The following is a 70,303-nucleotide window of genomic DNA, read 5'->3' as shown; positions in this document are numbered from 1 at the left end:
TCTAAGATCGTTTTCTTTCTTAGTGCTTACGCTAAGGAAAAGTTTGATTAGAAAAGCTAGATACGGAGCAACCCTATAGCTTGTTTACCTACACAAGAAAACAAGCTAGAAGAAGAAAAAAATCATATCTAAACCAACTCAGATGAATGTATTTCTTACTCCGAGGCAAGAGGAAGATGGGGAGATCAAAGGTCTCTTTTCTTTTTTTTCTTTCAGACGGAGACATATAAATGGCACTTTGCCCAATTCCTATGTTCAATTGACATTATTTTCCTTCAAATACAAACCACAAGTTTCATGTAAGGAAAGTGCAAGAGGAAGTGAAAATCCTTTCACGCATATACAATTGTTTAATAAATTAACAAGTTCCAAATTTTATTTTTATTTTTTTTGAGTTCAACAAGTTCCAATTTACCAGCAAAGGCTGACAATGAAAATCATAAGCCAATTGACAGGTTGCTTCCCAATAAAAGAACCAAAACAAAACAATGATAACACTATAAACAATCTGATTTAAGGAAAAGCTACATTTATCTAATAAATTTGTAGACTTGCATTATGTTTTTAGATCAATTATTATTCGCTTTGTCCTCATATCATTAATTTGCTGCACATACACATAGAACACTATCTAATTTAACAAAGTAAATTCACAATCTCAGAAACATAACAGCGTTTCTACAAGGTTCTTACCAAGTCTCCTTTGCCGAATCACCATAAGTTACGATGCATTCTTTTGCCTTGGTATTATGACTTCCTCCAGACAGGTATACGACAGTAGATCTCTGAGAGACAGTAAAACTAACTGGTTTGCCCAATATGTGCATCAAACCATCGTTAGAAAATCTCATTTTTTCTGAACTGAGACGTGCACAATTTAGCTGCCTCTGTTCAACCCCTTGACTTGGACAATGAAGGTTATGTCGTTGGACTGACTTGGAAAACGAATTTAAAATTCTGTATGAGTTAGGAATCGCTTTTGAATTAGTCACCGCAGGACAGCTTGAAACCTTGCTTGCAGTAAGTGCCATGGAAGGATCAACACACCACTGAAGTGAAACTAGCCAGCGTTTCCTTCACAGAAGCTTAAAGCTTCAGTTGCAACAGAAAAATGAATCAAGAAAGTGTTATATTCTCATTTAACAAAAAAAAACTTACGAGAAAATACTACCGCACAAAACACAAAATTTTATACAAGCATCAAATACACAATATTCCATATAACATACTAAGTACCCAACATATGCAGTCTAAGTTTCTAACACGCAAATGGATACCATATTTCCACGGGAATCCTTTTAATTCATAGGTAAAGACCTTGCACAACAAGAATTTCATAACTTCTGGCTAAATGTATACTGGGTTCAGAAATCTTTTGCCAACATAATCCTTATAGCCAACAAATAAGGTACTCACTACCTCTCTTTTTTCAATAAACTCTACCCTCATGTGCCAGTCTTTCTTATTAGGCTTCCAAAATCAGTGAATTCAACATCTTTAGGGTTCAAACCTATTTAACTATGAGTTTGGGGTGCTTCTGTTTCATTCCAAAATCACGGTCCGGATATAAAGAACATTCTCGTTTCTTTCTTCCAATTCTCATAAGGACACTTTAGTTACTTATTCCCTTTCTGCCCACATTTTCTCTTCTTCTATTTAACCGCCCTTGACGATCTTGCAGCTCGCTCATAAAGTACAGAGTAACCTTCAGTTCTTGGCAACAAAGGGTCTATAAAGTTGTTCAATTATAATGCAGAATGCCGGTGTTGTCACTCATATTATGGAGTTCAACACTAGAAAGTAGAAGCGATGTGTTTTGATAGTTTTCGAGTTATTCATCTGCACAAATTTTATATAATATCCCATTTGCCCATTACTAATCTTGTTCATCTGAGCATTTCAGTTCAAATTTTTTACCATTAACGTTCGACCACTCCTTTAATTACTCAATTATTTTAACATGATCATAACAACAACAAACACAAAACAGCTAAATCAAACCAGACCTTCACCATGCATTAGACACTCAACAAAAAATCGAAAGACAAAATCTTGAAAATTCAACGAAATCCCACTAACCAAATTTCAAATCAAAGAAAACCCACATAAGAATTTGCAGAATAATGATATGGAAGCAGCTCAAAGTCGGTGAATAAAGTAAGAAATGCAAGGAAGCCAACTCACCTGCGGTAGGAAGCACTGACTTTACAGGAGAGAGAGAGGAAACAGAGAGTAAAGCAGCCAAATTTATTGGCAGTGTACAGTGGAGGCAGAATGTCATGGAAATTGAGAAGAGAAATTGCAACCACAACAAGTTCTTGTGGCCCCGGAATTGCCACACCGCAGACTTACAAGAACAAGAAGTATGGAAGGATGGAGAGTAACGCATTTATCATTTATGCATGTATTGGAAGAAATTATTTTTTATGGTGTTTCGGTGTATTAAATGCTTGGTTCTTGTTGGCGTCAGAATTTTTTTTTTTGAAATACAAATTTTTTTTTTTTTTTGGTTGAACTGAAAATACAAAAGTATTATCTAATGCTTTTTGACATTCACTGAAATGCTTAAAATCAAAATTCTAAAAGACGCTAGTACTGATCACACCGTGGACAGGGGCTTAGAGCCTAGGTGGGAGGTGGTTTTTGCAATTTTAATTAAATTTATTATATAACATATAAATAAATGTTTATTTATATTTAAAAAAACACATAACTATAGTGGGATACATAATTTCAAAATAAAATAACAGATAGACTATAGAGTATAAAAACATATTGAAAATCTGGGAACAAGCATAAAATGAGAGTTCATCAAAGTATTCAACAAGTCTTTTACAATTTATTAAAAAAATAAAATGCAAAATAAAAGCTATCTATTTCATGTGCAAATGAGACTCGCGACCTAGACGAGTGCCTAAACAAGTCTAGGCAGTCAAAAGCAAGTGCCTAAGCAAGTCTAGGCATCATTTCTTAAATATCAAACATCTAGAAATTAACTGAGACAGTAATCAGCCACCTAGCACCTAAGCGGTGTTAATGTCACATCCCCGCTTGAGCCCCCACCACATCCCGGGCTCGACTCCACCGTAGCACGATATTGTCCGCTTTGGGCCCCTACCACACCCTCACAGTTTTGTTTCTGGGAACTCATACGAGAACTTCCTAGTGGGTCACCCATCCTAGGATTGCTCTCGTGCGAACTCGCTTAACTTCGAAGTTTCGATATTTAAGTGTGATACACCATAATCAGAGCATAGATAGCCTAAGTGCAGTCCAGCATGACAAGTACTAATTATACAATACCAAAGTTGATCTTACATTAGTGATAATCTGTCAGAACCGTCGTCAATTCCTCGTAAGCCACCAAGCACTCCTACTTAAAACTTGAAGGGGCGCAAAACAGAAAATGTGAGTGGACAAAAACAAAGTTTTTTAAAACCATTTCAATTATCAAGGGTAGTAACCCCTCACCGTAAAACCTTTATAATTTCTCAGAAATTATAATACATATCTATATCACAACCATGCCCAGTGATAGCGAGACTCGGGGGCTACGACCATCAATGAGTGGGCTTTTGGTTTTCGGTGTGTGTGTGTGTGTGTGTATATATATATATATATGCTTGGTATTTTCCCAAAAAACGTGTTTAAATGGACTTGTGTTTTAAAATGCCATGCCAAATGTTTGATATTTAGAATATGCATTTAGTAGTTGCACATATTTTTGTTTGACGCTGCGGACGCTCAGGTAAATTGTCACATCCTAGGCTCGACTCCACCGTAGCACGATATTGTCCGCTTTGGGCCCCTATCACGCCCTCACGGTTTTGTTTTTGGGAACTCACACGAGAACTTCCTAGTGCGTCACCCATCATGGAAATGTTCTTGCCCGAACTCACTTAACTTCGGAGTTCCGATGGAACCCGAAGCCAGTGAGCTCCCAAAAGGCCTCATGCTAGGTAAAGATGAGAATATACATATAAGGCTTACATGATCCACTCCCCTAGGTAATGTGGGATGTTACAATCCACCTCCCTTAGGGGCCCGACGTCGTCGTTGGCACACATCCGGCCAGGGATTGGCTCTAATACCAAATTGTCACATCCCGGCCCGGGCCCCTACCATATCCCGGGCTCGATTCCACCGTAGCACGATATTGTCTGCTTTGGGCCCCTACCACGCCTTCACGATTTTGTTTCTGGGAACTCACAAAAGAACTTCCCAGTGGGTTACCCATTATGGGAATGCTCTTACCCGAACTCGCTTAACTTCAGAGTTCCGATGGAACCCGAAGCCAGTAAGCTTCCAAAAGGCCTCGTGCTTGGTAAAGATGTGAATATACATATAAGGCTTACATTATCCACTCCCCTGGGCGATAACTGACACACCCCAACCAAAATCAAGGCGTGCTAGCTGTCACGTGAGTGTGACGTAGCCATGTGCGCAATGCGGAAATGATATTGATAAAAAGAAATATGAGTAACTAACAACCAAGCCAACTAATTTACACTAAGCAAATATAAGTGCAAATCCCGATATTTAAGTGTGATACACCATAATCAGAGCATAGGTAGCCTAAGTGCAGTCCAGCAGGACAAGTACTAATTATACAATACCAGAGGTGATCCTACATTAGTGATAATCTGTCAGAACCGCCGTCAATTCCTCGTAAGCCACCAACAAGCACTCCTACCTAAAACCTGGAGGGGCGCAAAATAGAAAATGTGAGTGGGCAAAAACAAAACTTTTCAAAACCATTTCAATTATCAAAGGTAGTAACCATTTGCCGTAAAACCTGTATAATTTCCCAGAAATTATAATACATAACTATATCACAACCATGCTCAAAATAGCAAAATCCATAGGTATACCATGCCAAAAATCTCAGTATAACGAATTAGGTAAACTAGGTGAAGTAAGTCAATGACAAGTAACATATTAGCCGGAGTCACCTAATATGACCTGTATGGCTGAGTCTATAGCTCATCGATCCAGCTGGAGTCACCTAATATGACCTGTACGGCTCAACCAATAGCTCAACAAGTATGCCTGCACATGAGTCGAAACCACCTAAAGTGGTCTGTACGATAGGATTGGGTGTAAATAAATACGCTCAAGTGCTACGATCACGTGAAGACTATGCGAATGATCGTGGGTCACCTACGAGTCGGAACCACCTATAGTGGTCTGTATGACAGGACTATGCACCTAACTTGGATCCAAGGTGAGTGTACGGTGCGGAAGGTGAACATCACGCCTTGATTTTAATCGGGTGTGTCAGTTAAAACGAAATTTTTTAGAATAGTGCTTAGAACTTGGACTTGCTTGCGTCCACAAGTTTTTTATTTTTATTTTTTATATTTATTTTTCTTTTATTTGGAGTTTTCTTGAATTGTGATAGATGTATGGATTGGGCTTACCACCACTGCATAAACTATTTGCTAAATGACAGAAAACCTAATCCCTTGCAGATAAAAGTAAAAACCATTTATTTTTGGCATTTGGCTCTATGCCCAAAAAAAAAAAACATAGAAGTGTCAGCATGTTGGGTGCCATTTTCTTTTCAGTTATTTGGTTTATCTTATTCTGGTATGAAGAAGATGTTATTAATATTTAAAAAATATTATTTTATACCTTAAATACATAAAAAAAAAAAACAGAAGAAATGGATGACATTTTTAAAGTGTCAATAACACATGTCGAAATTTCAATGTCTTCACCATTATTGACAGAGATTAAGCATTTGATAAGCATCCAACCCTTCCCTTACAAGCCATATTTTAAGACCAAATACTATTCATGAGCTCTTAACAGTGCATGGAGTTAAAATACGAGTGTACAATAGAGATGATATTTCTCACTCTTTTAGGGTATGAGATTTTGCACTCATTTACAGCGAGTGATTAATTATATCACGTGATATTATTTCAGTATCGCATGATATAATAAATATAAAAATTTCGATGATCTTGTAATGAACATAAAAATCTCCATAGATCTCGCAATATATGGTGAATTGGTGATTGGTTCGACAACTTCGTTACCGGATTCTTTCATTTTCAAATCGAAGTTTACAAAATTGAATACAAAGGAAATAAAGCCACAGCCTATAAGAAGCTAGGACAGTAGGGCATACGTTAACATTAGGGTCGTCCTAATGCATTAAACAAATAATATATAAACATAATTGTCACATACCAAAAGATATGGAATTAGTGACAGGATTAATAATAATAATAATAATAATAATCTTGGAAACTATATAAAGCCAAGATTTTTCGAAATAAATATATATATTTAATTTAAGGGCATTTGGGTCGTCCTTCTTGGGTCTTCCAGTTGTTGTAGCAAGGGCACATTTGCTTGTTGCCAACGACGCCCGGAGGAACACATTTGCATTTGGCACAGCACTTCTCGCAGAAGAACATGCACGGCTTCTTGTGCGATGTCGCCGAGCAACGGTTCTTACATCTCGGTGTGCACGCTGCAATCACGATTAACATCGATTGTCAAGTTCAAGTTCATAAAAACTTGAGAATAAATCCTCCCCTCGTACTCCACTACATGCACCATCGAGCAACCTCGAAGTTGGTGTAAGCAGAGGGAAAAGAAGGGTTGATGAAAACAGTAAATAAATTGAAGAACTCAGTTTTATAACGTTTACCTGACTGAGGAAGCGTCTTGTAAGCCTGCGCATGAGTTAATAGAACAAAACGAAGAAAGAAACCAAGTCAGAAAAAGAGTAGATTCCATATATTTCCTAGAAATATGTTACCAGGATATGAATCAAAACCGTCTGAATTTTGATTTAACAATTAGTGCATGTGAACTTCTACAGTAAATAAAGGTCGAAATTTCGAGTCAAATTTGATTGTTCAACAATTGAACTTTCAACCGTCAGTTAGAGTTTTTATAGTCAATAATGAGGAAGACGGCAGATGAATGTACCTCAGCTACGTGAGAGAATGTGAGTAGAACAAGCAGAGAAACCAGGATCAAGACGGAGGTGTATCGACTTGCTGCCATTGCTGTGAGTGAAGAGCGAAGAGAACTGCTTTCTGGTGGAAGATTTGTGGGGTTATTTATAGGAAATGAAATATTATGATTAGGGGAATAAAAAGAAAAGCGTAGTTTAAGGCGTGGAATTGGGGACTCAAAAGTCCATGTGGGATCGAGCTGCGTGCGCTGAAGGCGCCGTGTTTAGCGTTTGGTTTTGTTTTGCTTTGCTTTTGCTTTTTCGGCAACAGCAACGCCATGTTACTTACTGTCTTTTTTCATTCTTTTCCTAACAGATCGAATCTCCATTCTCTACCTTTTTTGTCTTTTTTTTTTTTTTTTTAGGGATGTTTAACAAAACACTTCCGGTACTGTTCATTTTTAACGAAAAATCACATTTATATCTTTCCCTGGTAGTATTCACTATACCTTTAAAAATGGCTTTTCATTAAAAGGGAAATTTTTTTTAACTTTTCGTTAGTTTTTTTTTTTTTTTTTTTTTTCCTAAGCAATATTTTAGACCCACCGCTTTTTTTTACCAATTACTTTTTAGTTTTAGTTTTACATGACGAACTAAGCTGCACAACGGATTGATAATAATTTGACATCGAACTCTCTATTTGTAAAATTGTTCAACATGAGTGACACTTCATTGTAGCATTGTTGCATTAGGGGCAACAACTATTAACTCAATTCCTGACACACCCCGATCGAGATCAGGGCATGCTGGCCGTCACGTGGAAGTGACGAAGTCATGTGTACAGTGCGGAAGCTAATAAAATAATAATGTAAATAGTACGAATAATAAAAACTAGCATACAAAATGTAATAGAAACAAGTGCTAGCGTAAGTGAGACACAAGTTCAGAGCATAATCCTAAAGCAGTCCAAATGAAAATCATACGACAACAGTGCACCCGAAGGTGGCCCTACACTAGTGATCGTCTGTCAGAGATGCCGGGAAGCCCTCTGGGAAACCACCGAACCTGCTACTCAACTAGAACCTGGAGGGGTGCAAAACAAAAGCGTGAGTGGGCAAAAACAAAGCTTTTCGAAAACCATTTAATAGATATACGTAAAACCTGTATACTTCCCAGAAAAATAGATATACGTATATATGTACCAAACATGCTCAAGGGTATGCCATGCCAAAACCTCAAAATGAAATGCAAGTGCTCAGGTATAAATCATATCGATAACATGTAATCTGGCAGTCGGAGTCACCTAACGTGACCTGTACGGCTGCATCTAGAGCTCAAATCTCAAACTCACTAACTGGACCTACACACGAGTCGGAACCACCTAAAGTGGTTTATATGACAGGCCTGGGTGTAATGTATATATACGCTCTAGTGCTACGATCACGTGAAGGCTAGGCGAATAATCGCGGGTCACCTATGAGTCGGAACCACCTAGAGTGGTCTGTACGATAGGACTGTGCACCTAACTTGGATCCAAGCTGAGCGTGTGGCGCGGGAGGTGAACATCACGTGAAGGACTGTGCCCAACTCTGGGCGGGAGCACTAACACCGGGGGTGCAGGTTATGAGCTCTCTAAGCATCTCGAATCACTACTGAATATAAACATGAATAACACTTACCTAGCACTTACCTGTGCGTCCACAGCACCAAATATGCATATAAATATGTATACGATCAATAATGCAACTAACGATACATAACCAACGATAATATAATGCATGGCATATGGCAAATAACGATTCAAATCGATTTCTGGGAAAATATAAGTACATAGGTATATACGGAAAACCAAAAGCCCACTCACTGGTATGTGGAAGGGTCGTAGGCCCCCTGCCTCGAGTGACCACGCTCGTCCTCAGGATAGGTATCACCTATATGCGAAACAACTACAAAAACGTCAATTTTAAAGCACATAACCAACCTTTAGAAATAACTTCTCATACAATGCTCAAATGGGGTGTATGAATACACCAACGTGATCTACTCAACCTCAGGAACATCCCCATATTTTTAAAATAATTTTTCACCGTCGCACGTGCCCCCACGTGCTGGCCAAGGCAAGGCCACACGCGCCGACCACGCGCAGGCACGTGTCTGGCACGCTGACGGCGTCAACTGACGCTGTTAGGAATATTCCGTTATTCCTAACGGATTCCGTTAACGGCGTCAGGAATATTCCGTCGTCTAAACCGGGAAAACTTCAAACTTCGATATCTTCTTCGTTTTTCAACCAAATTTCACAAAATTGGTACCAAAATGAAGCTTAGAACTAGAAGAACACAATCATACTACTTTCAAGGGCCAAAAACCACGAAATCTCACCTGCAAAAACACCCCAATTCCAGCCAACCTCGAAACTCGCGATCCCGACGTCCAAAACCTTCAAACGAACCACCCCGAGCCTCCTAGGGACCTCACCAAGCTTCCTACAAGCTTGAAATTTCCTAAAACGTGAGAAATCACGTGTGCATGAACAGTACTCGAAATCGGACATCGAGGATTCGACGTGAAAACGAAGGTGTTCTTACCTGAAAATGGTATGGTTGGACTCCTACGAGCCTCACGAGCTCGAATATGGTATTAGTTTCCTCGATCTGTGAAGGTTTGATGTGTTTTGGGTGTGGTCCGTACAAAGGAAGGGAAAATGGGAAAGGGAAAGACATGGGGGAAAGGTGCAGGGATAGGGAGAAATGGTGTGGGGTGTAGGAGTATGTGTGTGGCCTACAACATGCCAACCAAACTCACAACAACCATTAAACGTAAAGAAATCGAACTAGGGGCAATTTCGTCATTTCACACGTACGTTTTGAAAATTTCTGGAACGGGCTGTCACAATTCCCCTATGTCGAAAGATATCAAAGTATCTCAAGTTCTTTATGGTCTAAAAAGCGATATTTGTACAGAGGTCAGATTCAAACACAAAACTTCGAGAACGTGATGATCATTTCTAACCACAAAAATTTTATGATGCTCTGGAGTATAAAATGGTCGAAGCTATTTACTGTCAGATCTTACTCTTTTCCAAAGATTTAACACTTAAAACCCCGAAGTATCATTCTCCCAAAAAAAAACCTCTGAAATCATAGCCTTTCCGGCCTCGGAATGAATGGATAATCATAGCTTGTCATCAGTTGTCTCCCTTAAAAAAATAAAAAATAAAAAAATAATAATAAAAAAAAAAAAACCTCCGAAATATATAACAATGTGCAATGCCAAGACATGCATTCCCACTTGGGATATTTTGTGCTTACCTTTACAAGACGTACTGATGAGATCTAATTTAATCTCAAGTGTGTCATGTGTGCAGTGCAGTGCATATGTTGCATGTGAAAGAACATGCAAATTGCAACATGGTTTTTAATTTGTTGCTCTGATGTGCTAGTGCATCTCAAGCCACCGACTTAAATAATATCCCTATGTGGGTAAGATTTGTTAAATTTAGTAATCCCGTGTGAACTGTGATGGCACCCAATATGGAAGCACTACTACAAGGGAAGAGGATCCTCTCCGGATCTTCTTTGTGGGGATCCTAGGGATCCTCATATTATGACTGTTCATTGTATATCGTGCGATCAATTTTTGTTAAATACTATTTGTATTTAATTTTAAATAAAAATTTTAAATTAATTTCTGACCACACGATGTACTATAAACGGTTATGATGTAAGAATTCCAAAGATCTCTACAATTTGAATCCGAAGAAGATCCAAATCCTACTACGAGTTAATTACTTATTTAAAGAAAGAATATCGACGAGAATATCAAAATAAAAAAATGGTTGAAGGTGTGGTATATCATCATCTTGTAATCGTGGGTGATGCAAGGTTTTTATTTTATTTTATTTATTCAGACTTAAAATTTCTTATTTTTATTTTTAATTTTAATAAATGATATTATCTACAGTAAATGGTGAAAAGTTGGTTAAGGCTCACAATTGACTAACAATAATATGGTTTAAATTCGTCTTTGGCTAGGATCAAACTTAAGACCTCTTATTTATAAGTAAAAAGAAATATCATTATACCGTATTATTAAATGACGACTTAAAACTTCTTATTTACAAGTAAAGAAAACTAATATTTGATTGTGATAATGAATGCCCCATGATCTTGAACCCACCAAACAGGAAACCTCCCCTAGGTACAGATTATTTTCTAATTCTGAATACAATGTCTTAGTGGGTCTTTAATTGAACATTGAGAAATGCTATGTAGACTTTCTTAAAAGTGCGACTCTTCATGGACTATCTGTCACCTCATCTTTTTGGCACAATTCTCGTACTAACATTATGAAACATTGTGCTAAAAAGAAGAGGTGATTGAGAGTCCATGAAGAGTCCTGCTTTGAGAGTCTCCTTAACAGTTCTCCCATTGAGAGAGTCTCCTAAACCCTAGCATTTCTATTGACCATTAAATCAAGGAAAAATTAGTATCTGGTCTCTAGTTTCTATTGTTCATTGACTAAGACCTTATCAGTTTTTAGATTTTGATTAAAGTCCTTAGCATTAATATATTAATGAATTACATGTAAGTTACATCATTTTTTTTAAAAAAAAATTAGTAATTGATTTAGAGTTTTAGTACTCACACCCTTATTAAACTCCTAATTAATTTTCAACTCAAACATTTCCCAAAAATAAAAAATAAAATTAGAATAAGTTCGTACCCATAAAATTTTTATAAAAAATTTTCAAATTTTTAATCTTATATGTATCCATTTTTAAATATACCAATTTGTTAAAAATGTGCCCATTTTTTATATAAAATTTCATTCAATCTTTTCTCTAATCCATTTTTTAAACTTATATGGATACATTCTATTTCATTGATTCAAGAATGTATCCATGTAAGTTTAATAGAAGAAATTTAATAATGTTATTAAGTCTAATATCTTTTTTTTTTTTTTTTTTTGTGCTTTTGAAATATGTACCCATGTTTCGGTACAATAATTTTTTGGTTAGTTTTGAACGTACCCATGTGTGTGTATATCTACACAATATATTGGAGAGTATAATTCATCTTTAATATTTTTAATCCCATAGTTATGGGTTTTATTTAAAATCTCATTAATATAAATAACTACAAATTACATTTTTAATTTAAAAATATAATAACCTACATAGAAATACATTATTACATTAATGTCAGGGACTTCGATAAAAAACTAAAAACCACAAAAGTTTCGGTCAAAGAACAAGGTAGTTAAAGATTGCATACAAAGTTTCCCTTAAATCAATTATGCTTCTAAATGAATATGATAACAAAATCATCGATGCTTAATTGTTGTCTAAATGTGATGTTATCCACACACCCCTTTTACCTATCACATACACTTCTCAAATTTCACCCGTTAGATTTAATGAATTAAAGAGAACAAAAATTAACATGAAATATGTGTAGAAGGTAAAAAAAATGTATAGATAGCAATACTGATGACATAGGAATGTAAACTAAATTACACAGAAGAAAATTAGTAAGTACTTAATCACTAAAAATTGAACTGCTATGAATGAAGAAACTTGAAATCAACAACGAAAAAAAGGACCAATGACTTAAAATAACCATAATAATAACTTTGTATGTTCGATGTTTGTGCATGTCCTCCTTCATTCACAAGCATCGTATTTTTTATTTTATTTTTGAGAAAATTGCTGTTATTAAAAAGAATGGAGAGCTAAAAAATATTGCAATAATTAAAGAAATAATAGAGTTTCTGAAACACATGGATAGAAACACAACGCTCTATTTATTAAAATATTAAACCACATGCAAACTTTGACTTTATTTTGTTTTAGGGCTTATTAGCGAATCCTTGCTTCTCTAGTCTTGAATTGCTTGATTAACTTTTTTTACTTTGTTAATTGTAAAATAACATAAAAATCTGAGCTAAGTACAAGTGAAAAAAATATATATCACTAAATGAGTTTAAAGTTGAATGTTAAATGCTAAGTTGGCTACTTTCTTTTATTAGACGTTTGGCCGAGATCCATCTCATCTCATGTGTCATGTGGTCCTTTTGCAATACGGCGGATGTCACTAAAATAGTAACCGTAACGGGTAAGCTATGTTAATTTAGGAATCCGGATCCTTGTCGGATCCTCTTTGTGAGGATTCTAAAGATTCGTAAATCATATCCGTTTATCGTGCGTTGTGATTATCATAAATTATTTTAAATATTTTTATTTAAAATTAAATACAAATAGTACCTGATAAAAACTGACCGTACGATGTACAATGAATAGACATGATTTACGAATCTCCAAGATACTCACCAAAAGAATCCGGAGAAGATCATGTTGGTTAATTTAGTACCATGACGTCCCCTAGTATGGAAGCATTATTATGGGTTTTTTTTAAGAAAAACTAATGAAAATGAATTGAAAACTTTGAGTCTTAACAATAAGAACAAAATAAAGGGTAAAGTGAACAGTATCATGATTGACTTTCTAGTGTAAAAATGTGGTTTTTCGTTAAAGTGAAGAGTACCAAGAGCTTTTCGTTAAAATTTCCCTTATTTTTTTTGGGTGAACATTATTACGAGTAAGATGTGTGTTTACATAATCATATTCTTGTCAGGGGTGATGCAAGAGATATGCAACTTGTTTTGTTTTATTTTATTTTTATATACAACAATATTTTGTATTAAAGGAGTAAATGATTTTTTGACTAAGCTACACAATCTATCAACTTATAGTAAATATTCTAATCGGATAAATGATCTTCGTGGTGATAGAATAGTCAGAAGATTCTATGGTAAAAAGGTCGGATTTAAACTCTTGTAGTAAAGTATGTTAAGAACAAAGTCCAAAATTAAATTTTTGTTATTTCTCTGTTAGTATGTGACCCGTAAATTCTTCATAATGCCCTTATTTAGTAACAATGTCACAGAAGAATTAAGGTTTTTATGTTTGAAATTTACACGACTAAAGTCTCTAATAAATAATAAAATGGTAAATTACACTTTCTGACACAACCTGATGCCGTTAGTGTGCCTGGCACGTGGCCGCGGGTGGGGGGCGCGTTTGGCCGTGCCTTGGCCAGCTCATGGGGGCACGTGTGACGTCGAAACATTATTTTAAAAATATGGGGATGTTTGTGAGGTTGAGTTGATCATGTTGGTGTATTCACACACCCCATTTGAGCATTGTACGAGAAGTTATTACCTAGTTTTGGTTATGTGCTTTAAATTAATGTTTTTATAGTTGTTTCGCATATAAGTGAGTAGTGCGCGAGAGCATTCCCAAGATGGGTGACCCATCGGGAAGTTCTCGTGTGTGTTCCCAGAAACAAAACCGTGAGGGCCTGGTCGGGGCCCAAAGCGAACAATATCGTGTTACGGTGGTGGAGCGGGCCCAGGAAGTGGTCCCCCCCAGGCCGACGACCGAAATCAGGGCGTTCTGGCAGCGACACCCTGATTTCGGTCGGGGTGTGTCACTTTCACACCTCAGGTTTGGGGTCTATTTCAATTCCTTACAACATCTTCAAAACATTTCACTTTCATACCTTAAGTACTATTTTATTTCAAAATAATATCTCCGTTACATTTTTCATTCATTGATCCGTTAAGTGCTGACGTGACTGCCAAATGTATTACACGTGGCAAAAAAAATATTAATTTTTTTTTTTAAAACCTTAATCTTCAAAAAATAAAATAAAATTCAAAAGCTGCAACCCACCCCCGCCCATTATTCCTTCCCCCCAAAACCAAAACCCATTAATGTGACAACCCGTTCCAAGTTTTACGTTTTTATTTTATTTTAAAAGCGTGAATTTACGAAATTGCCCTAGAGGTAAGGTCTTTGACTTCCGTTGACCATCGACTTGAGAGATGTGGGACTTATTCCTTTAGCATATCCTCGTAGTACTCATTGGTACGAACGTATTGGCGAAATCTGTTTGCGAGACCGGATTATAACGGTATAGTTACGGACGTTCGAAATTGGTTATTCAAGGTTTAGTGTTAATTAAATTAAATTCCCAATCAGAAATTTTGTTATTTAAGGTGAAGCCCAATCAGAAATGGAGGAAAAAAAAAAGAAAAAAAAGAAAAGGAAGTGTTCCCGTCCACCCACACCCACCGCGGGTCCATTTTCCAAGGCCGATTCCGGCCAACTCCTGTGGATTTTTTCGATGCCACCACCACCATCTTGAAGCTCTCATTCCCCTCTACAAAACCCACCCAAGAACCACCTTGATTAACCATGGTATGTGGTGGTTTGAGGCCACGAAAGTTGACGAAAATCAATGGTACTCCGGCCACCCTTTTCGATTTTCCGGCAAATTGGCAAAGCGATGGCCGATGCCACCACTTGGGCTTTGTAGCCCATCGTCCCAGGAGCAAAACCCAACCAACCTTGACCCCGTTGGACCACCGTAGACGATGAATCGACGTCGGGAAGTTTTAGGCACCCGCCGGCTTTGTGGGAAAAATTGACCATCTTCCGTCCACTTTTGGACTTCGTGGCAGGTATGAAAGTTGCTCCACTCACTGAGATCTTCATTTCTGTGAAGTTTGAGAATTTTTGGAAATAGTTGGATTTTCCGGCGAGTCGGGGCGTCCGACCACCACCCGCGGCGGCGCGTGGCCAGTGGGCCGCCAATGCTATTTTTAGGCTATGTCAAATGTCTTGAATTCAGTTTTGTCATTTGAATGACGTAGGTTGATAGTTGGAACCTAAATTCGTTACGATACGTTACTTGATAAAAATGTGAATCGATGATCCGACCGTTGAATCGTCACCAAAAATGGATACATTATAATATGTAATATTTAAAGATCATAGAAATTTACGGATCGGGAACCCGACTTACGGATCTTCCTGAATTGGATTTGTAAGTTAGTAAAATAAATGTTCACGGCCACTTGTTTTAGGTAATTGGCGGAGATTTGACCGTTGGATCGTAATAAAATTTTAATATGTTATTCTAGAAACATATTTTGGATCGTTGGGAGTTGCGGATTGGAAATCTGATATGCGGATCTTCCGGGTCAAGTTATACAGGGTTGTAAACCCTACCATCGATCTTTGATCGACGGTTGACTTGTGGTCAATAGGTCTCAAACTATTTTAGAATGTCGTTGAGGTTGTGTTTTATGTGAATTACATATTCTACGGATAAGAGTTATGAGATGTGATTTGATAATTGGTCACAGAGACCAATCATTCAGGACGCCTCGATGCGTGCGCTAAAGAATCATAGCGTGGACTCCAGGTGAGTGCATCTTTTCCTTTTTATCGTACATATTGTTGAGAGTTCTATTGACACTTTTAAATTGATTAGGCATATTACTTTCATATATAATTATTGTGAATGCTTGAAGTACTATATGAACTACAAATGGCTTGATCCTTGTTTAGGGTACGTAGGCAGTCTAACGAGACGTTAGATGCAGCCATAAAATATTTGAGACAAAAGCCTTGCTTGGGAAATTTAGTTTTATGAATTAGTTAGTTAAATTATTGTTAATTGGGTTGTCATGGATAATTATCCCTGAAAATAAGTAGTTCGGGAGTATGGCGTTATTGATTGTACACTTCACACCGTATTGTTTATAATTGAGAATGTTACGACATGATTGAGTATTAGATTGCATCATGGTATATCAATATGTATATTACTTGCATATAATTATTGGGAATGCTTTCAAGTGCAAAGGTGAACTCAGGACACCCAGGTAAGTTCAGGTGAGTTTATGGTACTACTTGAATCGATTGCGTTATAGCATGACTACAGTTATGTGTTAGGCAACTTCGATACTGTCATATTGGTTGCCATGAGTTCCACATGTTATATTGAGATGCATTGAGAGCTCATAAACCTGCACCTCGGTGTTAGTGCTCCCGCCCGTGGCCAGGGCACAGTCCTTCACGTGATGTTCACCTCCCGCACCTTACGCTCACCTTGGATTCAAGGTAGGTGCACAGTCCTGTCGTACAGACCACTTTAGGTGGTTCCGACTCGTAGGTGACCCGCGATTATTCGCCCAGTCTTCATGTGATCGTAGCACTTGAGTGTATTTATTTACACCCAGTCCTGTCGTACAAACCACTTTAGGTGGTTCCGACTCGTGTGCAGGTATACTTATTGAGCTATTGGCTAGCCAGGATTGATGAGATATGGATAAGTCGTACAAGTCACTATAGGTGACTCCGACTTATATGCTAGCAATGATTGATGAGATATGGATAAGTCGTACATGTCACTATAGGTGACTCCAACTTATATGCTAGCAATGATTGATGAGATATGGATAAGTCGTACAGGTCACTATGGGTGACTCCGACTTATATGTTAGCCATGATTGATGAGATATGGATAAGTCGTACATGTCACTATAGGTGACTTATATGCTAGCCATAATTGATGAGATATGGATAAGTCGTACAGGTCACTATAGGTGACTCCGACTTATATGCTAGCCAGGATTGATGAGATATGGATAAGTCGTACAGGTCACTATAGGTGACTCCGACTTATATGCTAGCCATGATTGATGAGATATGGATAAGTTGTACATGTCATTTTAGATGACTCTGACTGATATATCACTTTGTATTGATTTAGTTCATTTGGCTTACTTATTAATGTATGGTGGAGTTGATGGCAAACCGTGGTTTTGGTCATTTCTGAGTATGGTTGGATATATGTATATATGTTGTACTGTCTTATGGAAAACGATACGGGTTTTACATTTAGGGGCATTACTTTTAGAGAGGTAATAACTTTGGGAAGCTTGGTTTTATTGCTTACTCACACCTTCTGTTTGGTGCCCTCCAGGTTTTAGCTACTGAGTTTGTATCGACAAGAATCTGTGGCGAATCTTAGTATTGATGGATATTTCTGAGGGTATTATTCTTACCCACACTACTGTACCTTACCTATGCTCTGACATTGCGTGTGAAATGAGTTCGATCCCACTCGTAGCGCACTCTGGTACTTAGACACTTTTAGATTTAAATTTATTCACTTTTTATACACTATCACATTTTATGGCTTTGTCACCTTCCAGGTGTCGGCCAACACAGCTCGATTCAGGGTCCAAGTAGACTTTCTGGGTCGAGGTGTGTCAATTAATCCCCCCTCCCCCCGGGGCAACGCCGAAACCTATCCCTTTCATCATCATCCCCATTTGTTGTCCTTCCCTGCAACCTAAATCCAAAACCACTCCCACCCATCCTCCACATCCTCCTCCGCACCTATCCTCTGTGCACCCATCTTCCCATCCCCAGCAACCTGAGCCCAATCCGCAACCCAGGAAAAGGAAAAAAAAACAAAAAAAAACCACCCCCTTCTTCTCCCCCCCCGTCTTCCCCAAACCCATTGTGCACCCATCCTCCACGTCCTCCTCCGCACCCACTACCTGCAACCCAGAAAAGAAAAGAAAAAAAAAAAAACCCATATCCTTTCCCTGCAACCCAGATCCTCCCAATAGGTGTGGATTTAAGGAGCGTGATGTGTAGAAGAGGGTGGGTTTCTGGGTGAGGTGGGTCATGGAGGAAGGTGGGTTTGAGTGGGTCGTTTGTGAGCCGGGGGGGGGGGGGGTCGCGGAAGGAATAATGGGCGAGGTTGGTGATGGGGGATTAATGGGTTTTGGTTTTGGGGGGAAGGAATAATGGGCGGGGGGTGGGTTGTGGCTTTTGAAATTTTTTTTTTTTTTTTTTAAAATTTTAATATATTTTTTGCCATGTGTAATACATTTGGCAGCCACATCAGCACTTAACGGATCAATTGATGGAAAATGTAACAAATGTATTATTTTGAAATAAAATAGTACTTAAGGTATGAAAGTGAAATGTTTTGAAGATGTTGTAAGGAATTGAAATAGACCCCAAACCTGAGGTATGAAAGTGTAATTTACCCATAATAAAAACATAGAGGGAGGGTGGGGTTGCCAAGCCAGACTGTGCGAGGTAGTAGGGCAGGCGAAAGATGGTAGCTCCTTGCTCGCTGGGATATTTTCTTTAAAAAGGAAAAATAAAATATGAAAACTAAGTAGTGGTATGGTAGAAAATGTGGGCAACGTTCAAGTTGATTCTAAGTTACGGTGTGCTGCTTCTCAATTGGCCGTGGCAGCAGAGGAAGTTTGGTTGAGTGTTCAGCTATGGCTAATGGGCTAACCGGCTCCACCACAAAGGTTAACTCAAATTTTTTTTTACATGGAGGTATATTCATACTACCCTATCATCACGATGACTATTTATCCAATTAGGCCTATAGTAAAATCCATGGAACTCATCATTCACTAAATTCAAGCCTAAAAACGTTTACTTGCAAGTGAAAACCATAGTACTAGTGACATGAAAGTGTGACCATGTTGTTGCAGAATAGAATCTCACATCGAGCATATGACAAAACAATATCCAACTATACATGTGAGTTTTCTATTCTAATATCATTGAGGCATTTTATAATAAAACTCAACATCTAATTATAAGGCGATCTCCAACCTAAGGGTCTAGAGGGCCGAAAATAGCCTGAAAACAATCTCCAACCAAGGGTTAAGCCAGAGGGCTCGTGGGCCCCACATAATCTGCAAGGGCTAAAGGGCTGGCTGCATGGGCTAAAGGGCTCGTTGCATGCAGCCAGCCAACCAACCCGGGGCTAGGCCAAAATTCCAGCAATCCTGTCGGATATAACTGATAGGAATGATTAAAAAAAAATTTGAATCCAACGGCTAGCTGACGTCAGCTAGCCATTAATTTTTATTTTTATTTTTTTTTACAATTTTATTTACAAAAATTTTTCTATAACTTATATTTTTAAATTCTGTTTTTTTTCTTTCTATAACTTCCTATAACTTCTATTTTACAAAATTTGTTTCATATATATTTTTTTAAATTCTATTTTTTCCCTATAACTTCTATTTTACAAAATTTGTTTCATATTTTTTTTTCAAATTCTATTTTTTTCCTATAACTTCTATCTTACACAATTTGTTTCATATATTTTTTTTAAATTCTATTCCTATAACTTCCTAAGCCATTATACAACATTAAATTAACTTAAGTAACATGAAACAACATTAAATAACATTAACCAACATAAAAATTATACAGCATAAAAAAAACATTTAACAACATGAAACTTAAACAACATTTTTAAAAACATTTAACAACATAAAACTTAAACACCTACTCTATGCTTCTTTTGGCCCAAAGAAGTGCAACAAGATCCTGTTATTGGTACTTATTTGTGGCACAAGAATGTATCATTCTATAGCGCCTCATGTACTCATTTATAGAGATACTACCAGTTCATGGATTGAAAGGCAAATTAGGCCCATCATATATTTTTGCACGAACCCTTCTTGACCTATTTGGATCTTCTTGGTTATCATCGAACTCTCCATCAATATACCCATCTCGCTCATCCTCCACTATCATATTGTGTAATATGATGCAAGACATCATGATGGAGTCTAAATTTTCTCGACTCCACCCTCTTGCTGATTCGCTGATGATCTTCCATTGTGCTTGTAGAGTACCGAAAGTTCTCTCAACATCTTTCTGGTATGCCTCTTGTAGTTTTTAAATAATAAATTATGTTTGGCCCTCAGTTGGAGATGATTTTTTGTGATAGGGCTAAAACGAGCTCTATGACCCTTTGGCCCTCGGTTGGAGATGAAGGCAAATATGACCATGTACTGTTCATTAAAATATTATTATCTTGGAGGGCCAAAGGCCTAAAACGAGTCCTCTTACCAACCCTCGGTTGGAGATAACCTAAGAAGTACTTACTTATTAGGTGGTGCATCATGTTAGGCTTATAAGGTTTAAGTACGTTTCTGTTCAAGCTAAGGGTCTAGTCTAGTTGGGTTTACAAACCTTAAAAAAATTTAAACAAGGGTTAATTACCCAAATGTAGTATTCAATCTGCGACTCCATGCGGTAGCTTCTACATTATAGTGTTCCTCTTAGCGTATTTTCCGATGTTGAGACTCTAGGCTACCACGAACTTTTTCATTCAACGAGATAGTGCTTTTTCAACTCTCGCAAAATGGAATATATTCCAAACATATATGCCATGGTTCCTTATGTTGACATGATACAAATATCTAAATTTGATATTTTTAGATACTTTTTCAGACCTATTGCCTCCAAATAGAACATTACTAAGAAATGCACTACAAAACATTAGATCGAGATCAAGGGACTTAAGAAATACACAAAAAAACAGTAGGTCGGGATCGAGGGACTTGAAGTGTGCGTTAGGATGATGAACTTTGGCTAAATGTGTTGGTAATGCACGGTAAAAGTGAGAGGGAGAGACTTGTAGTCCATCAGTAGTGTCATTTTAATGCATTTTTAACTATCAAGGTATTTTTGCCCAGTCCAGGGTAGTTGACTGTACCAAACACTAGACAAGAAGAGTCCCATCTTGTCCACTTCAATCCTCGCCTATTCCAAATACAAAGTCCAAACCGATCCCGGCCACCAAACGAGGCCCAAAGTATTCTCCGTCTCTCATTTCAAACATGCTAATATGAAATCTGAACACAACGAGGAAACGAACTGCACTTTTCATTCAAGCACTTATTCCACCATTCATTTCCACCTTCTTATGACCATTTTGCATGTGCACATTTTAACACGCTATTATTCTATGACACAAAATAAATAAAGAAAACCCGAAAAACACACGCCACCATATAGTTTTAGTCCATTTGAAAGGAAAAACGACTCACTTGACAGAGTATGACTCTGGAAACCAGATGCGTCAAACACCTTGTGAAACGGAAAACCCAGATTTCGGCTACGCTGTGCTGCTGCTTGTACTTCTAATTCCACCGAAACCTGCTACAAGTCGGTCGAACGCTCAACTTAACTCATCCTCTGCCTATACTGTTATGGGCCAGACTTAATCAAACCCTGTATGCTGTAAGTAATGGTGAGTTCCTCCATTCAGAGAGTTGGGGGTAAGTTAAACATAGCTACAAATTTCTTAAGGTCCCCAGGTTGTATGTTTTGGGACATGACCGCAGCACCCACAGCGAGGGCAACAGAAACAAGTACCATGCTCTTCATGCATACATGGCCTTGCGACAATCGTCCCAAAATCTGTTTGCAGTATTTGTCTGCATCCTTCAACAGTGAATGGCGGGCAGCATCAGCTCCCCCCGCTGCCAATGCTTTATCATTCTACATCCAAAACAGAAAACAAGTTCATAAGAACAGGTTCAGGATAACACTACTTAATATAAGGCAAATGGAATCATAAGACTGGGTTCATCACTTCAAATTATTGTTTTCCACGCACCTCATGAACTTTATAAAGAAAGAAGTATAAAAAAATTATACTCTCATAGTGGTCTTGGCAGACTTGTCATTTAGATAGCTGAATATAATTACCTTCTCCCTGAAACTCTTTAAAGTTTCCCTCAAGGGGTCAAGAGAAGCATGTTTAACAGATTGCTCCTTCCACTCGTCAGATAGCTTTTTCAGGAGAACAACACTTGCGTCGAGATTGTCCAGATAAAGTATGTCCTGTTCCAGTATTCATACAGCAAATTGATGATTTATAAATCTTCGTACAATGCCTTCAAGAAAAATATGAAGTAAGAGAACAATGATCACAATTCATACCCATTGCCTGTAACATTCAGGGTTTTGCGTCAAACACCAAATAAATAAGCCGCTTGCTTCCTTAGACAGATCAGGTATGCCTGCAAAGTGCTCTATGCATCAAGCTCCGAAAGAGAAAATGCCAAATTCATACTCTTTTCACTTGGAAAGACAATTTCAAAGGGGAAATACTTGTAAACAGAAATAAGTTTTTTTGTTCTTTGCTTACCCTCATTAACAGCTTTAACTGAATTCTTTAATATCTGCTGTGTGACTTGCTTCATTGTTTTGCTTCTGGGGGAACCAGCAAGGGCGATCTCCTTCAAAGTTGGATAAACAGCTTCAAACCTCTCAGTTGCCTTAGCAAAACCAAAATGTTCCACATATTATTTCTTTGGCTGAGGGGGGTAAGACGGGTTGGGGGTCCTGCTTGATTAGCATGTTTAAAAGGAAAATTTTGCAATCATGCAAAGGCTTCTTAAAGAGGCCCACCTTAACTCGGGCAGAAGGTGTCGGAAAAGAGACTCTCATCAAGAGATCAAGGGCTGATGGTGGCACTATGTGCTCCCCCTTTCTGACAGCACCATTTAATAGAATAGGACGGGCTTTCGGAGAAGACAAAATTCTGACATCATACGAAAAAGGAACAGAATTAGTCATGGTAGATGGGTCTATGTAACAGGGAAGCCAGACATGCGGACATGTGCAAGATGAAGAAGGTCGAACTCATGATAATCTAAATGGCGTCATACCTTTCCACAGACTGCAAAATTAAGTCTCTACACAGTGGATTACTACTTGACTTGCTACTCAATATAGGCAAGAGAAATTGTACCCATGAGTACAACCCAACAACCAGATCTCCTTGAGAAGCCTGCATAATAAATGTTTTCCCTAGTAAAAAATCCATATTTTAGAAAAGAATGAACCATGGTCTTAAGAAGTTTAAATACAATGCCTCACCTGTGCAACCAACCAAACTGTGATTGGAAGCTTATCTTGGCCTTCATATTTCGGACTTCCCCTCATCACAGGAACTAAACTAATCAGTACTTCAGGTCTTCGTCGCAATACCATTGCTAAAACCACAAATATGGCAACCTGCAGCTCCAAGGTTACATCAAATAACTCACTTGGTTTAAGTACATAATCTAAACTGTTATGGTAAAGAGAATGCTGACCAATTTAATGGAAGGAAAAAAACAAAAGGCAAGGATGTGGAAAGGCTTGTTACTTTAGAAGTTATTTAACTGTTTCGTACATAACTCAGTAATCAATAGTTTTGGACTGGAACCCCCAAATTCCGATGCTATTTTAAAACACTGTTGTCTTACTATTGCTGTTTAAAGCTTAGGGTAGCCAAATCCAATATCACATAAAACAATTTCAACACTGAAAGATGAGCCAGCCTTCAAACATTTTAGAGCAAAGAAAGAATCACATCAAATGCATAACTGTTAAAGACGCAAAATTCTTTCCCAAAAGGCAAAGCATAAGCTATCTCCAAGGGTAATGAACTGCCAAATGATTAAAAAAATCAACATCTCAAGCATCTCCCGGATGGTATACTAGGAAAACATGCTGCCAATCTTGGCATCAGATCACGTATGCAACAAAGTTGAATGAGCCATGGAACTGCTATTATATGATATCTAAAGGTTCATTAATAATAGCATACAGAAGCATCCTCTATAATGCAGCCACTGAAGAAGGAACATATTTGAAAAGGAAGGAAAAAAAATGAAGAAAGCAAAGATAAACAATAATTACGGATAGTAGTAGCGAATGCAAATAAAATCATTTTAAGAAACAAGGGGTTATAAAGAGCGAAAACACCACACCATACAATTACATAAAATTCTACAAGATATTTACTTGACATAATATTCCGGTGCAGTTTTACAAATGTAGATGCAGTATATCTCTCAAATATACGGATTGAAAAATTTAGAGTAAATCTGGTCCTATAGTTCTCAAGGCAAAAGCATGGCCAAAACACTGTTTTTGCTCATATTATTACTCCAATTTCGGAAGAAGATGCAGCATTAGTAGTTAGATAATCTACCTTCTACAATTTGTCACAGATAATGGAATGCACAAAAGAGTTCAGCACTACGTGACACTTTAAATGGGGAATCTGATACATGCAACAACTGAAATTTACCTGAGACTTTGAAGGTGCTTGCTGAACCGCTTTTTTGGATCCCTTGGCTACTCCTTGATGAGTTGCAAGGTCAGCAAGAATGCTGTCCAACGACCATAGCACAAACGATCCAAGCGCTTCAGTAGAGCGCTGGCCGATCCATTCAACTGATATCTTGTAAACATCATCAGATACATGTGAAAGGGGGATCTGCTTTGACAATTAACATAATCATATGATATTAGGAGACCCGTTGAAACATATATATAGATTTCACAACTTGAAAACACAAATAAAGGGGTTTAAAATCAGCATAGTATGATTCGAAACAATCACATTCTATCGAAAACCCGCATGCATGTACAATTAAATACACCGGATAAGCAGATAAACACGATGAAATGATCCAAAGCTCTTTTCTTTTCCCACAATTCCTAAAGAGTTTGATGCTTTTTTTTCTTCTTTTCATTTTGTTTGATAAAAAGATTCAAAGCTGAATGCAGAAATACGTGTAAGAAAAAACTCACATCAACCAGCTTTGCCACAGAGGATTCCTTGAACGTCTTCAACCACGGAAATTGAGCCGGACTGACCGCCGCAAATGCTCGACCGAAATAATCCGCCAAGCGCATAAGCTGTATGTCCTGCTGCGTCTCATTATACGAAGCCTATCCAACCCAACACCCATAACCAAACATCAGAAAAAAGAATTGAATCCCAAATTTACAGAATTTGACAACAAACAGAAGCGATTAGCATCTCTCACAGTTATATCAGCCAGAAAGGCGCCGAGATCACCGGCGTCCATCTTCGACGCCGCCTCCGCCACCGTCACCTTCGGCTTCTTCGGCTTCTTCTGCTTCACCTTCTTCACCTCGCCGTTTTCGACGGCCGCCCCGGCCACCTCACCATCGCTATCACCCTCATCGTCGTCATCGGAAGTCCGCTTCGATGCGCTGGGTGTGGCATCTCCGGAAACGGCTGCGGCCTGGGCCTCGAGAACTCTCCGACGGCGCTCCTCGGAATGCAGCTCGATCGGCCGGAACACGTCGGAGGCGGAGGATACAACACCGTTGTGAAGATCGGCGTTGGAGTCCGCCAGAAGCGCCTTGGAGGAGGATTTCCGGGTTCGCTTCGAATACGAAACCGTCTGCCACGCATAAGCGTCACCGTTTTGGGTGAGCTTCCTGCCATATTTCTGTGCCTCCTCCTCCTCTTGCTCTCTGAGAATTGCTTCGATCAGTGCCGATGAACTTTCGTCCATGCTAGCTTCTCTTTCTCCGTCTCTCTCTCTCTCTCTCTAGATTTCTGGTTCTTCTTGACTGAGAGAGAGTTAAGAAGTAACGTCGACATGAGAAGGGGGGCCTCTGAAGGAGAGAGACGAGAAAGGGACTCTGCGTCAAAGGACACGTGGGTTACTCAGATTGATTGTGATGACGGATTTGTCCTTATTTCACTCGCCATTTAACGTGAATGCCATTTATGCGTTTCGTCGGTAGACCTGATATTAAGGACCAAATTACGGATTTGTCCTCATTTTTGTTTCTTCACGTTTTCAGTTTTTTTTATCCAAAACTATGAAGACAAGCTGTTTTTTAGTGTTTACCAAACTCCTTTTTTAGCTCAATTTTTTTTATACCTACTTTTTATAAAAACACTTTAGTACCAAACCAGTACTAAGAAAGATAAAACAAAACCTTGAATCTGGTAACACAAAAAAAAATGTCCACATTTTATCAACATTAAATTTAGTTAATATCTTGGTAAATTAGAAACTAAGAATTATGTGTGCGAACGCTTGTCTTATTTAAAGTAAATAATCGCAACGGATTTTAAGATCTTTTTTCCTTATATTTTATGCGTAGACGTTATTGTTTTACAAGTGTTATCCATATACTAATAATTTGGTACAACAATAAACTCTGCACTTAATAATAACTTAATACAATAAACTCAACATTTTTTTTGTACGATTTTCGTATAATTCATATAATAATAACTTAGAGTAAACTTGTTCAATATCTCGTCACAATACAAAGTGTGAACTGTATTGTAATAATTGAGTACAATAGAATGGACCAAATCCTCTAAGGGCTTGTTTGGTGGGTTAGATGAGATTGGACATTAGGGATAGAATTGGATTGGTATGGACTTTTAAGACATGACTTATAACTCATGTGTAAGGATAGAATTAGATAACTCGATCTATTGTGGATTTGTAAACCATAATGTCCAGTTATGTCTATCTCATATTTTGACATAACAAAGAACATACTGTACTCAAATCTATTTTAATTGGTCACAATCTATCTCATCCAACCCGCTAAACGGGGTCTAAAGACGTTAAGCACAATGCATAATTTGAATGATGGTCATTGTTTGACTTTACTAGGCACTAGCCATAATGTGTAATTAGAAGGTTGGGCACTCATAAATAAACTCAACCAATACCTAGTACCTGCTACAATGAATGCGATAATATGTGATGCATTTTTCAAACCAGCAAGTGGAAAAACAATGTGCAATTTTCAAAAGAGCAATAAACTAACTTGTAATTGCCACCCACCCACAAAGCATTAAGTGCCAAATTATGAATGGAACTACAATGCTAGTGATCTACCAACTTCACCCTTTCGATCCATGGCAACTTCGTAATTAAAGGCAATCATTGGGGGCAGAGCAAGATCCCGTGTGAAAATAAGGAGGATATCGTTTTCTAATGTGGGATTGTGGGACCCACGCCTCAAAGCCAGGAAGAAGCAACTTTTTTTGACATTTGCAGTTACGCTAATCCCCAATCGCTCTCCCAAATCCCCAACAGCATCCGCCGTATCTTTTCCCCCTCACTGAAAAAATGACACACATTTGATCGTTACATTGACATTGCATGTTAGTAACATAATGATGTACGTGAATTTTTGCCTAAGCACCTTGTTATCGGCGGTGTTTGAAATTTATTTGATACAATTAATATTTTTGTGGAAAATATCAAAAAATTAAAAAAAGATATGGAAAATGATCGGGAAAATTATTAAATTTTGATTAAAATCGATAAATTTCGTCGATATTTCAGACATATCGGTTAACCATTAACAAACTGCCATATGATATTCCTTAAAGCTTCATTTTACACTTATATGTTTTTGAACAAATTTCTATTATTTGTATCAAAGACAACTAATATCGATAACAATATATCTATCAATATTTTTATGAATTTGCATATCGATATTTCCATCAAAACAATACTTTAGAGTTTAAACATTGGGTATCGATGATCCTAAATCAAACGGCTGAGAAGTGGTGGGTTCAAAACGTTAAAATCTCAACTTGATGCATGTTATGCTAAAGAAAGCAACGGTGTGGGTGCGTGGGGATCGGAGTGGGAAAAGCAAATGCTATGAAAAGTTTGTCTTGTGGTTTGGCGGTTACAACTATTACAAAGTTTGGCTTGGATTGGATTCCTTTTTCATATGCGGTATTCGTCGGGCTGCGTCTGCGAGGAGAAGAGAGTATTGTCGGGACACTTGTTCAATATGCAGTTTGAGGGGTTGTGCATGCCAATCAAGTAGCACCACTAAAGCACCATGGACCATTTTCATTTTACCTCAAGTGGGAGGAAGACTCTTATTATAGCTAGACCTATATGCAAATCTAAACTGTAGCGGTATCCTAAGCTAAATGAATGAAAGTTAAAACACGTGACAGTGTATGATTGATTTGAAATATCGTAACAATATTATTTTTCATGTTTGGTATGTTTACATCTAAGTGGAGATCGAAAAAGTTAAATTCATGACAATGCATAATTACTTAAAAGACTGTCACGTCATTTCCAATGTTAGGTAAGTTTATATCCAAGTGGAGACCAAACAAAAAAAAAAATAAAAAAAAAGAGTACCAAACCCGGGCTCAGACAATTTTGAAAGGTTGCTGATTTTTATCTAAGATGTGAGCTTTCTTTTTTTGACATTTTTTTTTTATTACAAAAGTCAACCAAGTAGAAAGAATAGAAATTCTCCCCGGCACATTTTTCTTCAAGAGTGACTTCACAAGTGAAAAACAAAAGTGCGGGTGAGCACGGCTCGTAGGAAGAACTCAAAACACCACTTCTGCATGCTCCAATGCACTGTGATGCTCTTTATTGACCTAAAGTAATTTGACAGATAAATAAAGAGATCTTCCATATCGATGGTCTCGTTACATTCACGGTGAAAAAACTGAAACACTAACATGCATGTAGCTCGATTTGAGTGAACCACGTTAAATTGCAATGTCCGGTTTTTAACCTTACATTGTTTGCAATGTCTGGTTTTCTCATCCAAACACAATGTTAGGGTTTTGAACGCAAATACAATACACCATTTGTTTTTGTTTCATTCAAATTAGTGCATGTAGTTTATTGTCAAGGGTTGCTTGCTTGTAGTAGCAAAATGTGAATTCAAGACTTACACCCACCTGGTGCTGAAGCAATGCATTGTATTATTTGGTGCATTTGGGGGATTTCCATTTTTTACATTATGGAAGATGGGATGTAATTCTAATCTGTCAATGCTCCATAACACATATATTTTGAAACTACGACGTGATAAAATCACAAACAGAATTCAATCACAGAACACCGGAATCTCGAGTAATTTTATTTTTATTTTTTTAAACAGACAATATTATCTATACCAAGGGGAGGGGGGGGGAGAGGGGATGAGCTTAGTCGCATAATGAGCTAGCAATAATGTGATTCAAACTCACATTTGACAATAATCAAATTTGAAACCTCTCAGTTACAAGTGAAAAGGAATACAACTAAACCGTAGTACTAAGTGACAAATCGGGAAGTTACTTAGAAACAATACACGTACACATACGGAGATGGGAATCATAGGACGGAAGAAAGTAGCCATGCCTCATAATGTGACTCCACACCTATGTTACTGTGGTGTGCCAGCAATCAAAATAATGATGGGAGATAAGTCAGACAAATCCAAATGCCTCAAAAAACTGAGTTCATAAAAAAATGGATTTCTCTTTCACGCATCTAATTCAATCACGACTCTTGCCAAAAACCCCATTTCCAACCTGAAGGGGATTAAAATGTTACCCACCCAAGAGTGAGAGATTTACAAGGAAACAGTTTACCAGTAGGACAGAAGCTCCCCATTGACTCAAATAACATGAAAGCTATTTGCCAAAGGGTTTCAAGAAAAACAAGCTCCGAGACCCAGCGCAAAACAGAGCAATGCCTCACGAAGAAAACCCAGGTGGGGGAAGAGGAGGGTTCGGAAGGAAAACCCTAAAGAGACCTTTTTTGCTGTTGTGCAGCTATGACTCAAAACGCTTCCATGGGTATAAAGGGAAGGCAACCTTAAGGGCCGCCCTTAAGAACAAACAAAAAAAAATGCACAATGTAAAAGTTTTCAGAATTTGAATGCAAGTAAAACCTAAGGCTATGTTTGGGTGAGGGATTAGTAAGTCCCAAGCAATTGAGTAGACTACAAAATGTTAGACGAAGGGGATTAGAAAACCCCTCCATGAGCATTGCAAAGGCATGTAGGAGGGATTTGCAAATCACTACTTGGAAGGTGTCATTCGCAAATCCCCCTCACTTGCCTTTGTAATGGTCACGGAAGGCATTCCAAATAACCTCACCTTGTGGTTGCACGATTTACATACTGAGAAGGATAAGTTTACTTGTTAAACGGCATAAATCTAACCTTTTAGCCTATCTGATGGGTGTTCTACTGGTTAACCACCTACTAGAATCCTGCTCCATAGATGGAGAGTGTGTGGGTTCAATTGTACTTGTGTCTAAGGTACATCATGTAAGTTCCCAACTACTTAATTCAATATATCAGAAGATTGAATGCGAACAAATAATTCTGGCCGAAGTTCCACCGTTGAGAATTTGGGATAATGCAAATATCAAATCCTATCGATGTGGAGAACTCTCAGTGTAGGACATACCATTGACAAGTACTCTGATATAAAACATTGGCATCACATACACAAAGGCCACCTATTCTAATGAAGGCCGAATTCTATGTCTAACATGTACGGAACCTTGACTACGGATTTAAGAACCATGCATCAGGTAGCAAATGAAGATATCTGAAGTAATCACCTCCTGTTTATCAAATGTGGTAAAGGGGCGACCCCAGGTCAACAAGGCTCCCAGGGGTTTGAGCCCCTGACCCTTCGGTCACAAAGGAGCAACCTTTCCATTGCACCAAGACTTGCCCTCATGATATCTAATGTAATCACGTAAACAAATCAATTAGATGCAATTAACAAAACGAGTAAAAACAGATGAATTAAATGTGCTTATTCAAACCTAAACCTTCTGTTCTCTATGATGATAAGAACGAAATTTACAAGCAGTTGAAAGAATAAAGAGAACAATCTATAGCAATTCCACTATCATATGTCAGTTCCCTATACAAAATACATATGTAATTGTAGAAAAACTCATACTCACAAATACTCATTGCCACCGATTCGAGTCTTCGAGAACCAACCTCAATCTCTGAGCCAACACATCCAATTCAGCAAGCCGTTGGAGCTGCCACTGCCTCTCGAAGTCCATTGCAGTCTTCCCCTCATTCGAAGAACCCGAACCCGAACCCGAAGCCAAACGAACCGGGTCAGAACAGAGCACACCCTGTTGAACAAGAAGCATCCGAACCTCATTGAGAGACTGATCAAACACGTCCAGAACACTCTTCGCCACCAGCGCAGCAATGGGCCGTGCCAACTCGCTCGTCGTCTTCACCTCATCGCCGCAATCATTTTCGACATCGAGATCATCAGAAACGCTCTGGTTCTTATTCTGATTCTGATTCTCATCCGCCGCCGCCAAATTATCAGACTCTCCGGCGTCGCTCTTTTCTCTGTTACCGAACGGGGAAGTGGACCAGCACTCGGGGCTCCAGAGCTTCCCGGAGAGGTCGTACAGGGCGCGATCGTGAGGAGAGAGCTGGGACTCGCAGAGGCCGCGAGCGAGGCGGGACGAGACGACTCGGAACTTTTTCCGGAGGCGGCGTAGCTTCTCGGAGAGCTGGGATTTGGTGTAGGAGTGAGAGACGGTGGCGGAGAAGCGGGCGTAGAAGAGGGGGAGGTCTTTGGGGAAGGAGAAGCCGCCATGGGAGGCGCAGTCGAGGAGGCCTTGGAGGAAGAGAAGCTCGTCGGGCTCGGTCCAGACTCGGTGGTACTTAAATGGCGGAGTTCTGGCGGTGCTGAGGGTTTGGGCATATGAATCTGGTGGGATTGGGACGAGGACGACGTCGTTGAAGTCACTGAGGAGTTGGGGAGAGAAGAGGTTAGGGTTAGGGTTAATGGGGTCGGGGTTTTTGCGTTTGATGGGGAGCTTGGTAGCGGAGGAGGGTGGAGGGTAGAGGAGTGGGCTGCTGCATTGGGATTGGGAATGGGGAAGAAGGGTAGGGGTAGGGGTAGTGGTGGAGTCCATGGCTAACCTTGGCTCAGGGAATATTTGGGTTTTGGGTGGAAGGTTCAGTCAGTGGCTGACTTGTGGCTTGCTTTTTGTTTGGTTAAATGTTTTAGGATTAAATCTTATAAATATTGAGCTTGATAATATGTATATAAATATAATTTTTTTTTTTTCAAGTAAATCTATCATTCCAATTAATAATGTTCATTGTTCCTTAATAAATAAGTAACCATTTTTTTTCTTTTAAATAAAATTAATAAACCTTACGAAACACAGATTAGATGAATGTACAAGAGAAATGATAACCAGACATTTTTTTAATTTTATTACACATTTCTCTTTATTTCTTACAATTAGATTTGAATCAAACGGAATCAATGAAAAAATTTAGGGTTAAAAGTTTCTCCAAAATCTAATGCAAAACAACACTATGGGACACATGATGATTAATTGAGAATTGGGTACTGATTTCAACACAATCTTTTAACCTTGTGCACCCTCTGTTAATTCTGACAATTAATTTTACTTTAATCGTTGAATTTAACAGCTAAAAAACAAAAAATATGTGGATAAGAAGGGGTGCGTGAAAACCATTTTCCTTTAGAAAAAATAAGTTAGGATAACAAATGGGGCTGTGAAGCTTCATTACTTGATAAACGCTTGAAAGGTTGAAGTCCCATCTGGTTCTCATAGATGTTAATGTGCAGATCAAGTGGAGAGCACGTTGCATGCCATTTTTTTATTTTTTTATTTTTTTTATTTTCATTAGGATAGGATACGGATAGGACTAGCCCCATATCTGTGTGTTTGATAGGATAGCACAGTGGCTTGTCCAGATGGCATTGCTTGCTAAGCACGCTGTTTGGCTATTTACTTTGGACGGCATTAACTAAAACTTCATGTTGCAAAAGATAGTTATTGTTCATTAATGACAATTACTGTTCACTAAGTGGATTAAGCGAGAAGCTTCATGTTACCAAAAGGGAAAACTAAAACTAAAAATAAAAAAAATCGAATATTTATCAAACTGCCTCTAAGGCTTCGTTTGATGCTCAGGAGGATTATAGCTTGGATTGGAAAACTCGCTCTTCATTTAATGAATGTTGAATGAAAATATGGACGTCAACTTGCATATTTTGACCAGGTGAGAGTAGAAGATGAAGAAATCGTAAAAGAAAACTTGTCGTTGCAAAATCCCCACAAAAATGGTAAGATTGAGAGTGACAAATTTTCATCATGACTTGTTCATCTTCTACCTTCACTTGGAGAAAATATGCAAGTTGACATCTGTATTTCTGTTCAACATTCATTGAATGTAGCGGATTTATCCAAGCCAAGCCAATCTTAGACATCTAACGAGCCTTAAGAGTTTTTAGCGTCCTTGGTTTCAGGCGAAACTCCAGTTTGCCTTGGTGCCAGTTGAATGTCTTAATGTTTCCTTGATTGCGGCTTATGTTTGGTTCCTTGGCCGTAAATCCTTGTCTTTATTGGCTACAGCCTTAACTACGTACCCTTATATTGTAAGAAAAATGTCAGTAGAATCTGAATAATGTACATCCATTGTCACAGGAAGACAACAATACCGAGGCGTCTATCCGGCAAACACTTTCGTTGACACTTGAAGCAGTCTATCAACTGGTCTTTTGTTGGCATGGGCTACGGGAATTGCTTTGCACCCAGACTTCTTTGATCTAAAGCCGAGTTTACTGCACATCTATCCTCAGATCCTCCATATGGTAAGAAATTGTTGTCGAGGAAACGTTCACCGATCACTAGTGTTACAATGCAGAAGATGTAAATCCCATAGGCTTGAGTCCATGGACAATTGAATATCAATCTGGCAGGGAGATATTTCCAATTAAGATGGATGGATGCTATAGATGACAGACAGAGGGTCTTATTATGTGACCAGAACATTTGATTCGAGTAATGCTAAACGGTTTTTGGTGAGAGTAATCTTCTCTTCTGTTTCTGCCGCCTTTTCTTGCACTCCACGGACAATATCCTCAGGAGCTTTCTCTACAAACTGCATGTACAATGCTGATATCGTCAGAGGTACATGATACCTGGGAATGCATGAACAGCATGGGAAGGAACTATCCTAAGGAAAGAAAGGACTCAACATAACATGAATGCATCATAATAAGCGAAATTTTCTAATAGTTCCAGCTATCTTAAGCGAACCATTATGTGTAAGGACTTTTTGTTTATATCTAGTTATTCCAATGCATCCGACTAAATGTTTTAGGTTTTATTTAAGTTTGGTTACTTTTTACTAATTATCCCTGTTAGCAAAATCGAAATCCAATCATTTCATTTGATGGATCTTTAGGGAAGAAGACATGTCAAATACTTTCGTCTATCAATACCAACTGCCAAGTGCTTGAACATGATTAACAGAATTCATACTTTAGGAGAGCTGAGCCGAGCTTTAAGTCCATCATATTCCGCCTGCATCTTGGAAAGTCTCTTAGATAGGCGTTGGATTTCGGCAGTAATATCAATCATGTCAGCAAGAGGGAGATATGCCTCTAGTCCTTCGCCAGCTACAAGGTGGACTGATTGATCCGTGTTCCCTGAAGTAAAACACATGACATCCACCAAAATATATGCCTCAACATCAGATCATATAAATCCATAAACATAAATGACAATAAACATGAACATTTCCGGTCCGTCGTCAAATGGGAAATAATCCATGAAGAAACGTGCCTGGAGGAGAATCTGTAAAATGGACGTTTTGCAAATCTAGCCTGGACAGAAGAGCTAAAACCTCCTTTTCTTTCTGCATCAAAATATAAATTCAAATATTTAAGTGAGTTAGTGCAAATGATAATAATGTCCAAACATATATACACATAAATAAACAACTTATCAAAAGAACAGGGACAGCAACTAGTCATCTCAATTTTCACTGAAAAAAATTTGAAATCCGAGCTCAGATGAGACTTCAGACGCATGAAACTCTCGAAGAACATATGCATGATTCAGCAATTAGGACCAGTCCTGACTTCGTTTTGCTATATCAGGGCCACAATTGGCCCAGTGGGATCTTGCACAAAGGTTTCATGGGGCATGGACAGCTTTACGATATGATTTATGATTCAGTCTGTGGCTCTATAGCGTCTACACTTACAGGAAGGTCCAATAATGATCCACCAATTTTCTATACAGTCACAGTTCATTCATATCTTTCTTACTATAAAAGTGCAAAATAATACAGGAACGTACTTCAATAAGCACCTCATCAGCTCTTACATTTTAATCAAGTGCAAAATCATGGCTGGAGAATGAATACGTACCATTATGTATTCAGTGACTTCTTCATTTGCAACTATTGATGCTGATATACGCTTTACAGGCTCAACAGAATATTCTGCTCGAGCATTTCTGATAGCTCTAGTCTAAGAATAACAAAGAAGCAAACTTAATGATTTAATTAATTGACTACAAGAAAAATATAGAAGATACCAGATGTGCCACATGGACTTGGATATGGAGCAATAAACAAGGACGAAGGAATATCTACTCACCAATGCCTGTAAATTCTCAAACTTTTTAATCGAGTTGCTCTGCCTTGGAAGTGAAGTCAGTGGCCATGGAGATACAATAAGAGCTTCTTTCCGAAAGGGGAGTGCCTATATCAAATCAATCATTCATTTTAACAGTGAAACATTATCAGGGATAACAGTACAATGAAGGTGAACAAGCAGTCCACCTTAAACCCTAAGCAAAATTTTCTTATTTTAATAATTAAACCTTAAGAAAATAATAAATACCTTATCGGTAGAGAAGTTGAATTTAACACAGATGGTGAATATAGTGAATCAGTTTACCTGCCAGAGTTCCTCGGTCACAAATGGCATGAAGGGGTGTAGCAATTTAAGTATGTTTTCAAAAACATACAATAGAACTGCCTGTGTGACAGAAGCAACTGAATCACCACCAAAGTGGTAAAGACGAGCTTTGCTGGCCTCTATATACCTGCATAAGTGAAAAAAGACAACAGTTGAAAAAGATGTAATGCATCTGAGTTAGGCAGAGCCGCAGAAGATATTAACAAAAGGAAAAAGAAAACGGTTTCTGTTATGTAGTAAGAAACACACTTTCAATGATAAAAAAGAGCAAAACAATACAGGGAGAAAGTTGTCCAGTCGTCAGCTAGGCTATACAAAACAGAGATGAACCTCATAGTATTACATAACAGCAGACAAAAAGAAAGTTGTTAAAGTAGCACCAACCCCAAACCAAGGGAGAAGTTGTCCAGTCATCTAGCTAGGCTACACAAGGTTGTTCACTGTATCCAATGAACGTTCTTAAAGTAGCAACCAACCCCAAACCAGCAGGCGCGGGCTTGACACGTGGATTGTTCTTGCATAAACTGTTAAAGCTAGAGTATCCAACCAAAAACCAATTGGCGTTGGGTGGAAAGTCTAAAAACATTGTAGATTTCCATGCAAGGCTTAGAATCCACAAAGATTTTATGTCCTCAGTAAACACCTTTGGAGAAGTGTTCTGCCAGTTTGTGTTTAATTTTTCTTAATGAATAGATAGGAACATAAGATGATGCTTTCAATAATGATCTGATGGTAAACATTTGAATGAAAACTCCAAACATACCAATCAGCAAAATCACCCCAAAAGAATTCATACGTCTCTCTTCCAACATCTCCAAAGAAAAATTTGTCATAGCTTGCAGTGACTGTGTCAATAAGCAAATGAAGTTTTGAAATCTGAAAAATGAAGGAAAGTGAGTGGTTAAACAAAGAAGTAAAATCAACAGGCAATACAGAAAATTAACCTGACAATTATCTTACCACCCAAGATTCTGGTAAGGGTAGCTTGTCTAGGAGATCCACTTTATCAAACTGAAAAAGAATTGTCTTGAATTAAGAAGCAGTACAAGTAATACTCATCATCCTATAATGTAAAAACAACCACTGCTAAAGTACAGTAAGATTGAAATTTCTAATATTTAGTGGAGAAATGCAAGATACAATTATGGGCCATGATATGATATAGCACCAGATGATTGCATCTTATGGAATGTGGAGAGATAGAGTGGTTATGACATGTACATGGAGAATCTATTTGATTCCCATTCATGAGACAATCAGCCAGTGTGCTATTGGCTAATTTAACACATTGTATGGACAAATTCAGAGAGTAAAAGTGAGAAAGACAACTATAGCAAGTGAAGTAATTTGTAAGAAATCTTTAGAGGATTTTCAATTATAAAAGAGCAGCATCAACCGAAATTAAGCCTGCCCATTTGCTTTGGTAATTGAGAACTCGCTAAATGAATTCAGACACATTCAGAAATGTCGTGCCTTGCAGACAAGTTTGTGATACATATACGAGATTGGGGCTAACTTTGGTGATATCAGGTCAATTTACGTTCGCGTTTTTTTTTTTTTGAGGGCCTGACCATTAGACCTCAAAAGTGGAAGTTATAAGTTTAGAGATACTTATATGAGACTGGGTGGAGCATTTTCTGGTCAATCCTTGAGAGAGGAAGTTATACTTCATAGCTCACAGTAGGAAACGTATGCAACTTAAGTTTTCTGGTATGACTTGAGATTGTGTTAACAACAAACCTTATAAGAAAGTATATTTTCCCAAGTTGATGCTTCGCTTTGACTGGGTAAATTCTGCAATACAAACTTTCCAGCATTCCATAGTTTATTAGTGAAGGCCTTGTTGGATGTCAACCTCTCAGTGGATAAATTAAGGTCCTGGACGACAAGAACACCCAAATCAGCCAGAATGGTAGTTGTATCAAGCTATTAACATGCAACAGCTGAAGACTGCATACACGTATTTCTCGTCGGCAAATAAAGTAAAATCAGTTTGTTTTTAAAAGTGACAATTTTGAATAAATGCAGAATTGATTCATAAGTAAAGTGACAACAAAACAAACCTGGCCAGCAGTCCCTAGAGCAATTGTAAATCTTAAAGCATCTGTGCCATATTCCTTGATTGTATCTAATGGATCTATTACATTCCCCAATGTTTTCGACATCTTTCGGCCCTGAAATGATTGTTACACAAATTATTTCATATCTCGCAACATCAGACATGTAAGAGTAGAGTACAAATGCTTTAGAGAATAGATTAAAAAAAAAAAAGAAAGAACAATCAAGGGTTTTGTCTGACTACATTGTAAGTATAAAACAATGGTTTATAGCAGTGTTTTCATAGGTGAAGGCATAAGTAGAGGCGTTTAGGGTCTCACAAGGTGAGACATATAGTATTGGATTTTTGGTTCATTTTTAATGATTCTTTAAATTTTTATGGGCTCAAGAAGATTTCCCTGCTTTCATTTCAGATTGAAAGTCCATTTGGGAGTTTCAGCAAAGAAAGCCATTCAAATGGTTACGTCTCTCTCTCTCTCTCACTGATTTTTGGTCCAACACTTGCAAAACAATTTGCATTCAATCTCATGCATGAATTGTGTGAAGCAACTGGTGTCTTATCATCTCTCTCTCTCTCTCTCTCTCAGGTTTATAGATTGGTCCACCACTTGCAAAACCCTATTTTGCATTCAATCTCACCCAGATATTCTTTAAGAATCAATCTTGCATGAATTGTGAGAAGCAACTGGTGTCTTATCAGATTGTTGGAAGTAATCTGGAAAATACAAGATTAGGAAAAAAAATCCGAAATCCATCCAAGGAGGACAACCCAAAAACCGTGGAAATAATATTTTGGATAAAGAGACAATCGTACTGAAAGAGAAAAAATACAAAGAGGAAGTCAGGTGGTCAAGAAGACCACAAGAACCACTCAGAACAGAAAAGAAAACTGACAGGAAAGCAAGAGAGCAGAATCAGCACTCTCCCAAAAGACAATTAACCCTACACACCATGCAAAACGTAACCAACAAATTAACGACATCCATATAATCAGAAACTTTACTAGCAAATAATTTGAAGGATGGTCAAAGTAAGCACACAAGGGAGAGCTTGGGAATAAACTATTTAATACTCAAGAAACAATGACAAGCTAAAAAGACATTTAAAATACAATATCAACATTGATGCAGTAGTATTATTGTGCATTTTCAACTTACTTGTGAATCCCTGATGAGACCGTGTAAATAAATGTATTTAAATGGCACTGTCCCTGTGAGCTCAATTCCCATCATGACCATCCTCGCAACCCAGAAGAACAATATGTCATGCCTGTTCAAACATTCAACAAATAATATAAACTTCAACCCCCTTTTCAAAGAAGCAAGCTTGATCACCAAATAATAAAGTTATTAAACGTTACAAATTAGTGATAACTTATCTACCACTGAAATATAAAATGATAGAGACACTATTATTAATTGAAAAAAATATAAATCATGAGCCTGTAAACCAAACTGTGGCACATGGAAGGCAGCTCCACTACCATATCATTGGTAAAGAATTTACATAGCAACCATGTAATTTTCTCATTTAATACTGAATTGGTAATCAAAGAGAAGATTTCACTTCAACTAACTACCACTAAAAATTATGCCTTATATATGCATTAGTATGCCAAACTGCAGTGCAAGGAAAAATCCATTGCCCACTCCCGAAGTAAGCCATAGAAAAAGACCTTTTCAATTTGCATCAAACACTCCCATCTTGTTCAACCTCCACAACATCATATCAGTCCTCAATTTTCTCATTTAAGGGCATACAAATGGAAGAGATCTCATCATTCAGCTACCACACCATTGGGGCCAGAAGAAAAATACCCTACCCCCTTGCACAAGGGGGAAAACAGTCCCAGATATTGGGAATGGATTGGGCTTGAAGAACAAATCTAGAACAATTAAGTCCACAAGAGCCATAGAAGCAGCCCCAAAAGAGAAGATGGTATGGTTAGTCTTGGTGGGCAAATAAAGGGGAGATGAGGGGAAGCAGATGTCTAGTAGCTAGGTACGGAAGGAGAGGCTTACGGAGAGAGAGAGAGAGAGAGAGAGAGAGAGAGAGAGAGAGAGAGAGAGAGAGAGAGAGAGAGAGAGATTCAGTATTAAATGCAGCCATACATGGGAAAATGAATACAGATGGCAGGCAAATGCTTGGCAAGGGATGCACTTACCCAGTTTCAAGCATTGTTGTAGGATAAAACCGCTTAAAATCCTCAACTGACTCATCTGGCCATCCAAGAGTACTGAAAGGCCACAGTGCACTGTGAAAAGGAAAAGAGATATATTTAGTCAAATTACAGAGAATGTCAAATATATGAAGCCTTGATGTGGATTAAAAAAAGGCTAAGTATGCATTAATTGTGAATCAAAAGCTTCCACATGCAGCAGAAAAAAAAACATTAGAAATTTGATAAAAACTATAGTACTTTAAACAATATGCTGCTTCATTGCTTACAAATCCAAAGATCATGAATCAGGTATCAGTTCGATTTAGAAATTACCAAATTAGTTCCATATTTATACTTTTATAGTTATTAGTTCGAAAGATCATGTACAATTCCCATTACAACTATATAAACAGTCAACTTGGTCACATAACCCCTTCAAACAACTGCGCAAAACTGTATTCATGGGCTAAGACAAATTTTCTAAATAGGCATGTTAAATCTTAAATCTTGGAAGCGTTGGCTAGAGTCTTCAAAGTTTTAGGTATATGATATAAAAAGAAAATAGCAAAGTCCCTCTTACTAAGAATGAAAATGTCAGTCTCGATGTAAATTTCATGGAATTAACTTTAAAGCATGAAACTTTGTATGAATCATGCGGAAACACTAAACCAATCAATAATGCATCAAGTAAACATGTATTTTATGCTATATGATACATAGGATGAAAATAGATTGTCCCATGGCCATCAACACGTACACAAATTTGAAACTTATTGCGTAAGAACTTCTTGATTTCATCGAGCATGATTGAGTATAAGCATTCTAATGGATATTCTTAAAATCTTTTGTTGTTTTCTTTGGTAACTGGATGAAATCTAGCTAATCACGTCTCCTAGTTCTAACTCTTTTTCCTACTCCACTCACCACTTGGGCTAACAACCTTCTAGCAATGAACATGGTAATTTTGGATAACCTACCCAAAAATTAGGCAGCTTTCAAAATTATAGAAATAAAGTGGGACTTTTCAAAGTTGATAGAAAACAAACTACACAAAAAATTAAATAATTGGCAATCAGTGACAGACCTCGAAAACCATGTGTCAAGAACATCCGGATCCTGATATATTTTCACATCTTTTCCATACTTTTCTTGAGCTTTCCCAAGAGCTTCATCCTCACTCCTTGCAACTATATATTCTTCTTCACAGTCTTTACCCACAATGTACCAAACTGGTATTCGATGTCCCCACCACAGTTGTCTGCTTATGCACCAATCCTTAATATTCGATAGCCAGTGATTGTAAATCTGTTATTTAATAGAAGGCATGGGTGTGAGTATAGAATATAGCAGATCTCTCTGGGTAAGCCACCGCCTAAATGGGGAAGAGAGCTTGTTGCATTATCGACATAAGGTACTCAAATTGCGATGCAATACAGAGAAATAGAGGTGTAAAAACAGATATCAGCACTTGTGCTGGGAACAGGCCCATTAATCTGTTTTATTTACGAAAACCTTTTTCTGTCAACTAAAGATTCAAAATGTCAATTATGCTCCTTTTCACTGAGTTAATATTATTAGATTTGAAAATAAGCTTAACTCGGTAAATTAACTCACTATTTATACCTTTCTTCTCTCACTAAATTTTCTGTTTATGCATCATCGATCAGATGCTTAAGCAAAAAGTTGAAAAAAAAAAAAAAAAAAAAAAACCTATGCTTCTAGTCATAATAAAAGAAAAGAAAACAGCTTGCATAGGTTTTTTTTTTTTCTTTTGTACTTGAAGGCTCCAACAGAAAGGAGAGGAAAACTACTTTTTGGTATCCCAGAGGGGTCAATATGAGGCCAAATAACGCATACCTTTTCAAATCTTTCAGGTATAATTTTTAAGTCTCCTTTTTCAACAGCACTAAGGGCTTTGTCAGCTAAGGGCTCCATCGTTACAAACCACTGCTTGCTTACTAGTGGCTCTATAACCTGATATTGAAAAGATTTGGAGGATAAAAGAATGAAAACATATATAGTGAAGGTAACAAAATCTTCATAGAAAATTACAATTGTTTCAAACTATGAAAGTTCTAAACCCAAATGTGAAAAGCTATCAACTCACTTCTCCACCACGCTGAGATCTGGGAACTCGTAAAGTGTGTGGTTCTTTCATTACAGCTAAACCAGTCTCCTCCAGATCTGCCCAAAGTTTCTTCCGGGCCTCGAACCGATCAAGGCCACTGACAGAATCACAGATTTCATTACCAAATATAAGATATAAGATAAAAGATGCAGTTCTCCAGTGAATTCAAGTTCAACAATCCAAGAAAACTGATACAGCATTTACCAGTACAGTCCGGCAACCTTGTTTAGTGTTCCATCCTTGTTCATGACATTAAGTATGGGAAGACCAAGCTTTCTTGCAAGATTGTAATCATTATGATCATGCCCAGGGCTTATCTTTAACACACCAGTGCCAAAGTCTTTATCAACATGCTGCCAAAACAATTAATGTTCCACAAATTGAGTTATTTACCGGGAATTATAGGAGATTCAGACAGGCAGTTAAAGGTAATCATTCAGCAAATAGAGAACTGGAAATATCAACAAAAACAAATATCTATCTTCTGGTGACGTTTCAGATTTTCTGATTACTAATGACGCCTTATAAAAGAAGTAAAGCAATATGGCCCCAGACAGCAGGTCCTGCGCTTTGCACAATACTCTTGATTCAGTTACCAAATCAGCTAAGGACGGGATTCTAATTTTACTTTTCCAAACATTATTCTTATTTTACTTTTCACAAGCATAGGATTCTAATTAATTATGTAATTTAGTATTGAAAACAAAAACTTGTGGCAACCACTTTATAGTTCTGCAAGGAGTCAAGGACATAACCACAATATTCCTTGTGTTTGTTTTATATAGCAGGGAAGAATAAAGAAAGCCTAAAATAAGTATTCTGCTACATTATAAACTTTACAGCAAGTGAATAAGCTGAAGTGGTGAATCAAGAAAGCATTCAGGCCGGCACCAAAAAGAAAAACAGAACAAAAACCAACACATAAACCTAGGGTAAGGGACCTGGGTAGAACTTTTGACATGATTAAGAATAAGAAACTAACTTTAAACTCATCACTACTTTTCTTGATTTCTAACCTTGCACTCGTTTTCTGTAAGGAACTGCACACAGACCCGTGCCCAATCAAAGAGGCATCCACTAATAAATTCACTCCCATATTAACTTTCTACTTCTAAACATCCCTAGACATTACTGTTAGAGCACGATATCTATCAGAGATCTCAGCATCAGTAACTGGGATTTGGCATCATACCAACAATAAAACTACAACATCAAATACAATGGTTTATATAGAAAAGTAGTCCAGGATGCTTTACCTTGTCTGCAATGATAGGGACGTGACGGCCATATGTCAAAGGCACTATAGCCATTCTGTTAATATATTTAGAATATCGATCATCCTGCATGCCATTATCAAACAGTACATACCATTGGAGAAGAATAGAAAGAAAAACTAAAAATTGTGGATAAGGTAATTAATTCTTTCCAAACATGGAAAAAGCACAGAGCCAAATATTATAGAGACCAGCATTGTTCAAGGGCATAACAGCCGAGTGAAACATCCAAACATATGTTCCTATATTGTTCCCTTGGGTCACATATTAGCAGTTTCTGGTTTGCATTCGGCGTAGAGTGGGTTGTCGTGGAATTTTTTGAAGAATAAGGCCCATATTGTGTAGTTTTGAACTCTATTTGGGGGGTGTGGTGGGAAAGGAAGAAGTGTTGAAGAAGGGAATAAAAGTTGATTTCATCGTGGGACAGTTGATTTCTTGTGGCCATGCTTTCCGCAACACTTTAGGCATGTTCCCTTTAGTATGATTCATCTAGGCTCTGGTCTGTTGTATTGGACTAGGTGTGGCGACAGTATTACGCTATTTGGTTGGCCCATATGTGTGGCTGTGTTGGAGGCCTTTTAGGTCTCTTAGTTCATAAAATAAATATGCCAAAGTGATCTAGACTGACAAGGATTGAAATTTTCCCTTTATAAATAATGAGGGTTCTTCATTCAGAAAAAAAAAAAAAGACTCCTTGGATTCAAATGTAGGTGAACATGACCCGTAGGAGTAAAAAAACAAAACATATCAGAAGTTCCCAAACAGGGAATACAAAGTAATTTCAACACTCAAAACAGTTGTACATCTACAACTTCTTACACCTCAGGTTTGTTGTTAGTTAAACAATACTAAAGAAATAGGATGTTGGGTTTCTACACGTGTCTTGGGTTTGAAACTCCCCCCTCACCTAAATTATTGTAATCCCTCCCCATAATAATAGTAAAATTTTTATTAAAAGAAATTAAACAATACTAAATAAGGAAGAAAACAAAGGTAACTACGTAAACAAACAAGCTTAGGTTTCATGCCATAGAATTCAGAAAATTAAGCAATATATGCATAGATCTAAGACCATTGTGCATGTACAGACTTTTTAAGTAAATATTACATTAATAGAATTTAAAGACTTAAGCACCTATTCATTAATCTACATTTTCATAACAAAGCCTAGGTTAGGAATTTATATAAAAGATCAGGTAAATAGATGTTGGTCCAAAAGAATCAAAAGTAATGTCCAAAATGTTTTACCCTATTAACCTTTCTAAATTGCTTAAACATTATTTACCAAAAAAGCATTGTCATCACCTGGTCGATTCATAACTAAACTCCTATGAAAGCCAGAAATGCAAGCAAAATAACCCTACCTCAGGATGCACAGCAATAGCTACATCACCAAACAATGTCTCCGGACGTGTTGTTGCTATTGTCAAATAGTCAGACCTGAGTACAGGAGGTACCAATGAGAGTGCATAATGTAACTCGGAAAATTGTTAGATCTCATCATAGACACACAGGTGTAGAAGAATATACAAACAAACATGTTATCATGTGCAACCGAGTTTATCATATAAGTGAATGACTGATAAAGATCGTAAAATTTAAGGACTCCCAAAATCTTGTGGAAAATAAACATATTTTTGTTCGTATATTAGTTAGTTGTCAAACACAAACTAAACTACCAATGTTTGAAGTATGAGATGTCACAGTTATTGTGCCAATAAATTTTCCTCTGTAGAGGGATCAAATTGTTTTTCTATAAATAAAAAATTATGTCAAAAGAGGAAAGAAGCAGAAACAACAAAAACGTTGGTCAAGCAAAGCACCCCAAACAGAAACAGGAAGAGAAAAAGGCAACTCCACAGAGCTGAGAGGATTAACCCAATATCTGACCTAGCAACCATATATAAACGGAATATTTTGCATCAGCACAGTCATAGCACAACAGAAAACATATGCTTCTACACTCTAATATGTATAACATTAAAATCACATTTCATAAAGGAATGAGAAATGGTCAGCTGGCAATTACTTTAGGCCTCCAGCAACACGATACTTAAGATGATAAAGAGTTCCAGATTCTTCATGATATTCTACTTCCTGTTCACAAATATTAAGGGCCATGTCAAATATTGCATTTTTAAAGCACAAGCTGAATTGAGATTAGAGAGCAACACCTACATGAGACCAGATGAAACTTACCAAGTCAGAAACAGCAGTCTGTAGACTAGGAGACCAGTTGACCATGTAGGACCCTACGTTAATAAACAAATAAAAAATATATATCAGTTTTTAATTGGCTGTAAGTCACACTTTCTTGTGAACGATAACACGACAGCCAGCTCTTCCAAAAATCAACTCAAAACCCAGAGGAAAAGTATCAGGAAAAAAGTGTAAAATAATAAGGTGAATATAACTTGAACCGTTATGACAGAAATGTTTGCTTCAGTCACCATAGAAACATAATCGTTATAAACAGAAGAGAGCTAATTCCATACATCTTGACTTTTGCTATTATTCAGAAGAAAAAACTGTCAGCTTAAGACTTCAATATACAAGAATTTAATGAAAATTCTGACATACCAGTTCTTTATCAGATTAATATGTCACCACATATTTCAAATTTTCAAAAATAATTCAATTCTTCCAAAATTTCACAAACACGAAACCTATCCAACAAGAAGCTAGTAGCATATTTGTGGTACAAATATGTCATCATATATTTCCTAAAAGTCACCACACAGAATTAATGAAAAAGTATCTTTTAACAGAAAGACTCAACCAAATACTGATACAACGAATCAACGTAATGTTTCACAAAGTTGGCATGCTGCAGAGCATATAGCAGCTTATTGTTACTAGCCATCCCACACACATGATGATAACTTAAAGCTAAGAACTTCAAATGATGAGAATAGTTGTCACAAAATGAAGTAGAGATTCTAGAGAAAAACAAAAACTAAAGACAACGGGATTCAGCAGCAAAACAAACCCACCTTCAGAACTCCATTAAAAAAGACACAGGCCACAACAAAGTTCTTCAGAATCTAGGATTATGGAACAACTTTAAGGGGAACTTAGGGCTATACCTTGATAGATTAAACCTTTCTCATGAAGTCTGACAAAGGCCTCAACAACAGCACCTGCATGGAGTAAAAGGATATGATTTTTCAGAGATAAAAAATAAAAATGACCACAATACAACGTTAGTGACCTTTAAAGTTAAAACTGCTCCTTTTATTACATCTTGGAGCGCAAAAAAAAAGGTTTTAATAACCCTTGCTTATGCAAGGGGCTTGTAGCTCAAGTGGTTAAAAGCATTTACCCATGCGCCCGAGGTCCTAGGTTCGGTTCCCCCCTCCCCCAATATTGCTTGTATAACAAAAAATATAAATCAATAAATCAATAACTTATGCGTATATTCCTAAACAATTCATTAGTTACCCTACTGTAGTTACTACTCATGGAAACTCGACAACACTCCTCCCCTTCCCCCCCCCCCCCCCCCCCAACAACAAAGGTTTACATTTCATACATACTTTCACAATTGACGAGAGTTCTACAAGATAGAAAAATGCCTTACGACTTAGCTGTTCATCAAGGGTGAAATGTTCTCTATTCCAATCACAAGAAGCACCAAGTCTTTTGATCTGATTGATGATGGTTCCACCATATCTGATATTATATATAATAAATAATCTATTAAGAAATAACAAGAAATAACAAATTTCATTTAAACATTAATGGCAGCAATTCACTCTTTATGGGAATTGTTTTTAGTATAAAATTACTCATATATGGTTCCACGAAGTTTGAATATAAGAGACGAGAATTCAGAACAGAATCACAACTGCACAAGATTTTACTTTATGGTATTTCTTCAAAAGTAGGCATGCTTTTTGAAATGAATGACTGGTATAGGTTACTTTTCAGTAGAATCTTTAACTTAGCTAATCCTCAGAAGCAGAATACGATGATCCTTCATTCATGCTGCAGGAATAAAACTGAGTACTTGGTTGCAAGGGAAGAATGGAAGTTTGTAACTGCAATGACTACCATGGTGTGAATTATGCCAAGTTAGTCATAGACTGCGTTTTAATTGGAGTGCGAGTTTAGCCGGCGTGGAACATGTTAACTTTAGAATTCTATTTCTGTGTTTCTAGGTTTTTTTGTTACATATGGTCGAATCAAAATGCTAAAGTTTTTGTGGCAGCAAAATAGCACTTTTCGGAACTGAAAACAAATTTATCTCTTCTCTATAACCATATGATGTCTATCTTATGTTTTCCTCCTTTTTATCCCATCGACTTTACTTTCTCTAGATTCTAGAGTTAAGTCTCCTTTTTGAGTGTTCTTCTATTCACCTCCTGTGTATATACATTAACATCCACAGATTTATTTTTCATTAAAGAAAACGCAATCCATGTGCGAGAACTTGGCTAGAGTTCTAATTTATCTATATGAGAGCAGCCTGCTAAACACTGTAATTTGGGTATCTAATTTATCTTTTTTCAAAGGCCAATTTTGATCCCACCCACTGTTGGCTTGTGAAATGAGACTTTCATACAATCCTAGTTTGCTTTCAGCGTCTTTAGTGGCCATTCTCCAAAAAGGAATCTTTACGAATAAAGAACTTACTAGATATTTAGAAGAGATAACGCACAAAATCAAAAGAGAAACCTAATATGTTCAGTAGATATGCCATAGGCCAATGTATATATTTATCAGATACTCAGTGTACACCAAAATTGTTTTGCCAGATTTTTCTCTTTTTTGAAAAGAAACGATATTATTTATCAGTGAATCAGCGTAGACCAAATGGTAATATAACTTTATGAAACCCATAGCAACATCCTGTACAAGGAATTCTACATGTTGTGACAAACAAAAAAACAGTTTTTCTCTCTTTTTACTACCTTAACCACAAAAAAAAATATAGTATGGTAGAATGCACAAGAGAGAGAGAGAGAGAGAGAGAGAGAGAGGGAGAGAGAGAAGATAAACAATGGAAGATAGATAAGAATATATACTTCTCCTTCCACTCCCAAACTTTACTCACAAACTCATCTCGACCCAAGTCAACCCTTTTAATTCCTTCAGATGCAAGCATTTTTTCCACAACCAGCTGGTAGAAAAAGAGTAATGGTAGTATGAGCAAAACAATTCAAACTAAGATAGGTAAGTTACAATTTCATGTAATACAAAAAGGTGCAAATTAAGACAGAACCAAAGCCAATGAACACATATAGATTCCAAAATTTACCCACAAAGTTCTCATTAAAAAAAAAAAACAACAACAAATCCCAATGATGTACTCAAAAAACAAAGAAAGAATCAGATCAAAGCAGTTTCAACTCTTCCAGAATTATATAGGAAGTTGCAATACAAGCAGTTGTAGAAAAAGAGTAATGGTAGTATGAGCAAAACAATTCAAACTAATATAGGTAAGTTACAATTTCATGTAATACAAAAAGGTGCAAATTAAGACAGAACCAAAGCCAATGAACACATATAGATTCCAAAATTTACCCACAAAGTTCTCATTAAAAAAAAAAAAAAACAACAAATCCCAATGATGTACTCAAAAAACAAAGAAAGAATCAGATCAAAGCAGTTTCAACTCTTCCAGAATTATATAGGAAGTTGCAATACAAGCAGTTGTAGAACACAGAAAATTATAAATGAAGATGACGTGAAGTATTGCAAAAGTGAAACCAGAAGAAATACTTCCATTGAAAGTTTGAAACATAGGCTTTGCGGTACAGAGACAAACCTGAGTTGCTATACCAGCATGGTCAGTCCCAGGAAGCCAAAGTGTTGGTTTTCCCTTCATCCTATGGTATCTAACCATAATGTCCTACCAGAAAATAATGAAAAATGAATAGAAGAAATAAGAAGCAGTTGAATTAAAATTTAGGAATAATTGAACCCAGTTCATCCGCATTTTTTCAGACAAAAGTTCAGTAATGTTCTTTTTGTTACATTAGGTCCTCGGAACAATTTGACATAATCCAAGATTACATTATCACCCCAATCATCATTAACTACAGCGAATCGCGGGTTAAAGGGATTGCAATTGTAAAAATATCAATATTTAAGAGGTTTATACACCTACACCACAAGGCCCACAGGTACAACTGACATTGTGTTGATACTTAGGATTACTATTTTTATCAACTTTGCTTTCATCATCAGTATAAAATCTCATTGCACATCCAGTCCTTACTTCTTCCAATTCAATTCCAATCTTTCAACTTCGCATTCCTCCATTTAGATATTCCAAAACATGTCTCTCCCAACATCTTTTCCATTTATTAGTCGACTAATATTTGTACAACCTCACCCAGAATGTGCAATTAGAAAAGAAACACAATCTTGGGCCAGACATGACAATCATAATCAACAATTACATGTGCCTAGATAACTATAAGCATGGCTAGGTAAAAATACTAATATGCACTTCAACAAAAATGTAAAATCCCAATACTTATAAACATCTTTCACAACCTCAAGAGTCACAAACATTGCATGCCCCATGTGTAGGGAGCCAGTAACATTTGGAGGCGGCATTGAGATCACAAAAGGATCACTTCCTTGGTCATGGTTTGGCCTAAAATATCCCTGAGACTCCCACCTAACAATCAGATGAAGTGATGAATATGTTATATGCAATGATTATACATAATAAATGGATTAGTAAGCACCAACTGATAAAATCTGCAAACTGATATGTGAAAGTTGAGGCAAAACAAGAAATACGAAAACGCACACACAGCAACATAAATTCTTTTAAGTTGAGGTCAGAACGAGTTTTCGCAATAAATTAATGCAAAATACAGTCGCTGCATTAAATCCATGCACATCCACCATAGGCCAATGCAGCATGATAGCGAAGCTTTTATCACTGAGGTAAGTCAGAGATCTGATTGTGTAACAGAGACAGCTTCTTGAAACTTAATCTTTAATTCTAATGTAGAGCAATGGTATAGATCAATTATTACTAAGGAAACATAACAAAAATGAACCAATACTTTGAACATTCACAGTATTTTTTGGCATAATACAAGGTATCCAATTTATTTTCTATACAAGGCCCCACAAGTATCAGGCAGGACCAGCCCTGCATAATGCACTTTGAAGCATCAACTAGAAACCTTGAAAACTACCAGGTAAAATTCCAGACAAGAGACCGTGTTTTTAAGGGGATACTTATTTTTTTAAGCCTTGGTTTAAGGGTGCTTCAATATGGGAAGAATTGAGAAATGATGTCAGGTGCATTGCACTAGTATCACCTGGAGAATGATTGGTAACTGAATCATTTTGAGAAAGATGTTAAATGTGAACTCCAACCCAAACATATTCCCAAAAAAAAATAAAAAATATGTGCTGTCATCCCGAATTGTGTAAACTACCTTTCAATGACTGAATAGATATAATATTTTGTTCAACTCCATTTCAAAGAATGTGAAAACTCATCTCTGACCCTGACAAAAAATTCAGTTCCAAAATTTCCAATCATTTTGCACATGAATGGGGAATATACAAAATAAAAAGTACATCATTATAGTATTTTAGTTAATAATTCTTTTGGATAAAGGGGATATTTCGAAATATCAAATTCTCGGGTGTGGGTTCGGATGGGGGGTCTATAAACTTTTTCAAAATAAGTTCATTAATATGAACAATGAGGCAATACAACATCACAGAAGCAGAGCAGTGCACTGAATATACTACAAAGCCTCTACATTCAGAACTAACAGCAGAATTATAGCATTATATCAGACAACATAAGCCCCAATAAATTCAACAGCTGCCTTCAGATACAGAAGCTTCCCCAATGCAACTTAAGAAAAAAAGAAATCGACAGTGAATTGTAACAAAAGAAAATCGCGGAGGATATGCATAACACCAAAGCACAAAGCACCCATACTAAAGCTATATCTGTCATGGTTACTCCAATTCTTGGTGATCATACAAAGAATGCAAATGAAAAACGTATAAAAACCAATATACCAATTGTATATTCGTTCTTCTGAAGTAAAATCAAAGGTCTTTGCAATCTCTGGAGACGTAAAGCCACGATTCTCGGAAGCAGCAACTGAAATAAAAAGAAATGATAAATGCACCACCCCAATTCATCACAAATGTTTTCGCCATGGTTTCATATGATGGGAAGTCAAAATAATAACCGAACTTACGAAAAATCTTATAAAACGAACTTCAATGAACAAAACAGTAGGAATTAAAGTGTTTAAAATTCAATTTCTTGATCGATTAAATTCAATTCTCAGTACTTTCCAAATGATAACATCCGAATTTTCTCAGCAACCAAACAAAGAATGACAAGAGAAAGTGATAAGGTGATAACATTACCTGAGAAGTGCCTAGGCTTAAGAGGATTGAAATGCCAGTAGGAGAGGCTTGTGCGGCCACGACGTCGTTTGGAGAAGAGAAGAGGACGGAGCCGGTGAGCAGAGAACGACGAGCAGAGAGAGGGGCCGGGGAATGGCGTTTGGAGAATCATCGTTCTCGACAGAAACGCTGTGTGTTTGGTGTCGTATATTCCAGTGAGGGAATGACGATAAGCATAAACCCTGGTAGGACTTTAGCTACGAAGAAGAAGGAGGGTTTTAGTTTTAGTGGCAGAGAAACAGCAGACGCAGTGGATTACGAAGGGATCTCATTTCGGATTTGGTCCATGTGATTTTTTTTCATTAAAATGACAGCTAGTTACCATTCGTGTTCAATTGTAAGGAAATTTCGAAAATACGGAGTTTATAATTAATTTATTTTTTCATTATTTTAGTGTAAATGTATAATTGTATGAAAAAGACGAAGCTAATTTGATTTTGCTTTCTAGCTTTGGTTATCGTGGTTGCTAGTGATGAATTGCCCTAATCATTAGAGCCTTTCACTTTAATCAATTACGTCTTAGGTTCAAACCTTTCTCCATCCTATTAGAGTAGTTTACAGTAGACAAATAGTTTGTATTAAAAATTTAAAGATATTACTCATCTCAAATGAGAAACACTTAATTCAAATCAAATTAGTATATATTGGGGATAAGGCAATGTATCAAATCCTAAGCGCAACTCCACCTCTAAAAAATGAGTTGGCCCAAAGTCCATTCAATCCACCTAAATGAATAGTAATTGACCAAATGCATCTTCACCTCCAAAACTAAATAGCCTAGTCCATTTTATTAAAATATTATTAATTTTTTATTATAAAATAATATTAAAAATTATTTTTAATTTATAAAAAAATATTATTAATTTATGACATTTTATTATTATTATTATTATTATTATTATTTTATTATTTTTTTTTTTTTTAAGTTTTAGGGTGAAAAATCTGGATCGTTGATCTGAAAATTGAACGGTCTAGATTGTGTCATGTCACTAGCCATTGGGTTTGAATTTCAAATTTTTTTTACCATTGGAAATCCAACGGCCGAGACTTAGCCACGTGGCCCATGTCCCGCACCTTTTAGTGTGCCTGCAACACAAGCCCGTCGTGTCAGGAATGCACGCGTGTTTCCCACATGCCTGATGCAAAAAAATTTGTGTGGTCCGCTGACGTCATGCTAGTGTCAGCATGACGCCATATAGGGCTGTTTCTGTCTTAGCCCATTTTGGGCCGACCTACAAACTGGCTTGAACTTTGGGTTGGCCTATTTTTAGAGGTGAAGAGGTTTTTTTGGGTGTCAGCCTATGTCTTTTAGGCTTTGGGCCAGCCTCTTAGAGAGGGTTGGAGTTGCTCTAAGAAGATTAAGAGGAACATCACCCAACTCAAAAAAGAATACGGGCCCACCCCATTGAGAGTACCTACAACGTCCTTATATTTGAGGATTCTTTTTAGTACTTCGGCAAATCTCTATACTGTAGGAACTCTAATTCCGACCCATTGGAAGATGCTTGACCCTATATATAGGGTTTATACAATGGCAGGGACAATTAGAGGAACATCACTGAAGATGCTCTGAGAGAAGAGCCAAAAATATCCAAAACATTAAAAAAGAAAAAAGATTAGAGGCCAAATGATACAATAGAAGACAAAGTTACATCAAAAGGAATAACATGAATCTATACAAATTCACATAGTAAACAGCATCTTTTTATTCCTTCGCCTCTCCGACTACAAGTTTATAACTCCAAATTAACAAGTTCATCATGCATTCACCCAAAAATTTGATACCAACAAGCAAGGAATTTATGGCTTCTTTTGCAACCATCCTAGGCTATGAAACTCCATCCCTTCTCAAAACCGCTGCTAATTTTGGTCGTCTCAACGAAATTCCGAATGGCAGCACTAGAACCTCATCAACTCCTCTCATTCGCATGAAGATAAAGGCCACAACTACACAAGTTACTGACTCATCATCTGCATTCCAACCATTGCTCGTCAATGGAGAACCAATCGCCACACCACTCAAAACCACGCAGTTTCCGGTGTTCAAATTCGATGAGTACATGTCAACGAAGGCAAAGATGGTGGACAAGGCGTTGAACGAGGCCGTACCCGTGCAGTACCCCAAGAAAATCCATAGGGCAATGAGGTACTCGCTTTTGGCTGGCGGAAAGCGCGTGCGGCCGGTTTTGTGTCTCGCTTCATGTGAATTAGTTGGAGGGGATGAGTCACTTGCAATCCCAGCAGCTTGTGCCGTTGAAATGATCCACACCATGTCGCTTATTCACGATGATCTCCCTTGCATGGACAACGACGATCTTCGTCGCGGGAAGCCTACCAACCACAAGGCTTTTGGGGAGGAAACCGCAGTTCTAGCCGGTGATGCGCTTCTTTCCCTTGCTTTTGAACATATAGCGGCCAAGACAACAAAAGTAGTATCGCCGGAGCGTGTGGTTCGAGCCATCACTGAGCTTGGTTCGGCCGTCGGATCATTAGGCCTCGTGGCGGGTCAAATGGTGGACATTCAAAGCGAAGGCAAAGAAGTGACGCTGCGAGAACTCGAGTACATTCACGTGCATAAGACCGCGAAGCTCCTCGAGGCATCGGTGGTTTGCGGGGCAATCATCGGAGGAGCAGGTGAAGGGGAGGTGGAGAGGATGAGGAAGTATGCAAGGTGTATAGGGTTGTTGTTTCAAGTGGTGGACGACGTTTTGGACGTGACGAAATCATCAGAGGAATTGGGGAAGACAGCGGGGAAAGATTTGGCAAGCGATAAGGCGACATATCCAAAGCTGATGGGGATTGAAGGGGCAAAGAATTTTGCTGCTGAGTTGGTGGCGCAAGCAGTGCAAGAGCTTGCTCATTTCGATGCTGCTAGGGCGGCTCCATTGTATTATTTAGCCAATTATATTGCCAATAGACAGACATAGAGGAACAATTCTTATTGTCCTTTGATTTTTTTTATTTAATAAATGAAGACTGTTTTTTGTTTACTTGTTAATTATTCTTTTGAATTTCAAAGGTAGAATTGAGATCCTCTCCAAATCTTTTTACCCATAATCGATAGACTCAAAGATCTGTGTCATTCATTTTGAATCATACAGTCTTCATTAGTTCATTTCACTTGCCCGTCTCACACAAACCAAGAGTCCGGTTATTTCGTTCTCTCTATTCAACAGCCAAAACTCCAAATCCTTGGGCTCCAAACACAGTGATTCGGAGAGGATCTTGACTCTCAAAGGTTAACTTTCAGATATAAATTAGTAATTTCGAGAGCTCTTGTGACTTTATATTGTTCTAGTGTAGCTTTGCAGTGTTTGAGTAGTTCATCGGTAGTTCTCTTGGAATATAGTGCACAGGAGAAAACCGACTCGAGGACACAAGGCTTGCCATATAAAGGCGAGCAGCCCTTATAGCAATAGCAGACGGCCCACTTATAGCCCTCTTTTTTCCCCGGAAAATACAGCATTTTCGGGTGTCTCAAAGCGCGGTGAGCACGGGTTCTGGCAATAAATATTTAACACCGACAGAGTCGAAAAGAAGACAAACTCTATATGAACTTAGTGTGAGGGCTATAAATATGATTAGCTAATTATGATGTCGACAGAATTACATAACCTTTCCCTCAAATAACACTTGCCCCAAAATTGACCAAAGTACAGTTTGCTCATTCATCTCGTTCCAATGAAAGCTAAATTACATTACCTTTTAGCCAAGGAACATTAACCATCTGCCTCCAGAGTCTTTTTGCCTTTCCGTGACCTACTCCGTTTCTTACGACTCCTCAAAGTAGCATCTGCATCCTTCCCTTCCTGCACGAAACTTCAGAATCTCAAAAGGTACACAAGGGCGTGCATTTTTTAAAGGATGGTAAGACATTGAATTATTGCCGTCAACTATTGTGACTAGCCGGTAGTACAGTGGAGGGGGAGTGGTATAAACAATATTTTCAAGCTCACCTGTGCAGAATGAAGATCTGGCTTTTTCGTCTTTTTCTTTTTACATGAAAGGGGGTTTGGACCCTGTAAGGTGGAAGAAAAGGAGTCAATACATAAACATTGAAACAGTCATCTTAAGGTAACCATTTCTAACAGTATTTGCATGCCACCATGACGTAATAATTTGTATTAGTCCAATTATTTCTACTTAATTTTACCAAAAATTTGGAAAAAGAGAAACAATGATTTAATCTATCCATACTCCCAGAAACATCCAGCTCAAACAAGATTTTGATTTCAAAAATGTCCATCACAAAATAGCCATCAAATAAATCTGAATGCGGAACAACATACGCATTACTAATCACTGACTAAGGAAACTACAGGATGTACGGTTAACTAGTTCTCCTTATTTTATCTTAGTTCTTTGACACTTCTTGCCTTTTTAAGAATTCATTCGGGTCTAGTCCCCCGCCCCCCATGCAATAAATGTATAAGCATTGTTTCTTTGTTTGAGTATCAGGTGCACGAACAAGATTTCATTGAATTTTCATGTAGATCCGGGGAAGCATCTTCCTAGTGAAAATATACATTATTTCCATAATATGATATCTTGATATGAGTATCTTGGTAAGAAAAAAGAGGGGGAACAGAGTTGGAAAAGATACTGTGCAATAAAATACGGTGTAATTCAAATCAATCATATTAATGTTAATCCATGATGCAGCATACATGATGCAGCATACGCAGGCCTATCCGTATATAGTGTATGGTATAAATATTTAATACTGACAAGAGTTTTCATAATCCAAATAAACACAACAGATGTCCACCTTCCAACATGTTACTTCATATTACGTGGAGTCCATATCGAAAAAGTTGATGGGGTGAAGTAAATGCCTCACATAAAACTAATATAAGCAGACATGTTGAGAAAGAAAAATACATAAAGAAAAATACATGAACATGAAAGAAATGAGTTTGGTAGTACCTTTGCCCTCTTTCTCTTAAATTGAACTTTATCCTTCACGCCCAATCCTATCCTAGCAGTATCCCTCTTTGCTACAGCCCGCGCTTCAATGTTCTGATCTCCAGAACCATCTTCTTCACCAGGAGGATCGTTTATTTTAAGAGAATTCGGAATATTCTTTTTCTTCTTCAACATCTTATATTCCAAGTCAGTCATATGCAAGCGTTGTTCTTCAGAAGCTTTGACAAATTGGTGTTGAGCATCAGAAGGGGACTCAAGCAAAAGAGCAGTCCTCAGAGCATAAATAGCAGGGACACCTGGTATCTGCAAGTGAAAAGATGTCTCCGTCGGTGCATGCTCAAGGATATACATCAAAAGAATTTGTATAACAGATTCGAGGAGGCCAACAAGATAATAATAAGAAATAAAGTGAGACAATGACCTTGAGAAGTTTCCGACGAAGATCAACGTGCTGAGTAGCAACAAAGAAGTGCTCCGAATTACTTTGCCCAACAACATCCAATATACAATCTTCAGCACTCACGTGACTCTCGTGATCACACCTTGCAGTAATAAGGCTATTAGCAGCTTCAAGAGACTGTGAATACGAAGGACCAAGCATTGGACCATGTTGTTTCAACTCGGCGATAGCGCATTTGGTGGTGAAGAGCAGGACAGGGGCACCGAGGACATTAGAGATGGCCTTGTCAGCGGGGGTAATGCGATTGGTGACGAGGTGATGCACGAAAGTAACATCGCACAGCACCTTGTAGGGCTGTCTGAAGCCGTAGCATGCTGTGTAGAACCTCACACTCTTCCGGTGACGCTTCTGCCTTTTCACTCTCATAATTCTACCCTAATGCTGCCCAGATTACCAATAATAATCTTTTCAGTCTTAAAGCAAATATGCATATGCAATTACACTTCAAAATTAAAACTTTTACAGTTCCATAAATCACATTTCATAACAACTGAAGTACAAGTACCCTAAACCCTAAATATGATATATATATATGTATTTAAAAAAAAATTTACAGTTCCATACGTCAAATTTCTTCCCAACTGAAGTTCAGGTACCCAAAACCCTAAACCCTTATTATATATATGTGTGTGTATTTAAAAGATAAAATATTTACAGTTCCAGGAATCAAACAGAGACCTCAGAATTCAAAGCTAATCCAGCGGGTCGCCGGAAAATTTGAAGAAAAACGAAATAAAATTAAAATAAAAACTGAAGAAATTTGAAAAAAGAGGAGAAAACCTGAAGAAAATAAGCAGTGGGGAACGAGGAAATCTCTTTCGAATTGGTCGGCTTCCGACGAAATCTTGTCCAAAGGGGGGGTCTGCCGCCGAATGGTGGTAGGAATCTTGGGCTGCCGCTGAAATCAGAGAGCAGAGGAAAGAAATAGGGTAAAATTGCCTTTTTCTTTCCTTTTGATTTTGGGTTTCAGACCTATGCTCAACGACGCCGTTTTATGATGGGTTTTTTTTTTTTTTTTTTTTTTTTTTTTGAACAAATGGTATTATCTAGGGGTAAGTACGGGTCGATTTTTTGTCAAATTACCATGTCAACCATATCATACCGATTTGGTCAAATTTTTTGTGCCAATCGATAATAGCAAGGTATTATACTAAACCGAAATTCTATGGTATGGTATTGATATTCGAAACTATTATTTTAAGAGAGTTTTAACGAAATACTTCAAGTACTGTTCGCTTTTAATGAAAAACCACATTTTTATTTTTCCTTGGTACTATTTACTACACATTTATTTGTCATTTTTCATTAAAATTAAAGTTTTATTGGACTTTTCATTAGTTTTTCTTTATTTTAAATGTTTTTATTTAAAATTAAACACAAATAGTACCTGAGGAAAATTGACCGTATGATATACGATGAACGAACACGATATAAGGATCCTTACAAAGAGGATCCGGAGAGGATCCTCATTGAAACTTTAACTTCTATTGATTGTAAACTTTTATTTTATTTGGTTTGTAATTTCTATTTGGATTGTAACCTTAATTTCCATATGAATCTTGATGCATCATTTGATTTTAGTATGTGTGTGGATGTGAATGATGAATTTAGGCTACATATATGAGATAAAGGTAGAAAAAAAAAAAGTTTTGTCCTTGAATTGGGTTGAAAAGAGAAAAAAAAAAAAAATCAGATTTTGGCCAAAAAGGTGACCCAAAACAAAGTGTCAATTACCATTATCATACCATGCTAACTGAATTATTTGGCATACCGAAATCCGATAGGCCAAAATTTTTGGTATTGTAATGATAATAGATTTTGCCAAATCAAAAGTTTGGTATAATAATTGATATCGGGGTTTTGGTACGGTAACCATACCAAACCCACCCCTATGGGTGAGGGAGTGGGCTAAACCTCACATTCGGTTAAACATAATAATATGGTTTAAATTCGCCTTTGGCAAGAATCAAACCTAAGAGCTCTTATTTATAAGTGGAATAAGAATACCATTAGACCATTATACCAAGTGGCGTATGATAGGTTCACTTTGAAGAAAAAAAACCTCACACAACCTTATTTCTAGAGCAGCTCCACGTAGAGGTGAATGAGCTGATGTTAGAAATCAGAGTTTATAAATTGACATGCACCAATTTTCCTATTGAGATTCATAAAACAGAAATTTAGAATGCCAACGTAGAAAAAATAACTTAGAATTTGAGACCTCCAATTCCCACGTTTAAATTCCATGTAAGCAAGTGCTATTTCCAATTTCTATAAATGAGAGTTTAAAAATAGAACTTTCGTATTCAAATTGTATCGTTCTTTTAGGTTTAACCAAATAAGAAAATTCACTAATTCTATAAAATAAAATTCCATCATTTTAAAATTTCTTAGTAATCTTAAATTTCTTTATCCAAACAGAGTGTTAATTGACAATCTATAAATTTATAATCAAATCATTAATATTATAATTAAAAATCATCTCTACAAAAAAATTAATTAAAAAAATTGTTTAGTCAATCAATTGTAGCAAATAGTTAGACACTTCTTAATGCTTTTATTGAATTTGTATATATATGTGACATCCCACATCGCCCAGGGGAGTGATCCTTAAATGTATATTCTCATCCTTACCTAGCACGAGGCCTTTTGGGAGCTCACTGGTTTCGGGTTCCATAGGAACTCCGAAGTTAAGCGAGAAGGGGGCTAGAGCAATCCCATGATGGGTGACCCACTGGGAAGTTGCTCGTGAGTTCCCAAAAACAAAACCGTGAGGGCGTGGTTGGGGCCCAAAGCGGACAATATCGTGCTACGGTGGTGGAGCGGGCCAGGGAAGTGGTCCGCCCCGGGCCGGGATGTGACAATTTGGTATCAGAGCCTAACCCTGGCCGTGGTGTGCCAACGAGGACGTCAGACTCCTAAGAGGGGTGGATAATTGTGACATCCCACATCGTCCAGATGTGTGATCCTTATATGTATATTCTCATCCCTACCTAGCACGAGGCCTTTTGGGAGCTCACTGGCTTCGGGTTCCGTAGGAACTCCGAAGTTAAGCGAGAAGGGAGCTAAAGCAATCCCATGATGGGTGACCCACTGGGAAGTTGCTCGTGAGTTCCCAAAAACAAAACCGTGAGGGAATGGTAAGCCCAAAGCGGACAATATCGTGCTACGGTGGTGGAGCAGGCTTGGGAAGTGATCCGCCCCGGGCCGGGATATGACAAATTGGTATCAGAGCCAATCCCTGGTCGGAAATGTGCCGACGAGGACGTCGGGCCCCTAAGGGGGTTGGATTGTGACATCCCACATCGCCCAGGGGAGTGATCCTTAAATGTATATTCCCATCCTTACCTAGCACGAGGCCTTTTGGGAGCTCACTGGCTTTGGGTTCCATAGGAACTCCGAAGTTAAGCGAGAAGGGGGCTAGAGCAATCCCATGACGGGTGACCCACTGGGAAGTTGCTCGTGAGTTCCCAAAAACAAAACCGTGAGGGCGTGGTTGGGGCCCAAAGCGGACAATATCGTGCTACGGTGGTGGAGCGGGCCCGGGAAGTGGTCCGCCCCGGGCCGGGATGTGACAATTTGGTATCAGAGCCTAACCCTAGCCGTGGTGTGCCAACGAGGACGTCGGACTCCTAAGAGGGGTGGATAATTGTGACATCCCACATCGTCCAGATGTGTGATCCTTATATGTATATTCTCATCCCTACCTAGCACGAGGCCTTTTGGGAGCTCACTGGCTTTGGGTTCCGTAGGAACTTCGAAGTTAAGCGAGAAGGGGGCTAGAGCAATCCCATGATGGGTGACCCACTGGGAAGTTGCACGTGAGTTCCCAAAAACAAAACCGTGAGGGAATGGTAAGCCCAAAGCAGACAATATCGTGCTACGGTGGTGGAGTGGGCCCGAGAAGTGATCCGTCTCGGGCTGGGATGTGACAATATATATATATATATATATATATTATACAGTTCAATAATTAAACGATCTCATACTTCATTTTTTTTTTTTTGGTAGCGATCATCTTTATAGTAGTTTCGATCTAAACATGAAGTTTCGTAAATCAGATATGGAGTGAATTAATGAGAACTCCTCCTCATCAATTGGAGAAATTTTTCAATGTATTGATAACACGGCTAGTTCACTAAGTGTCGTAATATAAGTAGATAGAATTTTTTTTTTAAATATCCAACCACTTGTATTATGACACTTGATATACCAAACCGTGTTCTCGTCACACTAAAAAAATCTAAGCTAATTCCATATTAATTGTCATGATAATGGCAAAGATTAATTGTGAATGATAAATGGTAACTGTGATAGTCTTCCTAGCCCTTGTCGAGGCAAGGGGGTGGAATTACTTTAAGCACTTGGACTTGTTTCTAACACACTTTTATAAGTTAAAAGTGTTTAAAATTTTCTTCCAAGCTTAATTGAAACACATATTTTTATCAAAAATCAAACCCAGCCATTCCACAAACAATTCTAAAATATAATGTTGCAGTATAAAGCACACTGCCTTTTCAAAAAGCACTTTTACATATGAGAGGACAAAACTCCTACGGTCAAAACATCTGGGAACCAAGATACTGCGGAACATTAAAAAAAAAAAAATTCCCCCTTTTCAAAAAGCACTTTTACATATGTTGACGACATGTGACGACATGTCAATGTCCCTTTTCATTAATCATTAACCTTATTTGCTTTCTCAACTTGGTGCCAAAACCCGTTTCCACATCAAGTACTGCGATATGAATCCATTCAAAGTTGCAAGCACAAATGCAAAATTATTCTCAACCTTAATTGCTTTCTCAATGTGTTGTTGTGTCGTGCCAAAAATTGTCACTTCGAAAAGCTTGCTCATTTCGATGCTGCTTGGCCGGCTCCATTGTACTGTTTATTGTTTAGGTGCAGCCAAAACCCAACCAAGCTGGGTTCCTTTGCCATGCTGCACAATTGACATGATCAATGCATGAAAAGTTCACTGTCGGGTTGATACATTCCGCCTTGTGTTGAACACTGTTGCTAGATCTATCATTTAGGAGCATTTTACGTAACTATAGCAACTTTCACCTTCTGTACTCGAAGCTATGCAACATCAATAGCTTTGCTATAACCTCGACGTACTACTTTCGTTGAGCTTTTGTAGCAAAAGATAAAAAATAAATGAAGAACGATGTCAAACATCAACATATTCCAATATCTGCATTAACATTTCAATCCCCTTAGTAATTCTACAGACACACTTACGTGAGGAGTTCCTAAATTATAATACACGCAACAATCCCTGTTCTACACCCGTCATGACCTTTTTTTTCTTTGTTTTTTCTTTTTCCCACCTGAATCTATGAACTCAGTGTACTGATACTCTCCTCTTACAATGTGGCCTCCAATACAGAGGTTAGTAATAGAGAAACCATTGACTTTATTAAGGTACAGTGCAGGTAAAGTTTAGATAGATACCTAGAGATAACAGCAGCAAGACATTTTAACCAAAGACTTTTGGACGCCAACCCGCAATGACATCTTCTTTCAGGGCACTAGTTTTAACGAATGAATCCAGTGAGAATATACTCTGCACGTCAGAAATTCAGCAGTGTTAGAAACATACTTCACTAAGCACAAAATGAGTTATAGTCCTCACACAAGCACAAGTAAAAAGCAAGAACTACATGGGCTAAACTCAAAACGATTACAAATTTTTTGACAATATGGTCACAGAACTTCCATTAACATGGTATAAGTTCATACGATCCTTGACATTCTTGCAAGTCCAATTTCAAAATTTATGATGCAACTCCAGAAAAAAGTGCATCTAGATGTAATTAGTTAATCTTATTAGCAAAGTTGCCGACCCCACTTAGTGGGAAAAGGCTTTGTTGTTGTTGTTGTTGTTAGCAAAGTTCCAGGAGTCGTGATGTCAATTTCATAATCAAGATAAACCTCTTGTTCCTTAGCAGTGTAAACTTGTTAGCGACACACATTTCAATTTCACATACCTTCATGTAAGACTTCACATATGGAAGAGAATCGGGAATTGACCAATCTTTGAAATGCCCCAGAGCAATCTCTAGATGATACAACTTGGGTCCAAGTGAAAAATCAGCAGCAGAAACCACTTTCCCATTGATAAAAGGACCCTTTAATACATAGAAGACAAATGTCAAAGATATATCCATTCAATTTGGTTTTTCTAAGCATGGCTGCACTAGAAGATATTTAACTTCACAAAAAGCACATACATCAAGGGCTATTGCACCGAAAGATAGCATCCTAAATCTGTTTTTATTTTCTGATAAATAAGAGTATAACCACTGATGGTTTAATCCGACATGGATTTAGTAGGATAAAACATGGCATGGGTAGAAAGCACGATGATCATTAATGCTCTTCAGAAAGACATAGCATTGCGAATTTGGTTGTCTACAGGGGTGACATTCATCACCGGGAGTCACCTGACTCTGACTCATCTTCTCAGCATGAACATTTTAACTATAGAATTGTGAAAGATCCGTTTTGTTTTCGGGTATTAAAGTTGTAAGATAAGAGAAAGGTATTCACTTGTCTTAGAGGAATTATGTTGTTAAAATTCTAAGAGAAAGCCTATATAGGCTCTTAACCTGTCGACAAATTATCTCCCATGCAATTAATGTTGTGAATCAATTTTTTTTGCCACTGCACAACTTCCTCACAAGTCACATGTATGTATTCATACATCCTGAAGTACATCAAAGGTTCTCCAGGTAAGTGTAATACACACACTAGAGGTTCTATCCCGGGTAAATTATTATGAGTATTTTTGTTGGGTGTAGACTTTAATTTTTGTGTTGTATAAAAACACGCTTCTGCTATTAATTTGATTATTTCATATGCAAACAAATTAACTTTCATGAACAAGCAAAACAAAATTAGCAAGCTGATATAAATTCAAGGCATCAGTTATTCACAAAATGTGAATGAAAACTTCATTAATATGACAGCAAAAACTGGAAGGAATGTAGAAGGCCTCACGTTTTCTTTGAGATAATCATTGAAAGACTTAAGTTCATTTAGCAATGCTTCTTCTGTTCCATCCTTGGCGTCTTTGCTCTTAAGGAAACCGATAAAAGTAGAGAAGATCTTCGATCCACTGCAAAGATAAAAACTTCAAATATGAACCTAAACAATTATAATATTATGACAAGACAGCAAAGCCAAAAATAGAACTGTGGAATAAATAAGGTTCTGACTAGCGAACATTCTGGAGGTGAACTTAACATGATATATTTCTCAAAACAGCCACACAATATCAGGAAACCAAATTTGGTTTAGTTTAAGAAGTTTATAGTTTATAATCAGGATGGCAACACTACTCAGCATAAGTAAAATGAAAATCTCGACAAGACTAACATTGACGCTTCAATATTTTGGCCGTCAAGCCATTACATATGTCCTAGTGAAAAGTAACGAAAGAGTAATGCATAGTACAGGACATATAACATACACTGAAGCCTTCTCAGGGGGCATTGCCAGAGGTGGATCAGGGTATTTTTCTTCCAGTGCTTGTGTAATAATATCAGAATCCGCAACCCACTTCTCATCAAGTTTTACCACAGGAACTTTACCTTCTGGGTAAATTTTTAAGAACCTAAACATAGAAACAAAATGATAAAACAAAGTCATTGAACTAAAAAGATAAAACCAAATAGCAGCAGATATTTGCACTTTACGGTTGTATGCTAGAGCATACACAAGTTACAATTTTTCAACCATAGAAAAAGAATCAACACCAAAGAAATAAAATTCAATCCCAGATAAATTCAAGGTAATCACCATTCTGGCTTGTTGCCCAAGTCTACCAACTTCAGGTCATAAGGGAGATGCTTTTCCTCTAGTGTCAGCAACACCCTTTGACAGAAGGGACCTAGGAAAGACAAGTTATCAAACAAACACTTAATAATGTGCTCCCCTGATTCAAATGGTACCGCTACGAACACTAACACATTAAACAATATCCCACTTCAATAATTATAAACCATTATGTAACAACGAAACTATAAGACAACTTAAATTCGACATAGTTATCGGACATTTCCAACAATGCCGGTTGAAATTTTCTCTATGTATGTAAAAATGTAAAACTCCAATGTAAAGATATCATCTTTTCATGTTATGTCCATAATTTCGATAGTTATTGAAATCCCAAACCTTTCCGTTCAATTTTCTCTCCCCCAAAATATGTATAAGAAGAATACTTTTCTACAAAATGTACACAAAACTATCAATTTCTATGAATTTGGCGCAATGGATGATCCGAAACATAGCAATGCTACAAATCCGCCACATGGGTTGGTGACCCAATTGAAAATTGGGTATTCTCCTGCAATTTCTAGGACACCAAATAGACTTACAGTCGCCGAGCTTGTTGGGAACAGTAATGGAAGCCTTGGCACAAACGTCGAGAGGGGCGGCCATTGCCACCGTGAGGGTTCTTGTTGTGCCGTGGCGCCGCAGGGAGTTGGGATTGGTTCTGAATACGACAGCGTTGGGAGGTGGCCGGAGGTGGTGTTTGGTGGTGGAGGAGAGCACAGCGGAGGCCGTCGGATGGATTCTGGCGGTGGTCGACATTGCAATATCAAAAGCTTATCGAGGGGATTAGGAGTGGCGAAGAGTGATGCTGGAACTTGCTATATTCGCTACAGCTGATTTTGTGTACCAGGAGATTCCAGATTGTAACTGTACGCGTGGCACACACTTCTCACATTTATTTAATATTTTTTTATGATAATTAGTACTATTGGTCTAATTGTATTTTTCTTTACTTGTAAGTAAAATTTTATTTTCGATCAAAGACAAATTTGAACCACATTATTACAAACTCATGTTGCGACTCAGCAATATCCTTTTTCCACAAAAGGCAGAGGCCAGGAAGTTGAAAAACAAAAAACTTATATAAAATGTTGGAAAGGGATCCTCTCCGGATCCCTTCCTTCTAATCCATCAAATCAGGGGATCCGTGTTGTTGAAATTTGATCAAACGGCTAAAATTATTATAACTTTTAAAGTAGGCCCATGTTTATAACCGTTGGATCAAATTTCAACGGCACGAATCCCCTAATTTGGTGGATTAGGAGGAAGGGATCCAGAGAGGATTCAAACTCAACGTTCACAATTTGGATTGGGTAACATTGACATTTTGGATTTGGGTTGGGTTTAGGTTCATGCGGGTCTATTTAGGTTTGGGTTTGAATGGGATTTGGACTTAGTTGGGTTTGGATTTGGCCAACTTTATTGATTTGTAAATTGTAACACCTTTTTTTTTTTTTTTTTTTTTGCAATAATTTTCAAATTTTGAACCAAACGATGTTAATACTAGTTAAAATTCAATTCTACACATCATCCACACATAAGTTAAACCAAATAGTGTAGATATCCGTTTTAATGTTTTATGCGAAAGTTGAAACATAAATGATAAGAGAACATCAAAAATTTCAACAAAAAGAAATTTAAAGTGACATTATCTTTCATTACTGAAATAAAAACCAACAAAAACTTCAATTATAGTCACCCCAACACTTGTATGTAGCTCATAAAATATGAAGCAGGTAGGGTAATGTGTATGAGAGAATTCGAACTAGAAATTAGATTGGGTTTGGGTTGATATGTGCGAGAAAGGCATCAACTCAACACAATCCAACCGAACCCAATAAATGATTTGATTAAGGTCAGTTGGATTTGAACGGATTTTTACTTCATTCTAACTCATCCAATCATGACAATCAAATTGACCTTGAAGAGATTCGGGTTAACCTAATCCAAGTGCACCCTATTAGCAACTAAGAAGAAGAGTGGGCTCTCATGTGTGGGTGTCCAAGAACTCATAGACCTAAATTAAGCGTGACAACACTTGGGCTTGAAGGAAGGTTCATTCAGATACAATGCTGGCCACTTGCCGTTTTGAAGTACAACTCTATTCTCTATATGCGACCCATAAAATACATAAATTAATTAAAGCTTTGTTCCAAAATGAGGATGTTCTCTGGATATTTTTTGTGAGGATCTTGGGAATCCTCAAATCATGTCCGTTCAACGTATATCGTGCGATCAGAAATTATTTTAATTTATTTTGTTTAAAATTAAACATAAATAGTATATGTTGAAAATTGGCAGCATGATTTACGATAAATGGACACGATTTGAGGATCTCCAGAATCCTCACAAAGAGGATCCGGAGAGGATCCTCGTTCTTTGTTCCCTTCCAAGTTTCCAACCAAACTGTAGTTCATAATTCATTTGTAGTATAAGGGAATTACTTTGATCTAGGTATAAAATGCAAGTGGTATTTTATCACAGCGGTGAAAAGATGTTGAGTGACACATTCCAATCAAGATCAGGGCATGCTGGCCGTCATGTGGAAGTGACGTAGCCATGTGCACAGTGCGGAAGCTAATAAAATAATAATGGAAATAGTAATACGAATAAATAAAAATTGGTTTCCATAAAGTAATAATAGGTGCAAGGTAAGTGCGACGCTAAGTTCAGAGTATAACGCCTAAAGCAGTCCAAAAGAAAATAAGGCGACAACAGTACACCAGAAGGTGGTCCTACGCTGGTGATCGTCTGTCAGAAATGCCGGGAAAGTCCTCTGGGAAACCACCAAACCTGCTAGTCAACTAGAACCTGGAGGGGCGCAAAACAAAAGCGTGAGTGGGCAAAAACAAAGCTTTTCGAAAATCATTTAACAAATAAGTTCTAATCCCTTGCCGTAAAACCTGTATACTTCACAGAAAATAGATATACGTGTATGTGTGTGTGTGTGTATATATATATATATACACCAATCATGCTCAAGAATATGCCGTGCCAAAATCTCAAAATAAAATGCAAGTGCTCAGGTATAATCATATCACTGTCATATAATCTGGCAGCCGGAGTCACCTAATGTGACCTGTACGGCTGAATCTAGAGCTCAAATCTCAATCTCACTAACTAGACCTGCACACGAGTCGGAACCACCTAAAGTGGTCTGTATGACAGGTCTGAGTGTAATATATATATATATATATATATACGCTCAAGTGTTACGATCACGTGAAGGCTGTGCGAATAATCGCGGGTCACCTACGAGTCGGAACCACCTAAAGTGGGCTGTACAACAGGGCTGTGCACCTAACTTGGATCCAAGCTGAGCGTCTGGTGCGGGAGGTGAACATCACGTGAAGGACTGTGCCCAACTCTGGGCGGGAGCATTAACACCGAGGGTGCAGGTTATGAGCTCTCTAAGCATCTCAAATCACTACCGAATGTAAACATGAATCACAACTCACCTGGCACTTACCTGTGCGTCCGCAGCACCAATACATACATATATATGAATATAACTAACGATGCATAAACAACGGTAATATAATGCATGGCATATAACGAATAAACGTTTCAATCAATTTCTAAGAAAATATAAGTATATAGGTATATACGGAAAACCAAAAGCCCGCTCACTGGTATGTGGAAGGGTCGTAACCCCCCTGCCTCGAGTGACCACGCTCGTCCTCGGGATAGGATTCACCTATATGCGAAACAACTACAAAAACGTTAATTTTAAAACACATAACCAACCTTTAGAAATAACTTCTCATACAAAGCTCAAATGGGGTGTATGAATACACCAACGTGATCTACTAAACCTCAGGAACATCCCCATATTTTTAAAATAATTTTTCACCGCCGCACGCGCCCCCACGCGCCGGCCACGCGCAAGCACGTGCCTGGCACGCTGACGGCGTCAGTTGATGCCGTTAGGAATATTCCGTTATTCCTAACAGATTCCGTCAACGGCGTCGGAAAACCGGGAAAACTTTAAAACCTTGTATCTCACTCGTTTTTCAACCAAATTTCACAAAATTGGTACCAAAATGAAGCTTACAACGAAAGGAACACAATCATACCACTTTCAAAAGCTAAAATCCACGAAATCTCACCTGGAAAATCACCCCAACTCCGGCCAACCTCGAAACTCATGATCCCGACGTCCAAAACCGTCAAACGAACCACCCCGAGCCTCCTAAGGACCTCACCAAGCTTCCTACAAGCTTGAAATTCCCAAAAACGTGAGAAATTACGTGTGCATGAACAATGCCAAAATCGGGCATCGTGAGTTCAACGTGAAAACGAAGATATTCTTACCTAAAATGGGTATGGTTGGACTCCTACGAGCCTGAATATGTGCTTGGTTTCTTCGATCTGTGGAGGTTTGATGGGTTTTGGGTGTGGTCCGTACAAAGGATATGAAAAATGGGAAAGGGAAAGGCACGGGGGAGGTGCAGGGATAGGGAGAAAGAGTGTGGGGTGTAGGTTAGTGTGTGTGTGGCCCAAAACATGCCAACAAGGAACCCAAAACAACCACAAAACTTAAAGGAAACGCACTAGGGGCAAAACTGTCTTTTCACGCGTACGTTTTAAAATTTCCGGGACGGGCTGTCACATTGAGCCCTTACATGATGAAATGAGTTGAAATTCTGTCGGTGACTAATCTAATATCTAATATCCAATATGACAAAATCTATCGTTAAAAAAAAAAAAAAAAAAAAAAAGAAAAAGAAAAAAGATCTAGGTAAAAAACTTGTGTTGGTGATTGAATTTAGTTCTTTTTTTTTTTTTTTTTATCTTTTTTACTTTAATTAAATTTGTCTTGTCTGTTTAAATTTCTTGATTTATTAATCTTTACTCAATCTTTTAATTTGAATATTTTAATATGAAGATCCAACCACATATATGGAAAATAGTTGAATTTTTTTTATATGCCAGTGATATATGATACATCATAGGTTGATAAGTACATTTAACCTGTGATGAAGATAGAATATACAAAAAGTAAATAAAACTTAATCCACCTATCATCCATGAAAATAGTTTAAGAAATTTCATCTTCATACATT

General features: G+C 37.7%; 8 protein-coding genes and 1 non-coding gene across 10 annotated transcripts in view; 1 reads left to right on the top strand and 8 right to left on the bottom strand.

Annotated features, from left to right (window-relative positions):
• The window catches only part of LOC125469295 (senescence-associated protein AAF, chlorolplastic-like), an 8,654-nt gene extending 6,330 nt beyond the window's left edge, over positions 1–2,324 (bottom strand). The window contains exons 1-2 of the mRNA XM_048566480.1: positions 2,185–2,324; positions 694–1,092 (exon numbers count right to left, since the gene is read on the bottom strand). Of these exons, the coding sequence (XP_048422437.1) occupies positions 694–1,031 (338 nt within the window). The 5' untranslated portion in view covers positions 1,032–1,092; positions 2,185–2,324. The remainder of the gene's footprint in view (positions 1–693; positions 1,093–2,184) is intronic.
• A 3,699-nt stretch (positions 2,325–6,023) lies between these two features.
• LOC125469224 (protein RSI-1-like) lies at positions 6,024–7,084 on the bottom strand. The gene is made up of 3 exons (XM_048566316.1): positions 6,949–7,084; positions 6,665–6,689; positions 6,024–6,484 (listed from the first exon to the last, which is right to left on the bottom strand). Exons 1-3 carry the CDS (start codon positions 7,024–7,026, stop codon positions 6,303–6,305), a joined length of 285 nt encoding a protein of 94 aa, XP_048422273.1. The 5' UTR covers positions 7,027–7,084; the 3' UTR covers positions 6,024–6,302.
• A 14,396-nt stretch (positions 7,085–21,480) lies between these two features.
• Positions 21,481–25,945, bottom strand: LOC125469241. Its single transcript, XM_048566335.1, has 10 exons — positions 25,448–25,945; positions 25,209–25,349; positions 24,703–24,891; positions 23,502–23,639; positions 23,291–23,412; positions 23,031–23,163; positions 22,768–22,897; positions 22,560–22,639; positions 22,326–22,460; positions 21,481–22,115 (listed from the first exon to the last, which is right to left on the bottom strand). The coding sequence occupies exons 1-10, from the start codon at positions 25,943–25,945 to the stop codon at positions 21,879–21,881; spliced, it is 1,803 nt and encodes a 600-aa protein (XP_048422292.1). The 3' UTR covers positions 21,481–21,878.
• Positions 25,946–29,642: 3,697 nt separating this feature from the next.
• LOC125469315 lies at positions 29,643–29,743 on the bottom strand. Its single transcript, XR_007251659.1, has one exon. It is a non-coding gene; the product is annotated as a small nucleolar RNA Z266 (small nucleolar RNA).
• A 758-nt stretch (positions 29,744–30,501) lies between these two features.
• On the bottom strand, positions 30,502–32,155 carry LOC125469287 (probable transcription factor At5g28040). Its single transcript, XM_048566449.1, has 2 exons — positions 31,154–32,155; positions 30,502–30,926 (listed from the first exon to the last, which is right to left on the bottom strand). The coding sequence occupies exon 1, from the start codon at positions 32,138–32,140 to the stop codon at positions 31,160–31,162; it is 981 nt and encodes a 326-aa protein (XP_048422406.1). The 5' UTR covers positions 32,141–32,155; the 3' UTR covers positions 30,502–30,926; positions 31,154–31,159.
• A 1,391-nt stretch (positions 32,156–33,546) lies between these two features.
• Positions 33,547–52,293, bottom strand: LOC103959479 (valine--tRNA ligase, chloroplastic/mitochondrial 2). Of its 2 annotated transcripts, XM_048566447.1 has the most exons (27): positions 51,971–52,293; positions 51,611–51,695; positions 50,105–50,231; positions 49,371–49,454; positions 48,628–48,722; positions 47,181–47,272; positions 46,687–46,740; positions 45,800–45,852; positions 45,630–45,697; positions 44,965–45,040; positions 43,583–43,666; positions 42,531–42,679; positions 42,306–42,423; positions 42,056–42,172; positions 41,283–41,503; positions 40,202–40,291; positions 39,195–39,306; positions 38,043–38,153; positions 37,720–37,857; positions 36,940–36,990; positions 36,743–36,855; positions 35,959–36,106; positions 35,656–35,760; positions 35,425–35,526; positions 34,835–34,907; positions 34,532–34,698; positions 33,547–34,148 (listed from the first exon to the last, which is right to left on the bottom strand). In XM_048566447.1, exons 1-27 carry the CDS (start codon positions 52,119–52,121, stop codon positions 34,023–34,025), a joined length of 2,910 nt encoding a protein of 969 aa, XP_048422404.1. In that variant the 5' UTR covers positions 52,122–52,293; the 3' UTR covers positions 33,547–34,022. The 2 variants fall into 2 exon arrangements, with proteins under 2 accessions (XP_048422404.1, XP_048422405.1); XM_048566448.1 differs by lacking the exon at positions 51,611–51,695 and having other exon boundaries at positions 51,971–52,108.
• Positions 52,294–53,732: 1,439 nt separating this feature from the next.
• On the top strand, positions 53,733–54,999 carry LOC103959488 (geranylgeranyl pyrophosphate synthase 7, chloroplastic-like). The gene has a single exon (XM_009371839.2). The coding sequence runs from the start codon at positions 53,770–53,772 to the stop codon at positions 54,934–54,936; it is 1,167 nt and encodes a 388-aa protein (XP_009370114.2). The 5' UTR covers positions 53,733–53,769; the 3' UTR covers positions 54,937–54,999.
• Positions 55,000–55,559: 560 nt separating this feature from the next.
• Positions 55,560–58,339, bottom strand: LOC103959478 (rRNA-processing protein UTP23 homolog). The gene is made up of 5 exons (XM_009371828.3): positions 58,176–58,339; positions 57,357–57,776; positions 56,936–57,238; positions 55,966–56,028; positions 55,560–55,818 (listed from the first exon to the last, which is right to left on the bottom strand). The coding sequence occupies exons 2-5, from the start codon at positions 57,759–57,761 to the stop codon at positions 55,729–55,731; spliced, it is 861 nt and encodes a 286-aa protein (XP_009370103.2). The 5' UTR covers positions 57,762–57,776; positions 58,176–58,339; the 3' UTR covers positions 55,560–55,728.
• A 4,227-nt stretch (positions 58,340–62,566) lies between these two features.
• Positions 62,567–66,077, bottom strand: LOC103959477 (glutathione S-transferase DHAR3, chloroplastic). The gene is made up of 6 exons (XM_009371827.3): positions 65,780–66,077; positions 65,202–65,292; positions 64,873–65,016; positions 64,401–64,518; positions 63,389–63,529; positions 62,567–62,964 (listed from the first exon to the last, which is right to left on the bottom strand). The coding sequence occupies exons 1-6, from the start codon at positions 65,994–65,996 to the stop codon at positions 62,878–62,880; spliced, it is 798 nt and encodes a 265-aa protein (XP_009370102.2). The 5' UTR covers positions 65,997–66,077; the 3' UTR covers positions 62,567–62,877.
• Positions 66,078–70,303: the final 4,226 nt, after the last annotated feature.

The sequence above is a fragment of a genome, unplaced genomic scaffold, assembly GCF_019419815.1.
Source record: "Pyrus x bretschneideri cultivar Hongxiangsu unplaced genomic scaffold, Pyrus_bretschneideri_v1 Contig41, whole genome shotgun sequence".
NCBI lineage: Eukaryota > Viridiplantae > Streptophyta > Magnoliopsida > Rosales > Rosaceae > Pyrus > Pyrus x bretschneideri.
The sequence above is the reverse complement of the archived record's forward strand: the minus strand, read 5'-3'. Positions and strand labels throughout refer to the sequence as shown.

Bases quoted from the DNA above. Each gene is read 5' to 3' on its own strand.
- LOC125469224 (XM_048566316.1), bottom strand. From the start codon at position 7,026: ATGGCAGCAAGTCGATACACCTCCGTCTTGATCCTGGTTTCTCTGCTT. The intron at 6,690-6,948 runs GTACATTCATCT...ACTCATGCGCAG, and splicing joins CATTCTCTCACGTAGCTGAG to GCTTACAAGACGCTTCCTCA. The intron at 6,485-6,664 runs GTAAACGTTATA...TCGTGATTGCAG, and splicing joins CAAGACGCTTCCTCAGTCAG to CGTGCACACCGAGATGTAAG.
- LOC125469241 (XM_048566335.1), bottom strand. From the start codon at position 25,945: ATGGACGAAAGTTCATCGGCACTGATCGAAGCAATTCTCAGAGAGCAA. The intron at 24,892-25,208 runs GTGAGTTTTTTC...TTGTCAAAGCAG, and splicing joins CTGTGGCAAAGCTGGTTGAT to ATCCCCCTTTCACATGTATC. The intron at 22,461-22,559 runs GTATGAATTGTG...ATACTGGAACAG, and splicing joins CTGAATGTTACAGGCAATGG to GACATACTTTATCTGGACAA.
- LOC125469287 (XM_048566449.1), bottom strand. From the start codon at position 32,140: ATGGACTCCACCACTACCCCTACCCCTACCCTTCTTCCCCATTCCCAA.
- LOC103959479 (XM_048566447.1), bottom strand. From the start codon at position 52,121: ATGATTCTCCAAACGCCATTCCCCGGCCCCTCTCTCTGCTCGTCGTTC. The intron at 38,154-39,194 runs GTAAGTTGAAAA...CAATCATTTCAG, and splicing joins GTCTCATCAGGGATTCACAA to GGCCGAAAGATGTCGAAAAC. The intron at 34,699-34,834 runs GCACGTTTCTTC...GTTTTACTTCAG, and splicing joins TTTTACAGATTCTCCTCCAG to GGAACACGGATCAATCAGTC.
- LOC103959488 (XM_009371839.2), top strand. From the start codon at position 53,770: ATGCATTCACCCAAAAATTTGATACCAACAAGCAAGGAATTTATGGCT.
- LOC103959478 (XM_009371828.3), bottom strand. From the start codon at position 57,761: ATGAGAGTGAAAAGGCAGAAGCGTCACCGGAAGAGTGTGAGGTTCTAC. The intron at 57,239-57,356 runs GTCATTGTCTCA...TTTCACTTGCAG, and splicing joins TTCGTCGGAAACTTCTCAAG to ATACCAGGTGTCCCTGCTAT. The intron at 55,819-55,965 runs GTGAGCTTGAAA...AGTTTCGTGCAG, and splicing joins CAGATCTTCATTCTGCACAG to GAAGGGAAGGATGCAGATGC.
- LOC103959477 (XM_009371827.3), bottom strand. From the start codon at position 65,996: ATGTCGACCACCGCCAGAATCCATCCGACGGCCTCCGCTGTGCTCTCC. The intron at 63,530-64,400 runs GTGAGGCCTTCT...TATGTATTAAAG, and splicing joins ATGATTATCTCAAAGAAAAC to GGTCCTTTTATCAATGGGAA. The intron at 62,965-63,388 runs GTATGTGAAATT...TCTGACGTGCAG, and splicing joins ATGTGAAGTCTTACATGAAG to AGTATATTCTCACTGGATTC.